Source organism: Chenopodium album, chromosome 1 (genome assembly GCF_948465745.1).
Source record: "Chenopodium album chromosome 1, dcCheAlbu1.1, whole genome shotgun sequence".
Classification (NCBI taxonomy): Eukaryota; Viridiplantae; Streptophyta; class Magnoliopsida; order Caryophyllales; family Amaranthaceae; genus Chenopodium; species Chenopodium album.
In genome coordinates, this window is record NC_137834.1 from 284,294 (window position 1) to 345,241 (window position 60,948).

At 35.1% G+C, this 60,948-nt stretch overlaps 1 protein-coding gene and 1 pseudogene across 3 annotated transcripts; one reads left to right on the forward strand and one right to left on the reverse strand.

The window, feature by feature from the left end:
* The first annotated feature begins 15,001 nt into the window (after positions 1 to 15,001).
* On the forward strand, positions 15,002 to 17,865 carry LOC145638906 (E3 ubiquitin-protein ligase WAVH1 pseudogene; annotated as a pseudogene).
* A 6,544-nt stretch (positions 17,866 to 24,409) lies between these two features.
* Positions 24,410 to 60,584, reverse strand: LOC145638915 (uncharacterized). Of its 3 annotated transcripts, XR_014114741.1 has the most exons (11): positions 60,421 to 60,584; positions 60,133 to 60,238; positions 59,898 to 60,036; positions 58,535 to 58,643; positions 58,233 to 58,369; positions 57,900 to 58,036; positions 57,402 to 57,508; positions 56,655 to 56,782; positions 25,396 to 25,485; positions 24,876 to 25,014; positions 24,410 to 24,728 (listed from the first exon to the last, which is right to left on the reverse strand). XR_014114741.1 is itself a non-coding variant. In XM_081689992.1 (10 exons), exons 1-9 carry the CDS (start codon positions 60,463 to 60,465, stop codon positions 25,434 to 25,436), a joined length of 960 nt encoding a protein of 319 aa, XP_081546118.1. In that variant the 5' UTR covers positions 60,466 to 60,584; the 3' UTR covers positions 24,410 to 24,728; positions 25,396 to 25,433. The 3 variants fall into 3 exon arrangements, 2 of the variants coding, with proteins under 2 accessions (XP_081546118.1, XP_081546105.1); XM_081689992.1 differs by lacking the exon at positions 24,876 to 25,014; XM_081689979.1 differs by lacking the exons at positions 24,410 to 24,728; positions 24,876 to 25,014 and having other exon boundaries at positions 25,050 to 25,485; positions 60,421 to 60,583.
* Positions 60,585 to 60,948: the final 364 nt, after the last annotated feature.

Consider the following 60,948-nt stretch of genomic DNA (forward strand, 5'->3'; position numbering starts at 1 on the left):
CGGAAACAAAAATTGCCGAAATGTTTACCATGATCCCTAATACCCTTTGAGAGTCCAATTAGGTGGGTGGAACCATTCAATTTGCCTTTAAACGACTAATTTACCGGTTTACAATTTGCACGGATTTCATTAACTCAAACCTACCACAAACATCTACGACAACATATAATGATAATATATGGTTCCAAACGGCATTATATGACCCCTAGATGTATTCCCTAAAATCTCAAGACTTTGAGACACCGGGCCACGAAACCTCAAAATTTTCTCAAAAAGCGTGGACATAAGCCTTCAATTTTGGAAATTTTTTACTTTTTTTCGCCTAAAATTAAAAATTGTCGAAATGTTTATCATGGTCCTTAATACCCTCCGGTTGTACAATTGGGTGGGTGGAAGCATCCAATTCGCCTTTACACGACCAATTTATCGGTTTACAACTTGCACTGATTTCATTGAGTCATGCTTACCACGAACATTTATGACAACAAAAAATGATCATATATGGTTCAAAACGACATTAAATGACCCCGAGATGTATTTCCTAGAATCTCAAGTCTTTTTGATACTAGGCCCCGAAACCTCCAAAATTTCTCAAAAAGCGTGGATATTAGCCTTTATTTTTGGAATTTTAGACTTTTTTCGCCCGGAAATTATAATTGCCGAAATGTTTACCATGGTCACTAATGTCTTTTGGGAGTCCAATTGGGTGGGTGAAACCATCCAATTGTCCTTTAAACGACCTATTTACCGGTATATAACTTGCATCGATTTCATTAATTCAAGCCTACCACAAAAATTTATGAAAACATATAATGATCATATATGGCTCCAAATGTCATTATATGACCCTGAGATTTATTCCCTAAAATCTCAAGGCTTTTTAATACCGTGCCCCGAAAGGTCCAAAATTTCTCAAAAAACGTGGATATAAGCCTTCAATTTTGGAATTTTTTGACTTTTTTCGCCCAGAAATAAAAATTGCCGAAATTTTTACCATGGTCCCTAATACCCTCCGTCAGTTCAATTGGATGGGTTGAACTATCCAATTTGCCTTTAAACGACCAATTTACCGATTTACAACTTACACCGATTTTATTAAATCAATTCTACCACGAACCTTTATGACAACATAAAATGATCATAAATGGTTCCAAACGGCATTATATCACCCCTAGATGTATCCCCTAGAATTTCAAGACTTTTCGACACTGGGCCCCAAATCCTCCAAAATTTCTCAAAATGCGTGGATAATAGGCTTCAATTTTGAATTTTTGAATTTTATTCGCTCGGAAATAAAAATTGCAGAATTGTTTACCATGATCCCTAATACCATCCGGGAGTCTCATTGGGTGGGTGGAACCATCCAATTTGCATTTAAACGACCAATTTACCAGTTTACAACTTGCACCGATTTCGTCAACTCAACCTACCACAAACATTTATGACAACAAATAATGATCATATATGGTTCCAAACAGCATTATATGACCTCGAGATGTATCCTTTAGAATTTCAAGACTTTTCGATATCGTATCCCGAAACCTCCAAAATTTCTCAAAAAGCGTGGTTATTAGTCTTCAATTTTTGAATTTTTTGACTTTTTTCCCCCAGAAATAAAATTTTCTGAAATGTTTACCATGGTCCCTAATACCCTCTGGGATTCCAATAGGGTGGGTGGAACCATGCATCCAATTTGCCTTTAAACGACCAATTTATCGGTTTACAACTTGCACTGATTTTATTAATTCAAGCCTACCACGAACATTTATGACAACAAATAATGATCCTATATGGTTCCAAATGGCATTATATGACCCCGAGATGTATCCCATATAATCTCAAGGCTTTTCGACACCGTGCCCCGAAACTTCCAAAATTTCTCAAAAAGCGTGGATATTAGCCTTCAATTTAGGAATTTTTTGACTTATTTTTTCCCGGAAATAAAAATTAGCGAAATGTTTACCATGGTCCTTAATACCTTACGGGATTCCACTTGGGTTTGTGGAACCATCCAATTTGCTGTTAAACGGACAATTTAATTAACTTGCACCGAACCTGACTTAAAACGAATTGAAATTGACCCTAACCCGTCAAAACCTGAATTTAACCCGACTTGTTACTAGCTTGAGCTGAATTCAACCCGACCTGCCTAACCCGACCCGAATTTAACCCAACCTGTTACAAACCCGACCCGAAATTAACCCAACTTGTTATTGACCTAACCCAAATTCAACCCGACTTGTTATTGACCCGACCCGAATTTTACCAGACCTATTACTTACCCGACCCAAAAATTCAACCCGATCTGTTACTAACCCGACTCAAAATTAACACGACTTGTTATTGACCCGACCTAAATTCAACACAAATTCTTCCTGACCCAATTTCAAATCACCTTAAATGCAATTTAGACCACCTTATTATTGTTGATCAAAGCATTTTGTCTAGGGAGACCAAGTCGGTCCAGGCCAACAAAAGAAAGGAGCATCATCCTCAAATTTAAGAGTTAAATATAGTATATATTTGTTGTATGGTCAAAGGAGATAATAATCTTCCTAAATTATAGATTGTAGTTCCCTAGTATATTGTCATATATATATAGTCGAAGGAAATAAATAGCTTGATAAAAATGAGAATTATCTATTTATAGTTAGTTGAACCCGAATATGACCTGACTTGGAAATGACTCGACCTGATTGTAACCTGCAAATTATTGACTTGAACATAACCTGACTTGAATCCGAGAATGACTAGACTTGGAAATGACCCGACCTGATTATAACCCGCAAAGTATTGACTTGAACCGAACCCGAATTAAACCCGAGAATGACTCGACTTGAACATGACCCGACCTGATTATAATCCGCAAATTATTGACTTGAACCGAACCCGACTCAAACCCGAGAATGACCTGACCTGACCTGATTCTAACATGCAAATTATTGACTTGAACTGAACCCGACTCGAACCCGAGAATTACCCTAACCCGTCATGAAAACCCGAATTAAACCCGACCTATTGTTAACCCGACCCGAATGTAACCCGACTTGTTATTAACCCGACCTAAACCCGACCCAAACCCGATAATAAGTATGACCCGACGTGACCCGACTCAAGCATGACCCAACCTAACCCGACCCGCATAGGTTATGGAATTAATTCGAATTGACCTGACCCGAGTTGACCTGACCCACTCTTATTACCCGACCCAAAGCCGACCCGTTTACCCGAATCGACAGCTCTAGTGATAACATGTGTAGCTTTGAAAGGAAATGCCCTTCGATCAAGCAAACCAATAAATAAATATAGTATATATATATAATTAAGTAGGTGACCCTCATAGTGTTTTGCTAGAAATCAACTGCGACATGTGAATGTTTATTTGAGCTGAGCCAGTCTAACGATTTATTGTGAGGATGATTTTCATCTAATTTGCTTGAACGCATTTGGAAACTTGATAACCGTTGCAATCTCGAACAAATCTTTACCAACGAACTAACAATATGGCAAAAGATGCATGATTACCTTTTTATAAACTCTAACACGCAAACAAACCCTGAATATAAACAAACAATTAAACTAACAAAAATTAACGACTTCATCATATGGAGACAGTCTACCATAGGGAGATGGACGAATATCTACGAGTTTATTGAGACCTTAATTGCAAAACTAAAGAAAATTAAGGGAAAAGGGTAGAAAATATTCTAATTATTTCCTGCTTAAACAACCAAGATTTGGAAGAAACCCTAGAAAAAGAGGATGAGAGAAGAGGAGAGGAGAGGCATTTAACATTTTAGTTACAACTAGTTTTTTGCTCGGGCGATGCCCCGGGTCGTCATTGCTTGTATATTAAAAAGTACAACAAAATAATGTGAAATGTGTTGGTGGTTTTATAAAAATAATATCATTTGTTAAATTTTGTAAATGTAATTGAACATCAAAATTAATTATTTAGTATGGCGATTGGATCAAAGTTCAATTTTAATGAATATAAAGGTTGCGACTTATGGGTTCAAATATTAATACTAACTAATAATAAAATTTTGTGAGGAAACATTGGTAATTAATATAGGTGATATGGCGATATGTGGCAATATTGGTAATTAATACAGTTTGTTTGAATTTTTAAAATAATTATATATATATGCTAAAATTTGTTATATATTTAGATAAAATTTCTGATGTCAAAAGATAATATTTTATATTTAATTAATTTAAACAAGGAAATCTCATTTGTCAATTTTGTTTACGTGTCATTTAAATTATTTAATTCCAAAAGAAATTAATAATCTCGTATTTAATTGGCTACCACTAAAATTTATTATCCTACATGGTGCGCTGAAAAAATTATTTAATACCTGGCCTCCCCTCCAACCATTCGGCACGGGCCTATAAGAATTTTAGGTTAAATTATCCTTTTTGCCAAATTTTTTTAAAAGGTAAGTTATACTTTTTTAATTAAGTAAAAGTTTTCTCTGTTACTCCTACTTGTTAATCACACTCTTAAAGCCTTAAGTAACAAATCTTGAATTACGAGTATTACTTTTTAGCATGTTTGATCGAAACCTTACCCAAAAAGAAAATGGACAAAAACATTTGAACCTATTATCAAAAATCAATATCTCCTCATAAAATGAATATGAATCATATTATTAGAGTTATAGGGGACAAAATCATGGCGATAAACTTTAGTTTTTAAATACTTTTGGTAAAATAAATGGCGAAAATGGAAGCTACTTTTATAAAGGCAAAGGATAAATTAGAAACAATATATGACATGACCCTATCCTATGAATAATGGTGCATCGTGAGGAAGGTGAATAATTGAGATTCATCTCACTTGATAATAAGCATTGTTGCCTTGTTGGCTAATAAATAAAGATGCATGCTTCTTAAAATTAAGGGTTGGATATTCATATTAATTACAAGATATTTTATGAAATTCATACCACATGATTGGCGACTTTAGCATTAATAGGCGTTGGTTGGTCGGATTCTAAGGATTTATTGATTTATTCATAAGACATGTGGCTCAATAATTACAAACACCTTAACCACTTGTTATTGGAGAAATCTTTGATTAATTAATTGATAATTTTTTGGTAAAAGACCTTAATGTCTTTAATTTCATCTGTCTCTCTTGTCCTTTAAATTCTTCTAGTTATAATACGGAGAATACTCCATATATTTTTTTTATACCCCCTCCGTCCAAAAAAGAACGACCTATTTGGATTGATTACGCGGGTATTAAGGAAGTTAGGTAAAAAGAAGTAAAAGTATATTGGAAAGATAAATTTACATGGGGTTTGTAAAAAAATAGAGAGAGAAAGTAATAAAATAACATGGAAAATGAAATTTTTATATGTGGAAACTAATTTTGCACAAATATTGTTGCAAATTGGTGGTGTTTTAATGCAAATGGGTCATTCTTTTTGGGGCGCATGGAGTAAGAAATAGTCTACTCACATACATGTAATGTTCTTTAAATTATTTTTACTCTCTCTGTCCTTTTATTAGAGTTCCGTTTCTAACAGAAACGGAACTCTAATAAAAGGACGGTGGGAGTATTATCTATGTGTCGATTTAATTTAATTTTTTTGGTGCAAAATACATGATTTCCTTTCATTTATATTTAAAATTAAAATACTAGGGTAATTCTTTACGTAATGATCAGGATTAAAAATAAGCATTTACTCGTAGTATCTTTCTTAATTTGGTATAATTTAGTAATGCACGACAAAATGACATGCAAATCAGTTTAATTAATATTATATTTTTATTAATTTTTTTTTTTTTTTTCATTTTTAGCTCCTTGATTATATGTACACTATATGTTATACTGTATGTACTAAAATACGAGTAGCCTTTTCCATACAAATTATATGAGTATTAAAAATAATCATTAATGATTAATTTGTACTCCGTACAAAAATTAAGTGTTTCTAAATTCAACAGAAAACCATGCTTTATCCAATGATTCTAAAATATGAAGGTACGTATTTTGTGCAAAAAGGTTCTCGAAATCTTCTTCAATTCATTGCTTTAAATCCAACGATTTTAGTGTCAATTTGGTGAAGTGACAAGCTAAGCTAGTCGAGTACCTCTAAAAAATAAAACTAGCTAGACCACTAACTATGTAGATGGACAAGTATGGTTTATTTTTGACAGATAAGTGACTATTCTGTATCATGAAGCCAATGCAAGTTTGACCCTCCATTTTATAGGCATAATTTTGTAGTCAGCTTGTTTCAAGTCTAATTCTTATTCTTGATATATGAGCTATAATAATCCATTCACTTAGTCCAAAGATAATAGTTACACGACTGACATTACACATAATGATTTGTAGTTGTACGTTTTTGTTATTTGACCTTTACTAAGGTTGAGTAATGGAAGATTCAACTATTATAAAAGAATGTTTGAGTAAATTAAGTCATATACTAATGTATGTATGATCGTGTTATTGGATCCATGTGATTACTATTTCTGAATAGAGGAGAAGCTCCAATAATTTTGGCCAATTCATTGTTATCCTTACCTCCTATTATCCAAAGTTTAAAGTAAGATAAAAGTAAATTTTGCAAAATGTGGGCAATGCTAATTTAGACAGTAGTGGTCAATTTAAAGAACACATCGATCACAATCCTTTAAGCATAAGGAAGAGATATAATAGGATTATTATTGTCAACTTAAGCTTAAATTTGACTTTATAGGTACTTTACTTTATCATATGAGGATGTCTCGAAAATCCCATGTGTACAAGCAATCCACTTGATTTCAAAATTAAGAGTAAAATAATTAAGTTGTTGAAATTGCAATTATTAGGCAAGGCATCATTTACCATACATATATCATTCTATCAAGAAAAAATTAATGACCCCTCTAATTTTAATTAAGCCCTTTGCTTTGGCTTTGGGGAGGGTAAGGCATATGCCTTGTGAGTTGTGTCTCCTCTTCTTCGAATTACTACATGATTGTTTAGTGGGAAAAGATCGAAATTAATAAGACGGTCCAAATGAGTGATTACAAGCCAATCTTTGCATTAATTATAGATTAATTAATAGTATCGGGATATACCCCAAATCGAAAGATTAATTAAAAATTGTATAAGTCACATGATCCTATAGCTTAATTATTGATTGTTAACTAACTTCCTTAATCTTAAAGTCAAAAGAGTTTCTCAAAAAAAAAAAAACTTAAAGTCAAAAGATGGGAAAAGTCTTTGTTAGTCAAAATATTGCTATACTTTTTGTACCATCGATAGCCGTTGTACACTTGCATACGGTCTCCAATTTCCATTCCCTTTTTTTTCGAATAATTGTTGTTACTGTATTTCATATTCAAATTAATTATAATCCTTAAAAAAATATACTCGTATATATTATAATAATCGGTAAAGCTCTTAGAACGTATAGTAAATAAACTTTACAATGAAATAAAATTGAAAAAATAATTAAAGCATGTTATAATCAAACAATTAGTTTGTTATAATTTTTACTTATTGATAATTTAAGCACATTAAAATTAAGTTATGTTCAATAAATTAGGCAGTTCAATAAAGTTAAATTTAATCATAAAAAAAATACTCCGTAGTAATTTTAAAGAGCAACTATAATTGAGAATCAGTAAAATAAATACGAGTATAAGTTTTACTCGGTGAAAATAAGTTATTTTTGATTTTTACCCAAAAAAAAAATCAATATTGTTGTTTACCACCCACTCTTTTTAAAGTTTTACTAACAATAATTAGATAATGCAATGGGAAGTACAAAGATAGATTAGTTATTATACATGACATGTCATCAATCCTTTGCAAAAAAAAAAGGACCAATCACATGCTCATAATTGAAAATTTTTAACCAATCGTATTCATTGTAATTTGGCACAAGAATTATGAGTGAGATTAGGTAAGGATGAGTGAGAAATCATTAAATATAAAACAAAAAAGAGAGTTGATTTACTAAAAAAAAACTTACCAAAAATAGAAAGGAGGAATGTAATTTTAGAATACCAAAAATAGAAAGGATGAATGTAATTTAGGGATGGAGGGAGTAGCTTTTAGGTAATGAAAATTAGATTTCACTATCGACCCATCGTGTAAATGTGTCACTAAGGTATTGGGTAAAAAAAAATTTTAAAAAAAATAACTCCCTCTTGGTTTTGGTAAAGACTAGAATAGACCTGGTCTACAATAACTTATTGTAGACCCAACCTTCTAGTATACCATGTGAATGTGATTATATCATACGAAATGTGATTATATTATTACAAAAGTGATTATATCATCTTGAAACTGTTATGTAAATATATCACTCAAAAAGTGAATTTATCATTATAAAAAGTATCAAATAGTAAATTACATCATTCAAAAGATGATTTTTAAATTTTATCATCCTAAAGATAATTATATAATCTCATTAAATGGTTTAATATGAGATCAAAATATGACTCACAAAAAGTTAATAATATCATCTAAAAAAGTTATTATCTAGAATGTTAATTATTGTATTATTTGAAAGTGTCAAATTTTGGGTCTACAATAATTTATTGTACACCGGGTCCATACAAGACCAATTGCTTTGTTTTTTTAAGTGTTACACTTCTTTTTTGCCAAAAAGCTACATTAAAATATTATATCTCTCTCCTCTCATGGTCCCACCCAAATCCATTACTACTTTTTATATTATTATTATTATATCTCTCCTCTCACATTCATTACTTTTCAAAAAACTATTAGCCCCACTATCTTTCTTTTACAATTTTTTAATATTCCAACTATCCCACTTACCTCTTATTTTATTTAAGTCAATTAAATTGCCTAAAATTATGTGTCAATCAAACTGTAACACTTAAAAAACACGGAGGGAGTAATATAAAAACCTTAACACTATCCCAACCACCATCTGTACCACTACGGACACCTCTTGCTCCATTCCACCTCACCATCAAAACCCCCCTTCTTGACCGCTGAAACACCCCCTCCCTTTCCCCTACTCCAAAACCGGCCCATCCCCTTTTTCCCACAACCCGAGAATCACTCTACAATCACCCCATATTAAAAACGATTGTATTTAGTAAGTATAACACTTAATAAAAAATAAAAATAAAAAAAAGATGGAGTACGATATAGTTTGTACTATTGTATTGTAGTAAATATTTTAAACTGTTATCTAATACATTTGGGTGCTCTTTAAAAAAGTCAAATATTAAAGGTAAAAACTAACGAACGTCCTAGGGGTGTTGAATCCCTACTCCCTACATTACAAAAAGTGGGAGATTGTTCTTATGAATAGTGCACGGACTATTATACCCCTTAAAATGTTTTTTTTTTACCTCCTTACTGCCAAGTGTAATTTTGCAATTTTTCTTAAGACCCATCAATTAATTAGAAATTAAATGAAGAATAGAATAATAAAGTTTAAAGTTTTCTATATTTAATTTAAAGGGGGTTATGATTTTATTACATGACAACATTAGTCACTAGACAACGAAAGGTTGTTGCTTTATGTGGGAGTTTGTTTTTTTACATTTTGTGAAGGTCGAAATTAACAACTTACACATAATTGTGTTTGAAAGACATTGAAACTAGAGGTTGTACACACTTTGGTCTGGACCGTAATCAAACCAGACCAAACCGCATTTTAGCGGTTCAGTTTGGTTTACGGTTCGGAAAATACGGTTTGGTTTCAATTTTTTGGGAAATACGGTTTGCGGTTTGGTTTGGTTTTTCAAAAATTATAAACCAAACCGTAAACCAGTAAACCGCATTTTAATATTTATATAATTTTTTAATAAATTAAAATAGTTATTATATATTATTAAAATAAAATTAAAAAAATAAAACAAAAAACATGAAAAATCATTAGAAGACTATACGGTCAGTATACTACTATATTCTATAGTCTATACTCATTCTCAAATATCAATACTTAAAATTATTTGAACTTTATTATAAATTTATTAATATTTGACAATTTTTAGGAAAAAATGTCGTCTCATCATAAACCGCAAATCAAACCGCACCAAACCGCATTATTACGGTTTGGTTTGGTTTGGTTTCAATACTAATATGGTTTGGTTTGGTTTGGAAAATTGACCAAACCGTATTTTGCGGTTTGGTTTGGTTTAGACTCAAACCGCACCAAACCAGACTATGTTCACCCCTAATTGAAACTAATGAAATTAAGATTGTGCCGAAGTAGATGTACTAGAAAGTTCGGAAACCAAATTGACTATGGTGAAAAGAGGAAGAAAGCAAGAAGGGATTCAAGGGAATTATTAAGGGAATTATGGGTTGCATAGGGTTAACTTACTGCAAAACCAAATTGTTAGAAGCATTTTGTTCGAGTTCATAATCTGAATATCTGTTAATTTTTTTAGCATTGTGAAATCATGTATATTTGAATACTATTATGTATTAATGCTACTCTATCATGTACTGCTATATGATGTACCTTTTTGTTTCCAGTTAGGTCAATGAGCGCAAAAAATATATTAATATCATAAATTCCTATATAAAGTGTTAGCACGTTGTGTTTTTTCACTGCTTAAATAAATAAGGGTGCAGCATGTTGTATCACACTTTCGAGAATATTCTACAACATAAAAGACAAGAGCCTTCGGCAGTGGACGATTAACTCCATGTGAAGTGCAAACACAAGCCAAGAAAAATTAAGGCTAAGCAATAGAGAGATATTCCTCTATAAGTCCATTAACTCCTTGTCAAGTGCAACACACAAGCCAAGAAAAATTAAGCCAAAAGGGTTGGCCACCCTGCGCACAACGCGCGCTTTGGCTGCCCTAGTAAAATAGAAAAGTAGAAATATTGAAAATGAACATTAATTAAACTGATTGCATTGACGTGTGATGTTGGCATACATTTCTAAATTAATGCCACTTTAGAAAATATTTTAAATGTTTATCTAACGCTCTAAGGACGTTCGTTAGCAAGATTTAATTATAAATTAAATATTTGGAAAATTTATAAAAATTGGAGAAATTGATTACAAGTATAAATTAAATAGAGCTTTTTCTATGTGGTTGGCCACACCATGTAGCCAACTAACACCCAAATAACCCTTGATCGAGTAACCCCTCGAGCAACCCTTTACCGAACCCCTCAAATAACCCCTGAACGAATCTCTCAAGTAACCCGTGTTCGAGTAACCCCTCAAGTAATATCTAACCGAATAACCCCTAACCAAACCCCTCAAGTAACCCATGACTGAATAACCCCTGATCCGAACTCAGCCTTCATGTAACCCCTAATTGAGTAACTCGAGTAAGCACGGCCACACGATGTAATTAGTTAGATATAAAAATTGGTAAGTCTTGTATGTGGCTAGCCATACAGTGTGGCCGCATTGGGTTATAAGAGAAATCTTCATTTATATGTATGAGTAACCTATTTTTTCCTAAGAGTAACCCTATGTTATCCATAAAAGTAACAAAAATTCATTATAAAAGTGAAATCAAGTAATAATTTAGAAATAAGTAACCCTATTTGTTTATTTAAGTAACACTATTTGTTTATTCAAGTAACCCTATTCTTTTGTTTTTAAACATGAAAAAATAATTCCACTTAGGGCCTGTTCTCATTGACTGGAACTGAACTGAACTGAACTAAGCTGAACTGAACTGAAATAATGAATATTTTATAAGAGAAGGAAATTAGGAGCTGAACTGAACTGAACTGAAAATAAACGTATGAGAACAAACCCTTATTTAAGACAATAACCCTTTTTTTTTTCTTTCTCATTTTGATAACCTACATACGTGATACGATAAGGTAACTCCATTTGTTCATCACTGTAAGCCCCTATTACTTAATTAATTGTCTTACTATGTATATGTGATTATATGAAATAGCTAAACCATGTGACGTAGCCACATACGGATATAAAGACTTTGCGATAAAAATACTACTCCGTACCTCCGTTACAGATTATGTGCAACGATTTGACATAAAACAAAGAGGAAAAATGTCTAATCGTTGCACATTATCCAGAGATAGTATGTGTAAATTAAATTTTAAGAAGACGTTTGTCATTTCCATTAGCGTTTCCTGTTATACGGAGTATTTGCGTAGGAGTAGGTTAGTAGGTGGTCGCTTTTTGCTTCCATTTCTCTATAAAAATAAGAAAAATAAATCATTAAATGTTGATTATTTAGAAAGGAGGTGAAGTTAATTACAGTATGTCAGAAATCAGTTACTGTTAAATGTATCATAAGTCCATACTACCTTGATATGGACAAACTGCAAATTGTCAGTTGTGCAGTAATCATCAATTCTCTGTATATCGGTGGGATGGAAATACAGGTAAATACAAATTAAATATTTTAACAGCTCAATGAAGCTTTAATTGCCCAGATTTCATTATAACTATGACAATATCATCCAAATATAACTGTTACTTACGTACCTATGATATAATCCAAATCGAATACCATACCATAACGATACTTTGAGAGTTCTTAATTTCCTACTAAAGCAATTCAAATTTCTTGACTGGTTCATAGGGTACAATGCAAGTTATAATTTTAAACTAACAAGTCTAATTAAGTTAGAATAATAGTTTAATATACTCCAGTGTATAATGAAAATTCCAAAAAGGAGCAAAGGATACTTGGACAGGAGAAAGGTGACCAAGTATAAGGCTAAAGAACGGATCTCAACATGACGCTGTTTTATGCTGTAAAATCTCTTTAACCTCAATCCCTATACAATACCTCGTTGACTTGTTTACTCTTTTTTTTTTTTTTTTTCTCTCCTTTCCCCCCCCCCCTTTTTTTTTTTTTTTTTTTTTTTTTTTTTTTTTTTTTTTTTTTTTAACAGATTGATCTTCAGCTAGAGTTGTTCATCGGTTCAATACTTGATCGGACCTGATCTGGAATTAAATGGACCGAGACTTGAATCATTGATTTTCAAGGATTGGAGATCGAACCTGAATCAACAGGTTCGCTTCCGGTCCAAACCTGAAAAGTTAGATCTTGTCCGGGTTTGGACTTGAATAAACCTAATTATTAATTTGTTCCGTTTTTTTTAATTTATTAAATAAAAATCCTCTCGGACCTGTTAAATTAAAAAAAAATAAAAAACAACTTCACTGGTTTCAGGTTTGGGCTCGAAAAATCTGAGTTTTACCCGGACCGGACCTGACCTAAAACTCGGAATTATGGTTTTTTAAGGATCAGGTTCGGGCCTAAATTCACCAGTGCTGCCAAACAGGTCCGATTCAGGTCGGTTTTCAAGTTAGGGTGTACACCCCTATCAACAATTGTCAGTGATCTCATCTCTTTTTTCCTTTTCCACCTCACTATAAAAATTATCAATCCACATACTTTGTATACCTTCCGTTTCATAATAATCGCAATACTTTAACTTGCAAATATGTCAATGTATAACTTTGATCATTAATATTATCAAGAAATATAAAAACTTGATCTATTGAAAATATACACAGAAACTAATCTAAAAATATTTTATATGGTAATATATGTTTTTATATATATATATATATATATTGATAAAAAAAATATAGTCAAAGCATGTACTCTGAATATGAAAAATGCAAAAATCTAAGTGTTGCTCGAATGGACCTTGGCATATGAATAATATAAAAGTAAAAGTTTTTCTTATATAGACGGACAAGCCTTTTATTTATTTTATTTATTTGTATTAAGATAATTACTACTAGAACTACTGCATAATTTATAAAACCAAGCCAAGGAGGTATCCTCTCCTGTGTTTAAAGGAGCGATGAAACGATTTTCCTATGCACGTATGCTAATGCAAAATTTTAACGGATAGTATTTTAATTATCATTAATTAAAAATTATAACAATTGAATATTTATAAACTATTCATTAAGACGATTCCAACACATACCCATAAGAGTATATTTATTTTTATAAATAAATCACAAACATTAGTCAAAATTAATTAGATAAATATTGCAAAACGTCAAAACGTTTCATTTATTTAACACGAAGGGGTATTTTAGATCACTTGCAATAGTTTCACTACACAATTATAAGTAACCTCAATTATTCCACTCCCTTTTTTTTTTTTTTTTTTTGTGCAACATTTAATTACCATAGAGGGAAGCTACACATTGCATGAAATAAGTTTATTTTTTTCCCCCCTTTTGAGAGGTCATTTATCTCTATTTCTTCACTCATCACATGTATTCTATTTCTTTCTCTTTATTCAACTCTTACAAACAAATTTTGTCTACGAATATGTGGTGAAAAGTTGAAAACAAAAGTAACATTTGTAATCATGTATTTATAATAATTATAAAAGCTAATAATAAATTATGCCAAATTATTTGTTACAGAGTATTTGCTTTAAAAATATTGATACAAATTATAACTTAGAGTTGTATTTGCACATTTATCGAGGCATAACTTTAATCATTAACATCTTTAATTAGAGGTTAGTAAAAATTATGAAAAAATTAATTTATAAAAGTAAACATTATGACAAATCCAACAACATATTATATACGATCATATTAATGTTTTATATATTGATAAAAAACAATTAAGTCAATACTCCCTTTGTCCCTTATGGACAATTTTCACGGAAGTTAATTAATAAACATAAATAAGAAGTAGTAAAAGTATATCAGAAAGATAAATTTACATGAAAAGGTTACATGCATGGAAAAAACAAAATTTAATGAAAAATTTAAATTTACACAAATATTATTGCAAATTAGAGGGAATTTGGATAAATAATTAATATTAATGGTTGTTGAAAAATGTAAATGAGGTGAACATTTTCAGACTAAAATGTAGCAAAATGGAACTATCAATAAGAGAAGGAGAAAGTATGATTAATGAAAAATCCTAACTCTTAACTTAAAAGTTATATTCAAAGTAGTTTGTATACTATAGTCAAAACTGAAAATACTTAGTTATCCACTTCTTTATAACAAAAAGAAAAATAAAACACTTGAATTTAGCAGTTACCGCTACAGAGTACAGTAATTTAGCAAGTAACCCGTAAAATATAAGCATAAAACCTCCAGCTATGAGTTACTTTAATTTAATAAATCCACTCATTAGTCATCTCCTCCTCATAAGGGTCTGAGGCTCTGAGTCTAAAGATACATCTCACTTCCCCCTCTTCTCTTCTTCTCTACCTTCCTCAACTCATTTTTTCAAGCTTTTCAACATACAACCAAAACCAAATAAAACAACACACTAAAATTTTATTAATGATATACCCAAAAAGTTGATCCTCCTTAAACTTTTGTCATCTTTTACAACATACTAATCACAGAAAATATCAAAACTATTACGAATTGAATACTTGGCAACGAACCCAACAATGGTTACCGGATGGCGAAGAGCCTTCTGCACTTCCATCCCCAAAGACCATGAATCCTCCGACAACAACAACAACAATAATAATAATGACATTAACAATACTCGAAGCCCCAAGTTGGGTTTCTCTAAGTTTACATTTTTCTCATCCTCTTCATCTCCGTCAACTCCTCGCCCACAAACACCTAAAACACCCACTACTCTCCGGTGTAAAACCGTGTTCGAAGAAACCTCTCCGAAGCTTCATTGCAAAACTAGCACCCCTTCTTCCCCTCATTCTCCTTCTACTTTCTCTCTGCTCCTTAAAAACTCCCTCCGCCTTTCCAAGATGACTCGATGCGGTGTTTGTCTTCATAATGTTAAAACCGGACAGGGGACGGCTATCTTCACGGCGGAATGCTCCCATTCTTTCCATTTCCCATGTATTACTGCTTTGGCGATCAAGAATAATGGGACCTCTCATCCTGCTGCTTTACTGTGCTGCCCTCTTTGCGGATCTCAGTGGAAGGAAGCTCCGTTTCTAGGAATGCCCCAGCCTGTTAAGAAATCAATCCCTACCGAACTCCGTCTCTACGACGACGACGAGCCACTCGTAACACATGTTTCCTCAATCCAATTCAATCCCATACCCGAATCCGAAGAAGAGAATGAAGATTACAACAATACAGATGATGACTTCCCCGGTTTTTTCTCCAACACGGCAACTCCTCGGCCTCAAATTGCTGATAACAGTAGCAAAGGAGTAAAGGTCACAATCTCCCCCGAATCAGCGGTCATCGCCGTGGGACGGAGTTACGAGACTTACGCGGTGCTACTCACCGTCAAAGCTCCTCCATTCCAGCCGAGGATTCGCCGTCCATCGGTCGATGTAGTGGCGGTCATTGACATCGGCGGTGAAATGAATGCCGGAAAATTACACGCTCTAAAAAGAGGTATGAGAGCAATGATTTCTTCGCTGTCTTCTAATGACCGCCTCTCAATGGTGGTATTTTCATCTACTTCAAAGCGGCTGCTTCCTCTTAGAAGGATGACTCCTTCAGGGAGGCGCTCAGCTAGGCGTATCATCGACGCCATTAACTTGGCCGCTGAAGGAGCGTGTCTTAACGACGCGCTCCGAAAAGCGGCCAAGGTAATACAAGATCGTAAGGAAAAGAATCATTTCGCGGCCATCGTATTAATGGATGGCCACGATGATGACCGGCTGATTATATCATCAACCCGGTTTTCTGAAATTCCGGTTCATACTTTCAAGGTAAGGGACGATTTTTCAGAGGAGAAGTTTGTTAAGTCTTTGAGTTTTTTCCTAAGCGTCGTCGTTTTGGATGTACGGGTTCAGTTGGGTTTAGGTTCGGGTTCAGCTGCGGCTGAAATAGTAGCGGTTTATTCGTGTACGGGTCGACCCGGATTGCTTAGCCCGGGTTCAGCGAAACTTGGGGATATGTATAGTTCAGAGGAGAGAGAAATACTTGTTGAGTTAAAAGTGCCGGCGAGTACAATTGGGTCCCACCACATGCTGTCCGTTCGATCGTATCACAAAGATCCGTCGTCTTGTAAACAGGTGATCTACGGTGGAGATCAGACGTTGAGCGTGCCACGTCCCCACACAATCCGATCATCGGAGCCGAAGATTCAAAGGTTGAGAAGTCTTTTTGTTATGACAAGGGCAGTTGCGGAAAGTAGGAGATTAGTAGCCGAGAGAAATGATTTGGTAGGAGCGGAAAGGCTACTGGCATCGGCTCGTGCAGTGTTGAGTCAGCCGAGCTTGAAAACATCATCGGCAGAGGAGTATAGGAGGAGGGTGGAAGCTGAGCTGGCTGAAGTTAAGTGGAGACGACAAGCTCAACCGGATGAGAAGCGGCGTAGAGAGAAAGATGGAAGCGGCCGTGGTAGCGGTGGAGGATGTTGTGTAGTTGATGAAAAAGGGGACCCACTTACGCCAACATCGGCTTGGAAAGCAGCTGAGCGCCTGGCTAAGGTGGCTATGATGAGGAAGAACTTGAACCGGGTTAGCGACTTGCACGGCTTCGAAGACGCTCGCTTCTGATTTTTACTTTTTTTTTTTTTTTAATTAATTAATTTTACTTAATACTGTATTAAGATTTAAAAAAAAAAAAAAAAAAAAAAAAAAAAAAAAAAAAAAAAAAAAAAGGAGAGAGAAAAAAATGTAATTAATGTAGAGAAAGACAAGGAGCACCGGACGGCTGGGGCCTTTTGGTGCATATGATTGATAAGAATTGGAGTATATGGATGGGCCCACAAAATTATATTTTATTTTTGCCCTTTTCTTTGCATTATTTTTTCTTAGTGAAAAATTATAAAAAAAAAAAAAAAAAAAAAAAGAAGAATAAGTGGAAAAACAAAAGAGGGAGAGTGGAAGTGGATTTAGGTAAATTGTTCTTTTGGGATATTTAAAATTTGAGTCTGTCTTTTTGTTATTAAATTTAGATTAGAAAATGGATCTCATAATTAGGATCTGTAATCTGTAAATGTATACTTATGCAGAATAGTGTCAAACTTCTATTCCTAGTACTTCCATTTTATTGTTTTTATAGCTTTCTTTGTTTGTTACCTATAAAATTGGATTAAAGTAATATAAAGGTGAGTACTTTTTTCGATCAAATGGATTAAGATATTGTATAACGTAACCCAGCCTGTTGCATATTTGATTAAGTAGCAATAACAACATATTTATTAAGAAATACAAAATACAGTTTATTCTTATAATTATCTCGTATTCTCGTGTAGACGCGTTGATTAAAATCGTTTTGATCAAACCTAAGGAAAGAAAAGGACTCAAGATTGATAAAGACAATTCAAGTTCATATTCAATTCTAATGTAAGTAGTTCATTAGTAAGAAGGGTACTCTGATCTGTCTTGACATTGACAAAGTAACATACTGGTCAGTAAAAAGATGTGAAGTGGTTTTGGTTGTAGGAGTATGAATATAGAGGGAATGAAAGCATATGGCCAGAATTAACGTAAAGTTATTTGGAGGTAATTGCTAAGTGTGTGGAATAAATATTAGTGTGACTACTTTCTTTTTGTTGTTGTTGTAATCCTTCTTTTAACTAAGCAACTTTACTAGTACTCGTTGATCATAGAATAAACAATGGGGAAACACACCCCTCCTCCTCTCCATATGCTTTGAATCATTTTTGCGTTGTGTACGTTTTTTATATCTAAAATTATAAAGGACTACCTTTTAAAAACAAACATAAAGTTTTAATTTATACTCACTCTATGGCTATCAGTCTATAGTCTATGGCTCTATCTAGAACTATAGCTAGTTTCAAAACTTCCACAAATTAGTCAGTTTATACATAATCTGTAGGTTATAAGAGAGCTAGTAAAATGAACTTGATAGTTTAAGGGAAAATTGCTATTTGTTATGAGTACTTTGTATAATAAAACCCCTATGTTCATGCTATGAAGTACTCATATTAAATATTGTTTCATTATCATCTTAGATTTACTAATTCAATGCAGAATGACTTAATTGTGAAAGACTGAAAGTGGATAAGCTAGAAGCTGAAATGAATCTTGTTAGAGTTGTATCTTAATAAGGTTAGCAGATTAACTCTACATGCAAAACCCTTCATATATCTAATCTTCGAGGCAAATCATTTCACTTGTTTTTAACTAATCAACTAAAAAATAAAAAATAATGGTTTGAAAAGTAAGGTATAACTCAACTATAGGTCAATAGTGTTTGAATCTCATTTATAAAAGATCAGCACGAGTCCAACATGACTGTTATTGGCCAAGTTAAGGAGCGCTCTGCACTTTGACGGGCTGCCATGTGGGGGCTTATATGGCCTATATCCAACTCTAATTCTTTTATTGACAAGGTATGTATCCAACTCTAATTCTTGTTCCCCATAATATGATATATTGAATTTGTTAGTGTAAAGAAAATACAATACTAAAAAAAACCCCTTAAATAATCAGATAATGCCAATAAGCCAGCTTTCAACTTCCATTGGCACATCCCACATGATAATATAAAGGTACTAGTCTTACTAACTATGCGTATCAATCATTGTCATGGCCCTCCATTCTGATGATAATACTGTTGGTAGGGACGTAGGGTAGCCTTCTCCCTCCGCTAATCTTTTATTTTTATCTCCCTTTAATCTCATCTTCCAAATTTTAACTTACATTATCTATTTCTTTCTTCGTTTTTAAGTGATTTCTTTTTTATCGCTCGAATTCACGTTTGACAATTGTATCTTAACTAGTTTTTAAGCTCTAATGTTACCTCGAGTCAACATATTCATTGCTTATTAAACTTTTACTTCGAAAGAATAATAACATCCAAAACTTCAAGGTGTAGTAGTGGTTAAGCTTTTACTGATTTCGAATGAATAATAACATCCAAAACTTCAAGGTGTAGACACCTATATATACACTTGTGCACAATAGATCAAGGCTAAGCTATTTACTCCCAATCTCGCCTCCCTTTCCTTAACTTAACAGTTCTCACATAAGAGGGTGCCTAAATTAATTATTAGCGGTTTAAATCAATTCCCTAAAATTGAACGGACTTGGCTTATGGTCGAAAGTTGAATGACGTCGAGCACTCTTTGGTAAAATCCTGCATAGCCACATAGTGTCTCGGTCTTCGAAGGGGCATGTCCGTACCGTAGATGATAACGAACATATCATATGGAATTTATGTGGAAATGACTAGAAAAGGACATGATTATTAATGGGACACCAAATATAAATGATGTGATAAGGAAATCAAATGAGAATGGAGTTGTCCATACTTCAATTAATGTTATACCTAACTACAATTTGAAATACAGTGTCATTTTCAAAGAGAAATCATTTCGGTCTAGAGTAAGACGACTAATTTCATTTTAATTCTCATAATATTTCACCAATTTTTATGATGGTTGCTGCCTATGGCGGATTTATGGACGAAAATCAGGCGTTTGTTTTTTCAAAAAATAAAATAAAATTAGGAGATAAAACTGAATAAATTTAAGCAAATAAATTATAAATTAAATCGGTTTAATTACATGTAACTTGTCATATGAATATATGATTCTAATTTAATATTAACAATTTAGAAAATGGATAAATTGATATACAACTCATGATCGGCTACTCGGCTTAAATCATTAACCTTGCATTAAAGTCGAGCATTTTCTCTTGCTACGAGGCTCCTTATATGTAAAGTAATGCATGGTACACCCACCTGTATCAATCAACGATTACCTTCTTGCGTTAATTTTACAAAGGTCACAATAATTTCATGTCTTTTATGAGTTTTGCAAGAATGAAGGGATTGCTTGACATGTCACATAGCATCCTAGGAAACAACACAGCAGTTCGAATGCATGCTCTCTATGATGGGCTAGTAAGAAGAAGAAAAAAACAATCATTAAACCTCTAAGAAGCTAGAAGAAAGCCAACACTCACATTCAGCAAATGAACCGTAATCACAATAACAAAATTATGTAGATGCTTAATTATATTTAAGCATTCATATTAGCATTTTGTATTGACGTATCCAATATACACAATGTATCAATTATTGGATGGAGTGACATCTATCTAGAGAAAGAGAATGGTGAAGCGTGACACATATATAATTAAAATTGGTTTTTTTAATACTCATCCTCAAGATTATTGAATGAAGTACGGACTACGGAGTATATGGAAAAATACTAGTATCATAATCTTATTAATTTACTTTGCAAGTCGTCCTCAAGACATGCTATTTTAGGGGTTGATTAGTGACGGTAACTAAACACTTTAATGAAATTTTGAACATGTGGAATAGGGCGCTGAATGGTTTGATGTTTTGAGTTTAAATTATTTTAATTAATATGTCCGTTTACATTATTTATCTCTCTTTTTTTTTTTTTTTTTTTTTTTTTTTTTTTTTTTTTTTTTTTTAATGTGAGTAAAGAAAGCATATAGAGTATGTTAAGAGCAACATATTCATTATTTTGCCCTTGTGAGGCATTTCTCATGGTGAGGCATTAGGAGTTAGGACTTCCTCAAGAAGTTAGCACGTATAATTATAATACAAAAAAAGTACTTGATTAGTTCTCGTTTTTAAAACTCTTTGAACACTTATATAATCGAAAGAATTTTGGGGACCCAAAGTATCCTGCGATGATTATCTAGTACTTATTGATGAGCTAATTAATTTCAATTGTAAAACTAGTAATCCACTGCTCGAGAAAGAACCCATGCAAGGCAGTTGACAAATTAAATTGAAGGCTTGATATGAGCATTGTTTTAGCAACACGCATAATAAAAGTGTTGAACCCTTTAAGGAAGTAGACTTCTCTTCTTTTTCTTTGTATTACAGTTCGAAGGAGTTATACAGTAATTTGAAGGTCTTTAAGGTTGAAAATAGGCTTTTTGGATGGAACATTATTGGTATTAGCAAAATATACATATGAACTTTTCTTACAAGTTTCTTCCTCGATCTCATCTGTAACAAAAAGAATGACGTGCCTAGCTACTTGCAAAATAATGTGTTTCATAGCTACTGGCTCACTTAGGTTGTGTTTTATTCACCCGATTTTCACTGATTTGAAGTTATTTTAACCTATCATAACTTACCTGAATTTATCTAAACTTATTAAACCTTATTAAAACTTATTTTAATTATAATTTATACCTGGATAACTCTTATCAGACTTATAACTTATTAAACCTGAACTGAACTTATCAGAATTTAAATGAACTTATCTGAACTTATTAGTTAGTACTCATATACTACCCTAATACTTGCTACTTTGTCAATGTATATGTTTGACCATAAATATATGCAAATTTGTATTACTAATTTTTTTAACAAAGTTTAATATTTAAACAACATGTTTTACAATTATATTTGTATATAAATATGTGTAAAGAAAGCATGGTCAAATTTATTGTTGTATAAATATAGGGAAAATGTTAACTTGTTGCAGGTATTCATAGCATAGCAAATACTCGGTAAATAAATTGAACAACGAATAGATTGTTTGTTTGTTTTTTTTTTTTTTTTTTTTTTTTTTTTTTTTTTTTTTTTTTTAATTACAACTATCACCACATATTCAATCATATAACTATAGGATCAAAATATTATTTGACCATTAATATGTACCTATAATATGGAATCAAATTTCACATACATCATTTTCCCTTGTAACCTCTACATAAAATGGAGTATATTTTAAGGGGGTTTAATTTGCAAGTGGTAACTTGTAAGGAATGTGTTTTAAAAAATACCATTTGTTTGATTTGATTGTGGAAGGAAGTGTTTTCTTTTATTTGATATATAAAACTATTGATGTGAGCCGCTCTACCTTACAAGTTTGAAGTATTTGTTTAGTCAATTCTAAACTCATAAATTATACCTTGATTCCGTGAACTATACACCCCCTAATTATATACTCGTAATTCTCTACAATGTTAAATGGTTAATCCACCCAATAAGCGGGTGGTTTAAAACGAGCTATACTTCACTTTCGGAGCCGTCAATGAAAACCTTTCGCTAAATTTGCGCATTTCTTTTTATCACAAGGGTAATGCTATTATTATTATTATTTTTTTTAGGTGAATTGAGTTGAAGGGAGTTGTATTTCTCTAAAGTGCATTTTAATTTTGATGGTACTATTTGGTACCTTTATATTATTGTACTTGGAATCCCGAAAAAGAAGTGAACAAAAAGAAGAAATAAATCCCACTAACTTATTACCACTAAAATTAGCTATTAAAAGTTAAACCAATGCAAATGGCCCAGGAAAAAAGGGCATGTTTATGTCTTAATCCTTTACCTTCTCAAAGTTCAATGCATATATTCTATTATTTGGATAAGGACACTCACTATCATCTTTCAAATCTTACTCTACCAATACATGTTTTCTGGTATTATTATTGCATTTTCTATAGTTTTTTAATTTTCCAAGGTCTTTTCACACTTTATATAATATAATCGGATACATAAGTGAGCTTAGTTGGTATTGGTAATAGAATAATTTGATTTTTTTCATGATATCAACAAAGATTATTTTTGTGTTAAAAAATGATACAATCAATTGTCGTCACATTAGTTTATTGGGTTATTTGAGGTTATTTCAAATAAGGTTGGTTCACTATCAAGTCATTTTTAAAATCTAACATTGTAGGCCTTTTTATCCGTCAAAGATGATATGGCTACAATATGGCCTGGTTTCTTTCAATTATTTATTTATTTTTTTCAATCCGAACAGTCATGCAAGGATGAAGAAGACTTATAATTCGAGGAAAGATGCAAAATCGTTGAATTAAGATTATTTAGAATTTCATTTCAATACTAGTCGCAACTAACTAACCAATTTATTCACATAATCACATAAGATTTAATTCTATAGACCACGAAAGGAGAAAAACATAATAATTGCAAGATTTGTGGTTAATCATCATTCAATTATTATTATTTTTTTTTTAAGCAAATCATCATTCATAATATACCTTAAAAACAATAATGGGGAATGTGGTTTCTACACTGGCACCGATTTAATAGGTAGGGCCACTTGAAGATGATGGGCTTAATTTGAAATGGTACTTCCCAAACTTTGATCATCAGATGAGAAAGAGTTAGCGGTTTGGCATCTTTTTTCACTGCTTTATAATGTACGGAGTACTTTTTGTTTTCAGTAAATACAATGCATAAACCAAGTCCAGTACTTTAATACAGAGTACTGGCCTATATTGGCTCTTTGCAATCAATGCAGCATTGATGCGTCAATAATGGGCCAAAAACCTCACTGTGGGATCGATTTGATTTGATGACGCTTACAGTTTACCAAATACGCCTTCAATTTGAAACTGCTAACGCGACAATTAAGCCTTTCTTATTTTCCATACTAGTAATGTAATAACCAAAGGAGGTTGTTTTTAAAAGACCAAATGAAATGCATCAGCAAGTTGCAACATTGCACTAGTAATGTGATAATTGAATCTGGATGATGGAAGAGTTTGTAGGATTCAATAAAGGCTTACCTTAGCGATAACCGATATTATGCGTTATAGCCAGGGTGAAAGTGAAATAACTTCAAATGCTATAAAGTATCAATAAAGGGCAGCAAAGTGAAGAATAAATTTTACATTGAAATGATGCAAAATTCTTATATACCATGATTCATGAATGATACCATCTTCTCACTTATCCACAATTTCAATGGGAAAGTTATCACTACAAAGAATGTGGAATATCATCTCCACGGCGAGTTGTACACGGGTCAAAAGCATATCACCACAAAGAATATCAATAGTAAGAGTTCATCACTTGTTCAATCATAAAAAACTCTTCACCACAATCAATCGCTGTAGACAACTGCAGTGACGTAGAAATGCTCAATTTTCATGAAGGCGCTTTACGGTTCAGCAGTAGTTAGATCTGTTCAGTATACATTGGTTTTAATCCACAAAATCTACTATGATTAGGGCAAAACAGTCTTAATCAGCATAAATTTATACATGTAAGGTGTAGTTTTTTAATTTTTTTTTTAATAAAAAAAAGTAAACCAACTTGTACCAATCGTACCTTGTCCACAAACACGTTTTGGTTAAACTCATTCACTTATCAGATGCAAGTTGCAAGTCTATATATGTGCTTAATCAGGAGAAAGGACCCTGACATGCATCCTAATCTTCAAATTAGATGAGAATTTGTAGGAATGGATCTGTGAAATAAATAATTATCACAACACGTGAGCCATAATAAAATGAGTCTTTTTCTCTTAAATTTTCTGAGAAAGAAATTATCTTTACAAACAGAAGCTTTGTCGATCAACAAAATTTCATGAATAGCTTTACATCACAATTCAAATTATGGCAGACAATGAATGATGATGGGAAGAATATGTGTGTTCAAATGGTGTCTTAGCAGCTCTCCAATCATGTCTCCAAACAGAGATATTGGAGAGCTAACTCTACTCCAACACGAGAGCATGAGAGCTCTCCAAGCAGAGCCCAGAGTCATATACCAATGTACTTGTACATTATCAAAAGCAGTATATAGCTAATAACTAACAAATTTAAATTTCTTGGGAACAAAAACTCACTTGTGTTTCATTTTACATAGCCTTAAAGCCCTTATGCATCATCTGTTTTCGTTGACAAACTGGAAATATTCCTCTTCCCCATAAAGTTTCCTGAAATGATTGATAAACATATAAATGTCACTTAACTTGCATTCCTCTCAAACAGAGAATACAATATCGACAATCGGACAAACAAAGAAAAGTAGTCTATTGAGACTTGGAACAGGTCTTAGTTTGGGAACCCAAAAGAGGAAGAGACGAACTAGCAACATGGAATCAAGTCAGTTAAAAATGAAATAGCTGGTCATTTTAAATCTCATAATCCACATATATCTGAATGCATTGCGGATATTGACAAGAAATACATGTTGTCGAATACAACCTCCTCTAGTTCTATCAGGTCATATATGTTTTGTTGCTCAGTACACAGTCTAGTTTAAGATATATCACCAACAATGATGAGAAAAATATAGGCACGATTTTTATTTTAGCAAAAGCAGAACAGCAGCAACAGTAAATATGATGAAAGCAGGATCATTTCATCGAGCATTTTTTGTGTAAATTTCTGAATGACTGGTACAACGATTTTTGCACCTTATATATGACAGCCCTACTTAACAACCCTAGTGACTTACCACTAGCAATCTTACAGCTCATACAATAACCGACAAAAGAAAGAAAGCTGCACAGCAGCACTAGGACACTAGCACACAAGCAACAAAAAGGAAATATTCCTACTCTCTATTTCATCAATCCCCCTCAAGCCGAGAGTGAAGACTGAGACTTGAACTCCAAGCTTGTTCATTTGTTGATTCATTTGTTCTACTGAGAGAACCTTAGTAAACATGTCTCCAAGTTGTTGAGAGCTGTGTACGTAGGTAGGAGAAATGATCCCTTCACTTGACTTATCTCGAATGAAATGACAGTCAATGTCAACATGCTTTGTTTTCTCATGATGTAGTGGATTTGCAGCAATGGCTAATGCAGCCTGATTATCACATAATATAGGTGTTGTGCCTAGCTTTGTCATTCCCAGATCCTTTAGTAGTTCCTAGAGCCACAATACCTCACACACTCTCAATGCCATTGATTTATATTATGCTTTTGCAGTGCTTCTTGCAACCACATATTGTCTCTTTGATTTCCAAGCGACAGGAGATTGCAAAGATGTAGATCTTCTGGTGCTTTGACACCCCGTCAGTCACTGTCACAAACTCACAATAGCACACTGATAGTAAATGTCAGTTGGCTTGACCAAATTTGCTAAGCACATGAACAGTAAAATAGTGAGATAGATGAGTTTGCCTACTAGCTTCTGGTATGGTTCTAGGTCAACCATGACATTTCCACCTTGAGCTGTCAACTTTAGGTGTGGATCCATATGAAGCTTGAAAGATCTCATATACATCATGTCATATTCTTCCACTATATCTATGATGTACTATCTCTGGGACATAAACAGGCTTTGTTCACTTCTGTCTACTTCAATTCCAAGAAAATATCTCAATTCACCCATGTCTTTAATGTGAAACCGGGAGATGCAAGAAATAGTTTTTCTTCATTGATTTCTTTCATGTCATTTCCAGCAACAATCAAGTTAGCAACATACACTAAGATGACTGTTAAACTTCTTCAGAAACAAGGAGTAATCAGATTTTGACTGGAAGAACATATGGGAGCTTGCTTGAGCCCATACAGTGATTTCTTTGGTTTACACACTTTGTTGGTTTTAAAGTTAGTTTGCTCCCCCTCTCTTTGAACACTAACCCTGCTTCCAATTCCTGTATACCCTTGTGGGAGTTTCATGCACACATCTTCTTGCAATTCACAATGCAAAAAAGCATTTTTAACATTCATTTGACGCACAATCCAGCCTTCTAGAGCAACAACAACAAGTAAGGACCTTACAATGGTCATTTTTGCAATTTGAGCAAAGGTTTGGTCATAGTCAACACCATACACTTGCTTGTTCCCTAGAATGACAAGGCTTGTATTTGGTTTTGTATAACCATTTACAACCTATTGCCTTCTTTCCTTGAGAAAGGTAAGCTATTTCCCAAGTATTATTGTTTTTCAGCTTTCCATTCCTCATTCATTGCATCAACCCACTCTTGTTTCTTTACAGCTTGTTTAAAGGATTTAGGCTTGTGACTTCAAACATCAAAATAGAAAATGAATTGCTGGTTGGGACAGAAGCAATGGTTTTTATCTTTTCCGGACAGTCTTAACAAAAAGATTGGATGCGATATTCCCTATCACATAGTCTTTGTGCCATTTGGGTGGCACATGTGGTCTAATACTTCTTCTCTATGTTACTAGGACTCGGATGAAGTGTCAAATTAGACACGAGTGTCCAAGCATCGGACTCGTCCATTTTCTTGGAAAAAGTTGTGTTTTTAGTTAAAAATGAAGTGTCCAAGTGTCGATGTCGGTGTCGGTGTCGGTGTCCAACAAGTGTCATGTCGACACGGACACGTGAGGTAAATGAAAGAGTCCGAGTAACATAGCTTCTTTTCATTCCTTCTCCATTAACATTCTAATCATGATCAAGTTCATCAAACAGAATGAGCAACATTTTCCGAAGTTTCATCAACAATTAACCAGCGTTGGCCCCCAAATTCATACGTAATTATGTCGTTTCGATTCATCCTTCCCCCCACCCTATTCCCAAAAAATACCTATATTTTGGAAAACGAGATTATCGGTGCTTCTTATATGCAAAAAAATGCTAAGTAGTGGATTGAGACAAATCACAAAGCCAAAGTGTTGGGGTGTGGCATGGTGCAAGGGGGCGTGTGGCATGTGCACAAGACATGTGCACCAAGAGACGAGGCATACAAACAACTAATTTTGTTGTTTGAAGGTATGCCGTCGTTGCCTTAACACATGATGATTAAGGATGAATAATATGGTTCTAGGCATTATCCATGACTCCTAAGGCCCTTTGGGAACCCAAGGAAGTACTTGGATGCATAAACTTGCCGGGATAAAAAATTTATGTATGGAAGCCAAATATGAAGGCTATAATACACGAAATCGGAGAAATTTAGGAGGTGTCGGGACCCGATGTCAGAAATTCACGGAATTGTACGGGATGCATCCCAAGGTCATATGATGTTGTTTGGACTCATATACGATCATAAGTCGGCTACTAAAGGCCCAGTGGAAGCTTATAGCCAATAGAAGAGGCGTGTATGGAAACGGGAAAATTGGAAGCTTAATAGAAAATCGGACAGTTCCACCCACCCAATTAGACTCCCAGAGGGTATTACAGTCTATAGGTAGCTTCTCAGCAATTTTTGTTTCCAAGTAAAAAAGAGTCAAAAATTGGAAAAATTCAAGGCTATAATACACGCTTTTTGGCTAATTTTGAAGGTTTCTGGACCCGGTGTCGAAAGGTCCGTAAATATAATGTCGTTTGGAACCATATATGATCATTATATGTTGTCTTAAAAGTCCGTGGTAGCCTCGAGTTTATGATATTGATGCAAGTTCTAAACGGGTAAATTGATAGTTTGAAGGCATATTGGATGGTTTTACCAACCCAAATGGACTTCCGGGGTGTATTAGGGTCCATGGGAAGCATCTCGACAATTTATGTTTCCGGGTCTATAAAAGTGAAAAATTGTCCAAAATTGAAGGCTATAATACACGGTTTCGGATAAGTTTTTGAAATTTTTTCAAAAAATAACCCGAATGCGTGGGTTGACTCCTGGGGTCATATAAGGAGCTTTGAAACTGTAACACACCTATAAAGATGTCTGTGAAGTACAAGAACGAATATGTTTCTATTTTGAAATTCACGAAATTTTGAAATATATTGATGTCATAAAGTGTATTGAAGTGATGTGACTTGACAATAATGATGTCATAAGAATATAATAATAGCGTATAAGTATAATGATGTCTTATTAAGTAATCATATTTATAATGATGTGATGTGATAATATGACATGACAATAGCGATGTCTTAAGAGTATAATAATCTCATATAGGAAAATGGCGTTTCTTTATATGCCCTATATTTTGGAAAACAAGGTTAGCGGTTCTTCTTATATACTAAAAAATGCTAAGTAGTGGATTGATACAAAAGACAAAGCCAAAGTGTTGGGCTATGGATTCGTACAAGGGTGCGTGTGGCATCTGCACAAGACATGTGAGCCGAACGACAAGGTATACAAACAACTAGTTTTGTCGTTTGAGGATATGTCGTCGTTGCCTTAAGACACGATGATTCAGGATCGATGAGATGGTTCTAAACATTATCTATGACTCTTAAAGCCCTTTAGGAACCCATGGAAGTACTTGGATGCATAATCTTGCCCGGTGAAAAAATGATGTATGAAAGCAAAATTTGAAGGCTATAATTCATGAAATCGGATCAATTTAAGAAGCGCCAGGACTCGGTGTCAGGAATTCACGGGATTGTAAGGGATGCATCCCGAGGTCATACGATGTTGTTTGGACCCATATACGACCATAAGTTGGCTACTAAAGGCCTCGTGGAAGCTTATAGCCAATAGAAGAGACGTGTACGAAAACAGGTAAATTGGATGCTTAAAGGCAAATTGGACGGTTCCACCTACCCAATTGGACTCCCGAAGATATAAGGGTCTATAGGTAGCTTCTCGGCATTTTTGTTTCCAAGTAAAAAAGAGTCGAAAATTGGCAAAATTCAAGGCTATAATACACTTTTTGCTAATTTTGAAGGTTTCTAGACCCGGTGTCGAAAGGTCTCGAGATACCAGGAGATACATCCCAGGGTCATATTATGTCGTTTGGAACCATATATAATCATTATATGTTGTCTTAAATGTCCGTGGTAGCCTCGAGTTTATGATATTGGTGCAAGTTCTAAACGGGTAAATTGATAGTTTGAAGGCATATTGGATGGTTTTACCCACCCAAATGGACTTCCGGGATGTATTAGGGTCCATGGGAAACATCTCGACAATTTATGTTTCCGGGTCTAAAAAAAGTGAAAAATTGTCCAAAATTGAAGGCTAATACACGATTTCGGATAAGATTTTGAAATAATATTTTCAAAAAATAACCCGAATGCGTGGGGTGACTCTTGGGGTCATATAAGGAGCATTGAAACTGTAACACACCTATAAAGATTTATGTGAAGTACAAGAATGAATATGTTTCTATTTTGAAATTCATGAAATTTTGAAATATAATAATGCCATAAAGTGTATTGAAGTGATGTGACTTGACAATAATGATGTCATATGAATATATTAATGGCGTATAAGTATAATGATGTCATATTAAGTAATTATATTTATAATGATGTGATGTGATAATATGACATGACAATAGCGATGTCTTAAGAAGTTAAGAGTATAATAATCTCATATAGAAAAATGGCGTTTCTTATATGCCTTATATTTTGGAAAACAAGGTTAGCGGTGCTTCTTATATGCTAAAACATGCTAAGTAATGGATTGATACAAATGACAAAGCTAAAGTGTTGAGCTATGGGTTCGTACAAGGGTGCGTGTGGCATCTGCACAAGACATGTGAATCGAAGGACAAGGTATACAAACAACTAGTTTTGTCATTTGAGGATATGCCGTCGTTGCCTTAAGCCACGATGATTAAGGATGGATGAGATGGTTCTAAGCATTATCTATGACTCTGAAGGCCCTTAAAAACCCATGAAAGTACTTGGATGCATAATCTTACCCGGTGAAAAAATGATGTATGAATGCAAATTTTGAAGGCTATAATACATGAAATCAGAGCTATTTCAGAGGTGCCGGGACTCGGTGTCGGGAATTCACGGGATTGTACGGGATGCATCCCGAGGTCATACGATGTTGTTTGAACCCATATACGACCATAAGTCGGCTACTAAAGGCCTCGTGGAAGCTTATAGCCAATAGAAGAGACGTGTAAGGAAACGGGTAAATTGGATTCTTAAAGGCAAATTGGACGGTTCCACCCACCCAGTTGGACTCCCGGAGAGTATGAGGGTCTATAGGTAGCTTCTCGGCAATTTTTGTTTCCAAGTAAAAAAGAGTCGAAAATTGGCAAAATTCAAGGCTATAATACACGCTTTTTGGCTAATTTCGAAGGTTTCTGGACCCGGTGTCGAAAGGTCTCAAAAAACAGGAGATACATCCTAGGGTCATATAATGTCGTTTAGAACCATAAATGATCATAATATGTTGTCTTAAATGTCTGTGGTAACCTCGAGTTTATGATATTGGTGCAAGTTCTAAACGGGTAAATTGATAGTTTGAAGGCATATTGGATGGTTTTACCTACCCAAATGGACTTTCGGGGTGTATTAGGGTCCATGGGAAGCACCTCGGCAATTTATGTTTCCGGGTCTAAAAAAAGTGAAAAATTGTCCTAAATTGAAGGCTATAATACACGATTTCGGGTAAGTTTTTAAAATATTTTCAAAAAATAACCTGAATGCGTGGGGCGACTCCTGGGGTCATCAGAGAGCTTTGAAACTGTAACACACCTATAAAGATGTCTGTGAAGTACAAGAATGAATATGTTTCTATTTTGAAATTCATGAAATTTTGAAATATAATAATGCCATAAAGTGTATTGAAGTGATGTGACTTGACAATAATGATGTCATATGAATATAATAATGGCGTATAAGTATAATGATGTCATATTAAGTAATTATATTTATAATGATGTGATGTGATAATATGACATGACAATAGCGATGTCTTAAGAAGTTAAGAGTATAATAATCTCATATAGAAAAATGGCGTTTCTTATATGCCTTATATTTTGGAAAACAAGGTTAGCGGTGCTTCTTATATGCTAAAACATGCTAAGTAATGGATTGATACAAATGACAAAGCTAAAGTGTTGGGCTATGGGTTCGTACAAGGGTGCGTGTGGCATATGCACAAGACATGTGAATCGAAGGACAAGGTATACAAACAACTAGTTTTGTCGTTTGAGGATATGGCGTCGTTTCCTTAAGACACGATGATTAAGGATGGATGAGTTGGTTTTAAGTATGATCTATGACTCTGAAGGCCCTTTAGAAACCCATAAAAGTACTTGGATGCATAATCTTACCCGGTAAAAAATGATGTATGAATGCAAATTTTGAAGGCTATAATACATAAAATCGGAGCTATTTAAGAGGTGCCGGGACTCGGTGTTGGAAATTCACGGGATTGTACGAAATGCATCCTGAGGTCATACGATGTTGATTGGACCCATATACGACCATAAGTCGGCTACTAAAGGCCCTGTGGAATCTTATAGCCAATAGAAGAGACGTGTAAGGAAATAGGTAAATTGGATGCTTAAAGGCAAATTGGACGGTTCCACCCACTCAATTGGACTCCCGGAGAGTATTAGGGTCTATAGGTAGCTTCTCGGCAATTTTTGTTTCCAAGTAAAAAAGAATCGAAAATTGGCAAAATTCAAGGCTATAATACACGCTATTTGGCTAATTTCGAAGGTTTCTTGACCCGGTGTCGAAAGGTCTCAAAAAACAGGAGATACATCCTAGGGTCATATAATGTCGTTTGGAACCATAAATGATCATAATATGTTGTCTTAAATGTCTGTTGTAACCTCGAGTTTATGATATTGGTGCAAGTTCTAAACGGGTAAATTGATAGGTTGAAGGCATATTGGATGGTTTTACCTACCCAAATGAACTTCCGGGGTGTATTAGGGTCCATGGGAAGCATCTCGGCGATTTATGTTTCCGGGTCTAAAAAAGGTGAAAAATTGTCCTAAATTGAAGGCTATAATACAAGATTTCGGGTAAGTTTTTAAAATATTTTCAAAAAAAAAACCCGAATGCGTGGGGTGACTCCTGGGGTCATATACGGAGCTTTGAAACTGTAACACACCTATAAAGATGTCTGTGAAGTACAAGAATGAATATGTTTCTATTTTGAAATTCATAAAATTTTGAAATATAATAATGCCATAAAGTGTATTGAAGTGATGTGACATGACAATAATGATGTCATATGAATATAATAATGGCATATAAGTATAATGATGTCATATTAAGTAATTATATTTATAATGATGTGATGTGATAATATGACATGACAATAGCGATGTCTTAAGAAGTTAAGAGTATAATAATCTCATATAGAAAAATGGCGTTTCTTATATGCCTTATATTTTGGAAAACAAGGTTAGCGGTGCTTCTTATATGCTAAAAAATGCTAAGTAATGGATTGATACAAATGACAAAGCTAAAGTGTTGAGCTATGGGTTCGTACAAGGGTGCGTGTGGCATCTGCACAAGACATGTGAATCGAAGGACAAGGTATACAAACAACTAGTTTTGTCGTTTGAGGATATGCCGTCGTTGCCTTAAGACACGATGATTAAGGATGGATGAGATAGTTCTAAGCATTATCTATGACTCTGAAAGCCCTTTAGAAACCCATGAGAGTACTTGGATGGATAATCTTACCCGGTGAAAAAATGATGTATGAATGCAAATTTTGAAGGCTATAATACATGAAATCAGAGCTATTTAAGAGGTGCCGGGACTCGAGGTCGGGAATTCACGGGATTTGTACGGGATGCATCCCGAGGTCATACGATATTGATTGGACCCATATACGACCATAAGTCGGCTACTAAAGGCCCCGTGGTAGCTTCTCGGCAATTTTTGTTTCTAAGTAAAAAAGAGTCGAAAATTGGCAAAATTCAAGGCTATAGTACACGCTTTTTGGCTAATTTCGAAGGTTTATGGACCCGGTGTCGAAAGGTCTAAAAAAACAAGAGATACATCCCATGGTCATATGATGTCGTTTGGAACCATAAATGATCATAATAGGTTGTCTTAAATGTCCGTGGTAACCTCGAGTTTATGATATTGGTGCCTATGTTACATGGACTCGGGTACGTGTGTCAGACTTGGACACGTGTCCAAGTGTCCGATTCGTCAATTTCCAAAATTTTAGGACACGGGGACTCTGTCCTATATTTGGACACGGGTGCGGAGACATGACACTTTTATTTTTTGCAAAAAAAAATTATACATTACAAAATATTTTAATACTCTTAAATTTTTAAAATTAAATTTTATATCATATACTTGTAATATAAATTATATGAGTACTATTTCTTGTTATAAATATTCTAGTACTTTCTCTAAAATGAATTGTTTACCGTTTTCAAAAAATAAAATAAAATAAAATAAAAGAATTTTTTACTGTTGTAAATTGTTTATAGTTGTAAATATGGGGTAATGTATCACAAAAAATTAATTTTGGTTAAAGTTAGTAGTCAAAAAGTCAAAAGCAAAATAAGTCGTATCCCATTACCCTACCCCCCACCTTTCTGACAGCCCCACTCATTTCCTCTTCCTGCCTTTCTCTCTCTCCTCCCCCTCTTTGCTTTTCACTCTCTGGTTTCAATGGAGTCGAAGAAGATTTCGCACACAGCCCTTGCCCTGAAGTATCCGAGTGCAAATAGCCGAATTTGACACGAATTTCGTGTCCGTGTCCGCGTCGTGTCGTGTCGACACGGACACTTGGATTTTAGCTGAGTCCGATGAACATAGGTGCAAGTTCTAAACGGGTAAATTGATAGTTTGAAGGCATATTGGATGGTTTTACCTACCCAAATGCACTTCCGGGGTGTATTAGGGTCCATGGGAAGCATCTCGGCAATTTATGTTTCCTGGTCTAAAAAAGTGAAAAATTGTCCAAAATTAAAGGCTATAATACACGATTTCGGATAAGTTTTTGAATTTTTTTCAAAAAATAACCCGAATGCGTGGGTTGACTCCTGGGGTCATATAAGGAGCTTTGAAACTGTAACACACCTATAAAGATGTCTGTGAAGTACAAGAATGAATATGTTTCTATTTTGAAATTCACGAAATTTTAAAATATATTGATGTCACAAAGTGTATAGAAGTGATGTGACTTGACAATAATGATGTCATATGAATATAATAATGGCGTATAAGTATAATGATGTCATATTAAGTAATCATATTTATAATGATGTGATGTGATAATATGACGTGACAATAGCGAGGTCTTAAGAGTATAATAATCTCATATAGGAAAATGGCGTTTCTTTATATGCCTTATATTTTGGAAAACAAGGTTAGCGGTGCTTCTTATATGCTAAAAAATGCTAAGTAATGGATTGATACAAATGACAAAGCTAAAGTGTTGGGCTATGGGTTCGTACAAGGGTGCATGTGGCATCTACACAAGACATTTGAATCGAAGGACAAGGTATACAAACAACTAGTTTTGTCGTTTGAGGATATGCCGTCGTTGCCTTAAGACACGATGATTAAGGATGGATGAGATGGTTCTAAGCATTATCTATGACTCTGAAGGCCCTTTAGAAACCCATGAAAGTTGATGCATAATCTTATCTGGTGAAAAAATGATGTATGAATGCAAATATTGAAGGCTATAATACATAAAATCAGAGCTATTTAAGAGGTGCCGGGACTCGGTGTCGGGAATTCACGGGATTGTACGGGATGCATCCCGAGGTCATACAATGTTGATTGGACCCATATACGACCATAAGTCGGCTACTAAAGACCCCGTGGAAGCTTATAGCCAATAGAAGAGAAGTGTAAGGAAACGGGTAAATTGGATGCTTAAAGGCAAATTGGACGGTTCCACCCACCCAATTGGACTCCCGGAGAGTATTAGGGTCTATAGGTAGCTTCTTGGCAATTTTTGTTTCCAAGTAAAAAAGAGTCGAATATTAGAAAAATTCAAGGCTATAATACACGCTTTTTGACTAATTTTGAAGGTTTCTGGATCCGGTGTCGAAAAGTCTCAAAAACCAGGAGATACATCCCAAGGTCATATAATGTCGTTTGGAACCATATATGATCATTATATGTTGTCATAAATGTCCGTGGTAACCTCGAGTTTATGATATTGGTGCAAGTTTTAAACGGGTAAATTGATAGTTTGAAGGCATATTGGATGGTTTTACCCACCCAAATGGACTTCCGAGGTGTATTAGGGTCCATGGGAAGCACCTCGGCAATTTATGTTTTCGGGTCTAAAAAAAGTGAAAAATTGTCCAAAATTGAAGGCTATAATACACAATTTCGGGTAAGTTTTTGAAATATTTTCAAAAAATAACCCGAATGCGTGGGGTGACTCCCGGGGGCATATAAGGAGCTTTGAAACTGTAACACACCTATAAAGATGTCTGTGAAGTACAAGAATGAATATGTTTCTATTTTGAAATTCATGAAATTTTGAAATATAATAATGCAATAAAGTGTATTGAAGTGATGTGACTTGACAATAATTATGTCATATGAATATAATAATGGCGTATAAGTATAATGATGTCATATTAAGTAATTATATTTATAATGATGTGATGTGATAATATGACATGACAATAGCGATGTCTTAAGAAGTTAAGAGTATAATAATCTCACATAGAAAAATGGCGTTTCTTATATGCCTTATATTTTGGAAAACAAGGTTAGCGGCGCTTCTTATATGCTAAAAAATGGATTGATACAAATGACAAAGCTAAAGTTTTGGGCTATGGGTTCGTACAAGGGTGCGTGTGGCATCTGCACAAGACATGTGAATCGAAGGACAAGGTATAAAAACAACTAGTTTTGTCGTTTGAGGATATGCCGTCGTTGTCTTAAGACACGATGATTAAGGATGGATGAAATGGTTCTAAGCATTATCTATGACTCTGAAGGCCCTATAGAAACCCATGAAAGTGCTTGGATGCATAATCTTACCTGGTGAAAAAATGATGTATGAATGCAAATTTGAAGGCTATAATACATGAAATCGGAGCTATTTAAGAGGTGCCGGGACTCGGTGTCGGGAATTCACGGGTTTGTACGGGATGCATCCTGAGGTCATACGATGTTGATTGGACCCATATACGACCATAAGTCGGCTACTAAAGGCCCCGTGGAAGCTTATAGCCAATAGAAGAGACGTGTAAGGAAACGGGTAAATTGGATGCTTAAAGGCAAATTGGACGGTTCCACCCACCCAATTGGACTCCCTGAGAGTATTAGGGTCTATAGGTAGCTTCTCGGCAATTTTTGTTTCCAAGTAAAAAAGAGTCGAAAATTGGCAAAATTCAAGGCTATAATACACGCTTTTTGGCTAATTTCGAAGGTTTCCGGACCCGGTGTCGAAAAGTCTTAAAAAACAGGAGATACATCCCAAGATCATATAATGTCGTTTGGAACCATATATGATCATTATATGTTGTCTTAAATGTCCGTAGTAACCTCGAGTTTATGATATTGGTGCAAGTTCTAAACGAGTAAATTGATAGTTTGAAGGCATATTGGATGGTTTTACCCACCCAAATGGACTTCCGGGGTGTATTAGGGTCCATGGGAAGCATCTCGACAATTTATGTTTCCGGTGTATAAAAAAAGTGAAAAATTGTCCAAAATTGAAGGCTATAATACACGATTTCGGATAAGTTTTTAAAATTTTTTCAAAAAATAACCCGAATGCGTGGGTTGACTCCTGGGGTCATATAAGGAGCTTTGAAACTGTAACACACCTATAAAGATGTCTATGAAGTACAAGAATGAATATATTTCTATTTTGAAATTCATGAAATTTTGAAATATAATAATGCAATAAAGTGTATTGAAGCGATGTGACTTGACAATAATGATGTCATATGAATATAATAATGGCGTATAAGTATAATGATGTCATATTAAGTAATTATATTTATAATGATGTGATGTGATAATATGACATGACAATAGCGATGTCTGAAGAGTATAATAATCTCATATAGAAAAATGGCGTTTCTTTACATGCCTTATATTTTGGAAAACAAGGTTAGCGGTTCTTCTTATATGCTAAAAAATGCTAAGTAATGGATTAATACAAATGACAAAGCTAAAGTGTTGGGCTATGGGTTCGTACAAGGGTGCGTGCGGCATCTGCACAAGACATGTGAATCGAAGGACAAGGTATACAAACAACTAGTTTTGTCGTTTGAGGATATGCCGTCGTCGCCTTAAGACACGATGATTAAGGATGGATGAGATGGTTTTAAGCATTATTTATGACTCTGAAAGCCCTTTAGAAACCCATGAAAGTACTTGGATTCATAATCTTACCTAGTAAAAAAATGATGTATGAATGCAAATTTTAAAGGCTATAATACATGAAATCGGAGCTATTTAAGAAGTGCCAGGACTCGGTGTCGGGAATTCACGGGATTGTACGGGATGCATCCCGAGGTCATACGATGTTGTTTGGACCCATATACGACCATAAGTCGGCTACTAAAGGTCCCGTTGAAGCTTATAGCCAATAGAAGAGACGTGTAAGGAAACGAGTAAATTGGATGCTTAAAGGCAAATTGAACGGTTCTACCCACCCAATTGGACTCTCGGCGAGTATTAGGGTCTATAGGTAGCTTCTCGGCAATTTTTGTTTCCAAGTAAAAAAAAGTCGAAAATTGGAAAAATTCAAGGCTATAATACACGCTTTTTGACTTATTTTAAAGGTTTGTGGACCTGGTGTCGAAAGGTCTCAAAAACCAGGTTATACATCCCAGTGTCATATATTATCGTTTGGAACCATATATGATCATTATATGTTGTCTTAAATGTCCGTGGTAGCCTCGAGTTTATGATTTTGGTGCAAGTTCTAAATGGGTAAATTGATAGTTTGAAGGCATATTGGATGGTTTGACCCACCCAAATGGACTTCCGGCGTGTATTAGGCTCCATGGGAAGCATCTCGGCAATTGATGTTTCTAGGTCTAAAAAAAGTGAAAAATTTTCCAAAATTGAAGGCTATAATACACGTTTTCGGGTAAGTTTTTGAAATTTTTTCAAGAAATAACCCGAATGTGTGGGGTGACTCCAGGGGTCATATAAGGAGCTTTGAAACTGTAAGACACCTATAAAGATGTCTGTGAAGTACAAGAATGAATATTTTTCTATTTTGAAATTCACAAAATTTTGAAATATAATGATGTCATAAAGTTTATTGAATTGATGTGACTTGACAATAATGATGTCATATGAATATAATAATGGCGTATAAGTATAATGATGTCATATTAAATAATCATATTTATAATGATGTGATGTGATAATATGACATGATAATAGCGATGTCTTAAGTGTATAATAATCTCATATAGAAAAATGGCGTTTCTTATATGCCCTATACATTGGAAAACAAAGTTAGCGGTGCTTCTTATATGCTAAAAAAGGCTAAGTAGTGGATTGATACAAGTGACAAAGCTTAAGTGTTGGGCTATGGGTTCATACAAGGGTGCGTGTGGCTTCTGCACAAGACATGTACACCGAAGGACAAGGTATACAAACAACTAGTTTTGTCGTTTGTGGATGTGCTGTCGTTGCCTTAAGACACGATGATTAAGGATGGATGAGATGGTTTTAAGCATTATCTATGACTCTGAAGGTCCTTTAGGAAACCATGGAAGTAATTGGATGCATAATCTTACCTCGAGACAAAATGATGTATGAAAGCAAAATTTAAAGGCTATAATACGCGAAATCGGAACAATTTAAGAGGTGCCGGGACCCGGTGTCGGGAATTCATGGGATTGTACGGGATGCATCCTGAGGTCATACGATGTTGTTTGAACCCATATACGACCATAAGTCGGCTACTAAAGGCCCCGTGGAAGCTTTTAGCCAATAGAAGAGACGTGTACGGAAACGGGTAAATTGGAAGCTTAAAGGAAAATTGGACGGTTCCACCAACCCAATTGGACTCCCAAAGGGTATTAGGGCCTATAGGCATCTTCTCTGCAATTTTTGTTTTCAAGTAAAAAATTGTCGAAAATTGGCAAAATTCAAGGCTTTAATACACGTTTTTTGGCTAATTTTGAAGGTTAATGGACCCGGTGTCGAAAGGTCTCGAGATACTAGGAGATACATCACAGGGTCATATAATGTCGTTTGGAACCATATATGATCATTATATGTTTTCTTAAATGTCCGTGGTAGCCTCGAGTTTATGATATTGGTGCAAGTTCTAAACGGGTAAATTGATAGTTTGAAGGCATATTGGATGGTTTTACCCACCCAAATGGACTTGCGGGGTGTATTAGGGTCCATGGGAAGTATCTCGGCAATTTTTGTTTCCGGGTTTAAAAAAGTGAAAAATTGAACAAAATTAAAGGCTATATTATACACGATTTTGGGTAAGTATTTGAATTTTTTTTCAAAATATAACCCGAATGCGTGGGGTGACTCCTGGGTCATATAAGGAGCTTTGAAACTGTAACACACCTATAAAGATGTATGTGAAGTACAAGAATGAATATGTTTCTAATTTGAAAATTCACGGAATTTTGAAATATAATTATGTCATAAAGAGTATTGAAGTGATGTGACTTGACAATAATGATGTCATATGAATATACTAATGGCGTATAAGTTTAATTATGTTGTATAAGTAATCATATTTATAATGATGTGATGTGATAATATGACAGGACTTGACAATAACAATGTCTTAAGAGTATAATAATCTCATATAAGGAAAATGGCGTTTCTTATATGCCCTACATTTAGGAAAACGAGGAAATGCTTCTTATATGCTAAAAAATGCTAAGTAGTGGATTGAGACAAGTAACAAAGCCACAATGTTTGGCTATGGGATCTTCCAAGGGCGCGTGTGGCATGTGCACAAGACGTGCACAAAAAGGACAAGGCATACAAACAACTAATTTAGTCGTTTGAGGGTATGCAGTCGTTGCCGTAAGACACGATGATTAAGGATGGAAGAGAATGTTCCAAGCATTACCCATGAATCTCAAGGCCTTTGGGAACCCATGAAAGTACTTGGATGCATAATTATGCATAGTGAAAAAATGATGTATGAAAGCAAAATTTGAAGGCTATAACTCATGAAATCAGAGCAATTTAAGAGGTGTCGAGACCTGGTGTTAGAAATTCACGGGATTGTATGGGATGCATCCTGAGGTCATAAGATATTGTTTGGACCCATATACGACCATAAGTCGGCTACTAAAGGCCTTGTGGAAGCTTATAGCCAATAGAAGAGGCGTGTACGGATTCGGGTAAATTGGATGCTTAAAGGCAAATTGGACGGTTCGACCTTAACTCCTAGAGGGTATTAGGGTCTATAGGTAGCTTCTTGGCAATTTTTGTTTCCGAGTAAAAAAGAGTCGAAAATTAACAATATTCAAGGCTATAATACACGTTTTTTTTTTCTAATTTTGAAGGTTTTTGGACTCGGCATCGAAAGGTCTCAAAATACCAGGAGATACATCCTGGGGTCATATAATGTCGTTTGGAACCATATATGATCATTATATGTTGTCATAAATGTCCGTGGTAGCCTGGAGTTTATGAAATTGGTGTAAGTTCTAAACCGGTAAATTGATAGTTTGAAGGCATATTGGATGATTTTACCCACCTAAATGGATTTTCGCGGTGTTTTAGGGTTCATGGGAAGCATCTTGGCAATTTTTTTTTCAGGGTCTAAAAAAGTGAAAATTTGTCCAAAATTGAAGGCTGTAATACATGATTTCGGGTTAGTATTTAACATTTTTTCAAAAAATATCCTGAATGCGTTGGGTAACTCTTGGGATCATATAATGTTCTATAAAACCGTAACACACCTATAAAGATGTTTGTAAAGTAGCAAGAATGATAATGTTTCCATTTTGAAATTCATGAAATTTTAAAATATAATTATGTCATAAAAATGTATTGAATTGATGTGACTTGACAATAATGATGCTATATGAATATAATGACGTCATAAAAGTATATTAAGTAATGTGACTCGACAATAATAATGTCATATGAATCTAATGATGGTGTATAAGTATCATGATGTCTTATTATGTAATTATATTTATACTGATGTGATGTCATGATATGACGGGACTTGACAATAGTGATTTCTTAAGAGTGTAATAATCTCATATAAGGAAAATGGTGTTTCTCATATTCCCTATATTTTGGAAAACATGGTTAGCGGTGCTTCTTCTATGATAAAAAATGCTAAGTAGTGGAATGAGACAAGTCACAGAGCCAAAGTGTTAGGGTTTGTGATCGTGCAAGGGGGCGTGTGGCATGTGCACTAAGACATTTGCAATCAAGGATAAGGCATACAAACAACTAGTTTTGTTGTTTGATGGTATGCTGTCATTGCGTCTAAGACATGATAATTAATTATGGATGAGATGGTTCTAGGCATTTTCCATGACTCCCAAGGCCCTTCGGGAACCCATGGAAGTACTTGGATGTATAATCTTGCCTAGAGAAAAAATGATGTATGGAAGAAAAATTTGAAGACTATAATACACGAAATCGGAGCAATTTAAGAGGTTTGGGGACCCGGTGTTAGAAATTCACGGGATTGTAGGGGATGCATCCCGAGGTCATATGATGATGTTTGGACTTTGGACCCATATACGACCATAAGTCGGCTACTAAAGGCCCCGTGGAAGCTTATAGCCAATAGAAGAGGCGTCTACGAAAACGGGTAAATTGGATGCTTAAATGCAAATTGGACGGTTACACCCACCCAATTGGACTCCCGGATGGTATTAGGGTCTATAGGTAGCTTCTCGACAATTTTTGTTTCCGAGTAAAAGAGAGTCGAAAATTGGCAAAATTCATGGCTAATTTTAAAGGTTTCTCGACCCGGTGTCGAAAGGTCTCTAAATACCAAGAGATACATCCAAGGGTCATATAATGTCGTTTGAACCATATATGATCATTATATGTTGTCATAAATGTCCGTGGTAGCCTCGAGTTTATGAAATTGGTGTAAGTTCTAAACATGTAAATTGATGAAGGCAAATTGGATGGTTTTACCCACCTAAATGGACTACCGGGGTATATTAGGGTCAATGGGAAGTATCTTGGAAATTTTTATTTCCGAGTCTAAAAAAGTGAAAAATTGTCAAAAATTAAAGGCTATAATACACGATTTCGGGTTAGTTTTTGACATTTTTTCAAAAATAACTAGAATGCGTGGGGTGACTCCCGGGGTCATATAAGGTTCTTTAAAACCGTAACACACCTATAAAGATGTCTATAAAGTACCAAGAATGATTATGTTTCTATTTTGAAATTCATGAAATATAATATGTCATAAAAGTGTATTGAAGTGATGTGACTTGACAATAATGATGTCATATAAAAATAATGATGTCGTATAAGTATAATGATGTCATATTAAGTAATCATATTTATAATGATGTGATGTGATAATATGACAGAACTTGACAATAGCGATGTCTAAGAGTATAATAATCTCATATAAGGAAAATGACGGTTCTGATATGCCCTATATTTTGGAAAACGATGTTAACGGTGCTTCTTATATGGTAAAATATGCTAAGGAGTGGATTGAGACAAGTCACAAAGCCATGGGCTATGGGATGGTGCAAGGGCGCGTGTGGCATGTGCACAAGACATGTGCACCGAAGGACAAGACATACAAACAACTAGTTTTGTCGTTTGAGCGTATGCCGTCGTTGCCTTAAGACAAGATGATTAAGGATGGATGAGATGGATTTATGCATTACCATGACTCTCGAGGCCCTTTAGGAACCCATGGAAGTACTTGGTTGCATAATCTTGCTCGGTGAAAAAATGATGTATGAAAGAAAAATTTGAAGGCTATAATACATGAAATCGGAGCAATTTAAGAGGTGGCGGGACCTGTGTCAGAAATTCACGAGATTGTATGAGATGCATCCCGAGTTTATATGAAGTTGTTTGGACCCAAAAACTACCATAAGTCGGCTACTAAAGGCCCCGTGGAAGCTTATAGCCAATAGAAGAGGCGTGTACGGAAACGGGTGAATTGGATACTTAAAGGCAAATTAGACGGTTCCACCTACCCAATAGGACTCCCGGAGGGTATTAGGGTCTATAGGTAGCTTCTCTACAATTTTTGTTTCCGAGTAAAAACGAGTCGAAAATTGGCAAGATTAAGGCATAATACACGCTTTTTGACTAATTTTGAAGGGTTCTGGACCCGGGGTCGAAAGGTCTCGAACTACCAAGAGATACATCCAAGGGTCATATAATGTCGTTTGGAACCATATATGATCATTATATGTTGTCATAAATGTTTGTAGTAGCCTCGAGTTTATGAAATTGGTGAAGTTATAAACAGGTAAATTGATAGTTTAAAGGCATATTGGATGGTTTTACCCACCTAAATGGACTTCTGGGGTGTATTAGGGTCCATGGGAAGCATCTTGGCAATATTTGTTTCCGAGTCTTAAAATGTGAAAATTTGTCCAAAATTGAAGACTTTAATACAAGATTTTGGGTCAGTTTTTGACATTTTTTCAAAAAATAACCTGAATGCATGGGGTGACTCCAAGGGTCATATAAGGTGCTTTGAAACCGTAACACACCGATAAAGATGTCTGTAAAGTACCAAGAATGATTATGTTTCTATTTTGAAATTCATGAAATATAATGATGTCATAAAAGTGTATTGAAGTGATGTGACTTGACAATAATGAAGTCATATGAATATAATAATGGCGTATAAGTATAATGATGTCATATTAAGTAATCATTCTTATAATGATTTGATAATATGACAAGACTAGACAATAGCGATGTCTTAAGAGTATAATAATCTCATATAAGGAAAATGACATTTGTTAGTTGCCCTATATTTTGGAAAACGAGGTTAGCGGTTATTCTTATATGCTAAAAAATGCTAAGTAGTGGATTGAGACAAGTCACAAATCCAAAGTGTTGGGCTATGGGATCGTGGAAGGAAGCGGGTGGCATGTGCACAAGACATGTGCAATCAAGGTCAAGGCATACAAACAACTAGTTATGTCGTTTGATGGTATGCCATCATTGCCTCAAGACATGCTAATTAAGGACAGAAGAGATAGGTCTAAGAATTTTCCATGACTCCCAACACCCTTCGGGAACCAATAGAAGTACCAGGATGTATAATCTTGCCTAGTGAAAAAATGATGTATGGATGAAAATTTTGAAGGCTATAAGACACGAAATCGGAGCAATTTAAGAGGTGTCGGGACCCGGTGTTTGAAATTCATAAGATTGTAGAGGCTGAATCCCGAGGTCATATGATGTTGTTTAGACCTATATACGACCATAAGTCGGCTACTAAAGGCCCCGTGGAAGCATATAGCTAACAGAAGAGGCGTGTATGGAAACGGGTAAATTGGATGCTTAAAGGCAAATTGGACGGTTTCACTCACCCAATTGAACTCCCGGAGGGTATTAGGGTCAATAAGTAGCTTCTCAACAATTTTTGTTTCCGAGTAAAAAAGAGTCGAAAATTGGCAAAATTCAAGGCTACTTAATCGGTCATATAATGATCATAATTCAACATTATATGATCATTATATATAGTCATAAATTTCGTGGTAGCCTCGCGTTTATAAAATGTGTGTAAGTTCTAAACGGGTAAATTGATAGTTTGAAGGCAAATTAGATGGTTTTACCCGACCAAATGGACTTCTGGGGTGTATTAGGGTCCATGGGAAGCATCTCGCCAATTAATGTTTCCGGGGCTAAAAAAGTGAAAAATTGTCCAAAATTGAAGGCTATAATACACGATTTCGGGTAAGTTTTTGAAATTTTTTCAAAAAATAACCCGAATACGTGGGGTGACTCCTGGGGTCATATTTGAAACTGTAACACACCTATAAACATGTCTGTGAAGTACAAGAATGAATATGTTTCTATTTTGAAATTCATGAAATTTTGAAATATAATGATGTCATAAAGTGTATTGAAGTGATGTGACTTGACAATAATGATGTTACATGAATATAATAATGGCTTATAAGTATATTGATGTCATATTAAGTAATCATATTTATAAAGATGTGATGTGATAATATGAGAGGACTTGATAATAGCGATGTCTTAAGAGTATAATAATCTCATTTAAGGAAAATGGCGTTTCTTATATGCCCTATATTTTAGAAAACGAGGTTAGCGTTGCTTTTTATATGCTAAAAAAATGTTAAGTAGTGGATTGAAACAAGTCACAAATCCAAAGTGTTGGGCTATGGGATCATGCAAGGGCGCGTGTGGCATGTGCACAAGACATGTGCACCGAAGGACAAGGCATACAAACAACTAGTTTTGTTGTTTGAGGGTATGTTGTTGTTGCCTTAAGACTTGCTATTTAAGGATGGATGAGATGGTTCTAAGCATTATCCATGATTCTCAAGGCCCTTTGGGAACCCATGGAAATACTTGGATGCATAATCTTGCTCGGTGAAAAAGTGATTTATGAAAACAAAATTTGAAGGCTATAATACATGAAATCAGAGCAATTTAAGAGGTGCCAGGACTCGGTGTCAGAAATTCACGGGATTGTACGGGATGCATTTCGAGGTCATATGATGTTGTTTGGACCCATATACAACCATTAGTCGGCTACTAAAGGCCCCGTGGAAGCTTATAGCCAATAGAAGAGGCGCGTACAAAAATAGGTAAATTGGATGCTTAAAGGCAAATTGGACGGTTCCACCCACCCAATTCTGGCGTTTCTTATATGCCCTATATTCTGGTAAACAAGGTTAGTGGTGCTTCTTATATGCTAAAAAATGCTAAGTAGTGGATTGAGACAAGTCACAAAGCCACGGGCTATGGGATCATGCAAGGGGGCGTGTCGCATGTGCACAACACATGTGCAATCAAGGACAAGGCATACAAACAACTAGTTTTGCCGTTTGATGGTATGCTGCATTGCCTCAAGACATGATAACTAAGGATGGATGAGATGGTTCTAAGCATTTTCCACGACTCCCAAGGCCCTTCAGGAACCCATGGAAGTACTTGGATGTATAATCTTACCTAATGAAAAAATGATGTATGGAAGAAAAATTTGAAGGCTATAATACATGAAATCGGAGCAATTTAAGAGGTGTCGGGACCCGATGTCAGAAATTCACAGGATTGTACAGGATGCATCTCGAGGTCATATGATGTTGTTTGGACCCATATACGACCATAAGTCGTCTACCAAAGGCCCCGTGGAAGCTTATAGCCAATAAAAGAGGCGTGTACGGAAACAGGTAAATTGGATACATAAAGGCAAATTGGACGGTTCCACCAACCCAATTAGACTCCCGAAGGGTATTAGGGTCTATAGGTAGCTTCTCGACATTTTTTGTTTCCGAGTAAAAAAGTGTCAAAAATTGGCAAAATTGAAGGCTATAATACACGCTTTTTGGCTACTTTCGGAGGTTTCGGGACCCGGTGTCAAAAAGTCTCGAGATACCACGAGATACATCCAGGGTCATATAATGTCGTTTGGAACCATATATGATCATTATATTTTGTCATAAATGTCCATGGTAGCCTCGAGTTTATGAAATCGGTGTAAGTTGTAAACGGGTAAATTGACAGTTTGAAGGCATATTAGATGGTTTTACCCACCCAAATGGACTTCCAGGGTGTATTAGGGTTTATTTGAAGCATCTCGACAATTTTTGTTTCCGGTCTTAAAAAGTGAAAAATTGTCCAAAATTGAAGGTTATATTACACGATTTCGCGTCAGTTTTTGACATTTTTTTAAAAAAAAAAGTGAATGCGTGGGGGGACTTCCGGGGTCATATAAGCGGGTTTGAAACCATAACACACCTATAAAGATTTCTGTAAAGTACCAAGAATGATAATGTTTCCATTTTGAAATTCATGAAATTGTGAAATTTAATGATGTCATAAAAGTGTATTGAAGTGATATGACTTGACAATAATGATGTCATAAGAATATAATGATGTCATAAAAGTATATTGAAGTGATGTGACTTGACAATAATGATGCCATATGAATTTAATGTTGGCATATAAGTATAGTGATGTCAATTAAGTAATTATATTTATAAATGAGGTGATGTCATAATATGATGGACTTGATAATAGTGATGTCTTTGAGAATATAATAATCTTATATAAAAAAATGGTGTTTCTTATACGCTCTATATTTTGGAAAACAAGGTTAGCGGTACTTCTTATATGCTAAAAAATGCTAAGTAGTGGAATTAGGGGCGATGCTCCCGGAAAACTTGGGTTTAGCCGCCCTATCAATCCGCGTTGGTCCGCATCCTTAGTCTATGAGCGGACTGGTCGTTCCACATCCGATCGGGACGCATAGTCGGCCCCCATCCGCTTCCCTCTCACACAATTTCAAGCACTCTTTGACTCTCTTTTCAAAGTACTGTCCATCTTTTCCTCGCGGTACTTGTTCGTTATCGATCTTTCGCCAGTATTTAGCCTTGGACGAAATTCTCCACCCACTTGGGGCTGCATTCTAAACCATCCTAACTCGGCGACAGCGCCTTTCACCTTCTTTGGCAGCCCCTTTCTAGGGGACTTAGGCTCGGTACGCTGTAGAGGACGCCTCCCAGAATGAAGCCGCACAATTTTAAAGCTGGTTGTTCCCGTTTCGCTTGCCGTTACTAGGGTTATCGTTGTAAGTTACTGGGGTTGCAACGGTTTTGCCGCCTCTAAGAGCAAACAAACTAAGGGTCCTGCTTAGGAGCTACATAGTGCGTGACTTCGATGCATCCTAGGCTAGGACTTGTCTACCACCTATCGCCGCGGCACTACGTAATCGAGGGCTCCGTATTTAAGCCATCCACACTCGATTAGGCTTGGGAGGCCTCAATTCTCTCACTATCTTCTATCCCTCTTTTATCAATACAAATGCTAGTATTGTCTATAATTTCAGAATGAGTTTCACTATGGGGATGGAACAATTTGTGAGGACAAATGGATTCATGATTTTTACATCTCTTCTCACAAAGATTTTGTTTTCAACCAAATTTAAAGGATACCCTAAGAACACACATGGTAAACCTCTTAAGCTTAATTTGTATACTTTCATGTGACTGTAAACCTTAGTTTTAAAAAGCGTGCCTCTAAGGCACAACCTCTTACAATGAAAAGTAGAAAACTTTAAACAATTTAGGAGAGAGAAATTTCAAAAGATCCCAAAATTACAAACCCTAAATTAAGGAGAGAGAAGTCAGAGAAGCCCTCACATCCTTGAGTCCCTGCAGTCTATGTTAATCGGACACGGCCAAATCGTGAAGTGCCTCACGCGACACTTCACGAACACAAACACGGACACGGGACACGTGTCCGATCCTTCATTGTTCACTCAGACACTTCAATTAAGATAGGAGAAAAATAGAAGAAACATGAAAGAAAAACATATCTTATTCGAAATTCACCATTAATATAAAGAATATGGAGAGAAGAAGATTGCTATTTATTAGGAGAATTTACGGAGAAAAGAATTATAATAAAAAAAAAAAAAAAATAGGGGTAGACATAATGAAAAATTTAAAGCTTTTGTAATATATAATTTATTTATATAAATTTAAGTGACACACTACGTGTCCCTGTACCCGTGTTCAAATATCGGACAGAGTCCCCATGTCTTAAAGTTTTGGAACTTGCCAGATCAAACACTTGGATAAGTGTCCGTGTTCGACACTCGTTCGCCAATGAGAGGTATGTTTTCTTCTTTTTTTTCCTTTTTGCCTTTTTTCTTTTCCTTTTTTAAAGACAATTTCCTTTTCTATTTCACTCTTTCATTTGGTTACTCCCTCCGTGTTTTAATAAATGTTACACTTACCAAAGCCGGTCGTGTTTTAATAAGTGTTACACTTCCTTTTTTGGCAAAAAGCTATAATAAAATATTATATCTTTCTCCTCTCAAGGTCCCCACCCAAACCCACTATTACTTTTTTTTAATTATATCTTTCCTCTCACATTCATTACTTTTCAATAAATTATTAACCCCACTATCTCTCTTTTACAATTTTTTAATACACCAACTATCCCACTTACCTCTTATTTTATTTAAGTCAATTAAATTGCCTAAAACTATGCGCCGGTCAAACTGTAACACTTAAAAAAATACGGAGGGAGTATTTTTTTTCAACTGTTGTTATCTGCCTCTTTGTTTTCTAAAAAAATTGGTTTTACATATATATATACATATGTATAAAATCTGTCTTCCTCTCTAACTTATTTTAGACAATTTAAGTTACTTGATATGTGCTTGAAATTGATATATGTTACTATTTTCAGCTTGTTAATACATATAGATAATATCGGATCAAGCACACCATCCACGAGATTGTCCGACCCTCTGGGAAGAAAATATGGAAAGGTGAATCCTAATAATAAAAATAATTGGCAATGTAACTTTTGTGCTAAAGTAACTAAGGGAGGGATTTATCGACTAAAACATCACTTAGTTGGAGGATTTAAAAATACAACTAAGTGTCCAGATTGTCACGAGCATGTAAGGGAGGAAATAAAATCTTTTATGCTTAAAAAGGCAAAAGCTAAATCAACTACTCAAATGAATCCACAGTTTGATTATTTTAATGTAGTTGATGATGAGGAAGAGGTCGAAGAAATTGATTGTGAGATAATGAACACAAAGGGGGGTTCAAAGAGTGGTAGTTAAGGTAAAAAAAAAAAATAGAAACCCTCCTAAAAATCCAAGACAAAAAGGCCCTATGCATATGTTTGTTACTTCTACTCCTAAGGATGTATTGCAAGAAACATGGAAAAAAAATTAGGTCGCGGTTGCGTTTTTGGTAAAGGTCGCGTTGTCGCGGAAACGACTTGTAACGGTGAAATATAACGGATTGCGGATTTCGCGGTGTGATTTTTAAAAGATAATTCACATAAGTAAAATTTTAACATCTTTACTCGTTGGCTTATCATTTATACCATATTATGCTAAAACTATGACAATAACACGTACGTAGTATTAATTTGTTTCTTATTAATATATTTTTTTGGTTAAAAAACAAAAGAAGGGTAAAGATGACTACTTAATACGTAACTCAGGGATGGGAGGGGTAAAAAAGATGAAAGCTGGCCACAAAGGAGAAATAAATAAAGGGGTAAAAAAAATAATGGTACACAGCTATCATAACAGTAAAAGGGTTTTTTTTAAAAAACAAAACCAGTAAGGGGGAATACAGCTGGAAAGCACTACTCTTTTGACTTTCAGATTTCTTTTGTACTTCCTTTCTTCTTTTGTACTTCTCCATAGCAATGGCGACACTATCAGCATGCACAAAACGATTAGTCGCGAATCTAACGGTTTCAGAACGGCGCTCTACCGTTACGTGACGGCCAACTCGGCGATTTGGGTGTGAATTTCAGTTCGGCGTTATATAACGGCTTTTTTCGGATCAACAAGTCTAAAACCCGTTACAAAGCGGGCGTTACATAACAAAACGACCGAGTTTATTTTCCATGGCAAGAAAGAAAGGAGGATCAAGGAGTTTTTGGAGCTTGTTATAAACAATTAAGGGAGAAAGCTTGTATGGATCTTGCAAGGTGGTTCTTTGATGTCGGAATTCCATTTTATGCGGCTACTTATGATAGCTTCAAAGTATTGATTGAATTAATTGGACGATATGGATCTGGTTTCAAGCCACCTAGTATGCAACTATGCATGAGCTAAGAGTTCCTCTTCTTAAGAAGGAAGTCCAAACTACTACTAGCTAATGGAGGAACATAAGAAAGAGTGGGCAGCCAAAGAATGCTTAATTTTATCCGATGGTTGGCGTGATTCTACTCCTCAAAAAGATATTATAAACTTTCTTGTTAACTCTCTAAGGGGATCCGTGTTTCATAAAATTCATAAATGTTTCCGAAATTGTGAAAGATGCAACTTTGTTGTTTAAGTTGCTTGATGACATGGGTGAGGAAATTGGAGAGCAAAATGTGATTCAAGTAGTAAAAGACAATGCATCTAATTATGTAGCGGCGGGTAAGAAATTTGATTCAACTCCTTTACTTTTTGTATTTGATTTTTAATTCCTTAATCTTAAGAACAACTTCTATCTATTCTTTTGTTATGAAATATTTTAGGAAAATTACTTGAGGCCAAAAGAAAGCATCTTTATTAGACTCCATGTGTGGCACTTTGTTTGGATTCTATGTTGGAGGATATTGGAAAAATTCCAAGAGTAAAGAATGCTTTAAAGAAGTGCACGCTCATGAATGGTTAAATATATAACCACATACCTCTTGTGAACATGATGAGGAGATTCACCAATCAAAGGAATTTGCATAGGCCTGCCGTCAGAAGATTTGCTACTTCATTCATTACACTTGCTTAATATCATAAACATAAGAATGATTTGAGGAAGATGGTCACTACACAAGAATGAAATGATTCAAAGCGGTCAAAGCAAGCGATAGGAAAGAGAGTACCAAACTACTTTATGTAAGACACCTTTTGAAGGAATGTAATGCACGCCATTGCGTTGACGGGACCTCTTGCTAAAGTTCTTAGAATTATTGATGGAGAGAAAAAGCCACCTATGGGCTACATATATGAAGCCATGGATAGGGCTAAGGAGGATATCCAAAAGAGTTTTGCATATAGAGAATTTAGGGAAGCTTTTAAGAGCATTCATGAAAGGTGGAATTGCCAACTTCATCGAGCTTTGCATGCACCAGGATATTACCTTAATCCGGTAATTTTCTATGATCAACCCGATGATGTTTGTTGTGAAAAAATTGAGACGGGATTGTATAATTGTATTGGAAGGTTGGTTCCGGATGTGGAAACTCAAGATAAGATTATGATGGAGTTAGATGCATTCAAAAATACTTTCAAACTCTTTGGCCATTTAATAGCAATTAGACAAAGAAAAGCCAAAGCACCAGATCAAAGCTATAACTTTAAAGCTTATACATATTTTTAACTTTGAAATATACTTGCAAACTAATTATATTTTTATTTTTTTGAATAGCGGAATGGTAGTCAACTTATGGATCTTCAAGTCCTAATCTCAAAAGCTTTGCCATGAAGGTTCTTAACCTCAATTGTAGTGCTACCGGTTGTGAAAGAAATTAGGGAGTTTTTCAACATGTATGTACACTTTAAGTTTCACCCTTAATATTATAATGTTTATAGTTCATAATAACCTTTGACTAATAAAGTAAAAATTTATTTTTGTCATAACTCCGCATAAAGAAAAGAAATCGTTTGGCACAAGCTCGATTATATGACATGGTCTATGTCAAATATAATCGAGCTTTACAACACCGATATGAGAGGCAAAACACCATTGACCCCATTCTTTTGGATAATATCGATGAAAGTAATGAGTGGCTACTTGGGAAAATGGATGAAAATTTGGAGGAAGAACTTGTGTTTGAAGGTGATGTCTTGAGTCTTTGACATTGAGTGCGGTTAGTAAAGCCATTGGGGCCAATGAGCCTTCCTATAGGGTAAGAAACGATGCTCCATCATTATTTGGAGGGAATAAAGGGAAGGCACCAATGGTGATTGATGATGATGATGAGGAGGAGTGGGAGGAGGACAACGGTGAAGATACTTTGATGTTGATTTAGAAACTCTTTAGTGCTTTGGAGACCATTCACTAAACTATGTTTGCTTTTCTTTCTATCTTTTAATTAAATTATGCTAATTATGTCTTACTTTAAGTACTTGTCTAATACTTTTGCGTCTTAATGAGTTAGCGATGATTATTGTCAAATTATGCTTCCCTTTATGCATTTATAATAGAAGTGGGATATGTTGCCTTTTGTAGGCGAGGCGCACGCGTGAGCCTTACGCCTAGGCTCCATGGACCTTTTGCGCCTCGCACCTTTTAAAACTAAGATGTAAACGGGTTTAGTATCAGTTTGTACCTCATAGGGACTCTTGTTGTTCAAGAGTGGTGTAAGAAGCCTTTTGATTATGTACACAGTTGTTTGCACACTGTCACCCGGTATTGCATGAGAATTCTCCATCTCCAAGATATTCTTGTGCTTCCTTTCAACTCTTCCATTTTGTTGTGGTGAACAATTCCCATTTTCCACAACATCTTCTTACAAATCTCATTATCAAACTCCAAAGCATTGTGGATCTTATGACTTTCACTTTCTTTCCATATTGAGCTTTGCTCATATGAACAAATTCCTCTATAGCACTAAATACTTGAGATTTTTCTTTGAACTCTTTTACCCATGTAACTCTAGAGAAGCCATCTACAATTATTGTACCTTGTGCCACTCTAAATGCTCCCCAGATATCTATGTGTATCACCTCAAATGCTTGTTTCACTATTGAGTTACTCAATATGTAGGGCAACTTTGTGAACTTAGCCAGACACACATCTTCACACTTTATCTCAACCTCATTCGGCTCTTCCATTTTTCTGATCTTGGTCATGAAAGCATGACCTAATCCTAGGTGTGTACTAAGTTTGCTCACATTTCTTACAATCCTTAATTGTTGAGATTGCATTTAATGCCACTTTCTCACAATGCTTGTTCATTTCAGCAAGGTTTTTTTATCATATTTTTCATGGACTCGTTTTAGAGGTAGTACAGACCATTCCTGAAGTCCACTTTGCATGACTCATTCTCCACCCACTTCTGCACGGACAACAGGTTATGCACATACAAAACTTTTTGTAGTCTTACCCATTCTCTAGGCTCACACATCCCTTGTGAGTGATGTTGGCAAATTAAGTTTTGCCTCACTTCTACATTGCTAAGCATTCTCAAGCACATCGAAGTTGCCAGTCATATGATCCGAAGCTCCTGAATCAATGATCTAAGTTGTGCTTGCTGCATTTGCATATTGACAGCTCACCATTCCTGCATATGTGAAGTAAAGATCATCTTCTTCTTCTTGTCTTGTTCCAGCATACTTTCCTACACTAGGCTACAATTTTACCGGTTGCTTTAGCATTAAGTGGCACAGCAGAAGAGCTACTACTAGAACTTCCTGTTTCTGTTTGCACATTTGCAGCAGTACTTCCACTTCTTCCTACTCTACACCACCTCTATTATTGCTCAATTTAGAGTCTCTTTGAGCTTTTGGATGTCCACTTGGAAATCCCTTCAGACACCAGCATTTTTCAGTGTGTGGAGGAGACTTTACCTGTCACAGCTTCACTACTTCCCTTGCTAAACATTGCTCAGGGTTCAGCTTCTTCTTTCACAGCTTTCAACGCTGTTCTCTGATTGTCCTATTGATCAGTGTTACATGCTGGATCTACACTAGGTAAAGGAGTTTGCATAAGCAAATGACTCCTTTGTTGACTGTGACTATCATCCAGTCCATTTAGAAACTGGAACAGCTTCTGCTGCTCATCCCGATGCTAATGCAGAGATTTCTGCATTAGAGGTAGTAATAGGAGGCTGACTGGTCATGCTTTCCAGCTCCTCCCACAAAATCTTCAACTCTGTGTAGTACTCAGTCACACTTTTACCTAATTGCTTTGTCTCATATATTTCTTTGTTCAACTGATACTTCCTTGAACCATTTGCAATATCATATCTTTACTCAAGTTGTTTCCGAGAGCACTTACTGATAAACATGATAATTTTTTATATATTGATGCAAGTATCCCATGCTTCTAGTTTTACTCGATCATTCAGATCTCTTCCAACAATCCCAGTCACAAACCCATACGTTCTATTGGATCCTAGACTGATTTCTATCGATCTTTTCCGGGATATGTAATTACTTGACCCTTCTAGTTTTTCTATGCTGATAGAGTTGCTTCCATCAGATGGGTGCAAGTATAAAGAACTAGAGGTCTCTATTACAGTTGACATATTTAAATCAGCAAGAATACAAGTGGTTTTAGAAATAAAGATGTCACCTTTATATGTTTCTCCTAGATCTACAGTTTTAAATATTAAAGAACAAATCTTTAAACTTTACTATATGAATGCTGCTAATATACTGACCTTAAGCTCTGATACCATGATGAGAAACAGAAAGGCACGATTTTTTATTTCAGCAAAAGCAGAACAGCAGCAGCAGTAAATATGATGAAAGCAGGATCTTTTCATTGAGCATTTTTTGTGTAATTTTCTAAATGACTGCTACAATGATTTTTGCACCTTATATATGACAGCCCTACTTAACAACCCTAGTGACTTACCACTAGCAATCTTACAGCTCATACAACAACAGACAAAAGAAAGAAAGCAGCACAGCAGCAATAGCAGACAAGCAGCATAAAGGAAATATTCCTACTCTCTATTTCATCAAACAACATTCAAATTAAAAGATCATCAATAACAGACAACCGTATCAGTCCACCAGGATCATATGATAGGGTTCCCAGTGATCACAATGCTTAACAATAGAATTTTAAATTTCTTCTTCTGGAAAGGTTGGTAAAGGTAAGTTGAAATTTGAAAATTGAGCAAATAAGTATATGAATTAAGCTCAACAATAAGCCAAAGTCATAAACTTTACTTTTGAATTTCAGAGATGGATATGTAAAATCAAACTTACGCAAGATCCGCCAAGGTTTCTGATTTGATCACAGCCTTCCCTTCTGGAAGTTCAAGGCAAGAATGGTGCATTATCATTTCCTTCAAAGTGTGCTTAGTGCTTTTGACTTCATTATCCCACAAGATGCTCTAGTAACATATGCAAGTTTATGTTAGTACATGACCTAAGTGAAAAGTGCAAAAAGTTTGAAGTTTAACCTACTAAAAGCTAGTATGAAAGTATAAAGCAAGAATAAATCAAATTTGTGCTTAAACTGGGTCTCGTATGTAAGTTATGTTCAATCAAATAGACTTGAGAAAGTTTGAAGTGGTTTATAACTTTTTTGAACCCATATCTTAAAACTTAATAGTTCGAAAAGGTGAAGAAAGATGTCAAGAGGCTACATGCTAACGAGAAGTTGTCCCGCTTAATTTCTTTAAATTTTAGTTAAACAGACTAAAAGTTTCAAGTATAGGTAGATGAGATTGGATTTGGAATTACAACAGTAAAACTTATCCCACCAAATTTAACTTTGATGATCCATCATTCCATCTTTAACAAAACCTAAGTTTGTTTTGCGTTAATTTTCGCATTGACCTACATTAGGAGTATAACCAGACCTTACCAATTTGAATAATTGGAGTTGAAAAACAGGTTAAAAATTTGAACTTAATGCAGCTATGTTCTATGTTTATATTTGCCATCCAGCTTTATAATGTTAAGTCAATAAAGACTAGACCCAGCGAATTTAGCTTCTTAAATATGTACCTTCCTGACATACTCTTTCTTCACCTCTTCCCATGGCAATTTTCCTTTAGGAGAGAAAACCGATGCGTTCCAAAGAGCACCTCTTGCAACCATAATGGACGAGGCACCTACCATGTTAAGCATAACATTAGATAATAGACATAAAAACAAAATATTCCCTTCGTTTCACAATGATCTTTTCATTTGGGGTCTTCTCAGATTGATGATTGAAATAAGTGATTGCATGTTCTAAGATAAGCTACAAATACATATGAAAACTCTATTGAAGTAATAGTTAATTATCAACATTGAGCTGCACGACCCAAATCTGTTCTCTTTTCTCAAAATCTGACACCATCTAAATCAATTGTCAATTTTTTAGAAATCTATTTTTTATATTTGGGAGTTGAATGGCTAATCTTTACCTCATTTTCCAATTGCATTAGATATCACCTACTTTGTTAAATTCTAATCTAAATATTCCTATTATAAGGATCAGAAGTGTCTTGATTTTTGAACCTGTAGCATTTTTGATTTGCTGAATATCTTCATAATCAAAGACATCGCCATTTGCTATTACTGGAATTGATAATGCAGCAACCACATCAGCAATCTCATTCCACTTAGCAGGATCCCTTGGTCTATCTGGAACTTTTCTGTAATATATTTGATAGATAGGGTAAAGAAGGGAAAAACGAATTTATAGGAAAATAATAACTGAAATTGCCTATTAAATGTGTTAAGGCAATGATCACAAACATGCAAGCAAAAATGGAAGGCTGATCACAAGTGAAATAGTATAATATACTCGAATAGGAGGGGAAACAAAAAGGCAAAGGAGGTAAGCACAACCTTCCATGGACAGCAAGAGCAGAAACACCTGTTTTCTCAATCTGTCTGGCCAATTCCACAGTGTAATGAGATGTTTTCAAAAGTCGTATTTTACATGTTACGGGGGTATTTAGGTTCCTCTTCAATGTTGTCAGAATCTGAATTGAGGAAAGAAGCCGATCAAATTGTTGTATTATAGCCATAAATGAACAGCAAAGACAAGGTGAGTGGAATAAGGGGAAAAAAACATTTATTGATAAATTGAAATATAACACATAAAATAGAGACAACTGAAAGACTTCTATTTTTGAAGAGTGGCATACATCGTGAATAGTCTCTGGCTTTGATAGCAACGCAGCACCCATGCCCCCACTAATAGAAAATGACCTGGGACAACCCATATTGATATCAACAGCAGCAACATCATTGCAACTGTGGAGGAAGAAGATCTATGTCAGTAAACCACATGATCACAGCATAAGATTACTGATTACCCCCCCCCCCTTCTTATTAAAATGCATATAATCACCTCTGCAGCTTGATTAGAACTATTGTAATTAAGATTAAGCAACAATTGTTTTTTGGTAATCAGCAATACTCAACTTGAGCAAAACGGAAATAAAAAGATGAAGGTGCCAAATCTATACGTGGGAACCTGAAAGCCGGGAGTTAACCGACGAGATGCACTATGGAGTAATTGATAAATATAAATGGTGATTACAAGCATTAAACAACAAGCATGAATAACTCGTGGTACTTATCACATCCACCAAAGCATTTCAAAAGAACCACATGAATCTTCATGCTCCTGGCTCTTACAAGCAAAGTTATTTTGATCCTTTTTAAGATCCCATTTCGAAGAGGTCTATCAGCAATGGCCATCACCAAAACAGCATCACCGTTGCGTACTAATGTCCTTATAAGCTTCCAACTTATACTCATGGCTGAAGCATTCTTGACTTGCCCTTCCGACTTCATGCACCTCGGACAATCAGTCAAAATACCTACATCTCGACTAGTTTATAAAATTCCTCCAACAATCAGTTCATTAAACACAAGAATCACACATGACAAACCATTTCTTTGTTTTTATAAGCCAAGGGAAATTATGAAACCATTTCTTTGTTTTTATAACTTGTTGATTGCAATTATGTAGCTAGCACTACTTTTTTTTCTTCTTTTTTATGGGGGGGGGGGGGGGGGGGGGGGGGGAGGGAATAGATATCATTGTTCCTATTGTTTGGATAAGAGATTGAGGAAGGAATGAGAAGGCGAGGGAGGGGTCCATTTCCTTTCCCTCTTATATAAACATCATTGCTCCAAATTGAAGAGATTTGAAAGGGAAAATGAACTTCACATTCCCCCTCCCTTTCCTCCTATTACCTTCATTTCCCTTCTATCTTGCTATTCAAACAAAGTGCATACATTTAAAATTATCCAACAATTCCCATGACCAAGAATATTGGTTTGAAGCCTTAGATCAGATAAATTGAAGAACGAGATACTACATTACTTAAGGAAGGATCTTAGATACATACAAGTGATTGTGCATGGGTATTTCAAAGCAAGAGTAGTGCAAGATAAATCTAAATGTAAACTTAAGATACTTAAAACTACAATTTGCAAGTGCTCTAATTTAGGTTTACATCATCTAACAATACTATTGAAATTGGTAAAGAAACATACACAAGTTGGGCAGCCTTGAGAGCCCTAACAGCATCAGAAGTCCCCATCTGAAACACGACCCGGCTTTGCTCCTCCGGGCAGGTCCTAAATACCACATTTTGAGTCCCTTTCTCAACTACATCAATCGTGCCCAAATAATCTGGCAACAATAACACATAAATCAATTCATGTAATAGTACCATAGAATTACAAATTCACACCCAAAAGGTAAAGAAATAGGAGTAAGAGTAAGAACCGTTAACGATACGATCGCACTTAACAAGCTTATGGTCGATAATTTCCTCCCCATAAGTGATATCAGCACCATATTCAGCAGCTAATAACCTCAAAGGCAGTGTACCCTGACAACATCATCATTCATCCATGTAATTTCTTGTCAACCCACCATTAAAACATGAAAAAATCTAATACCCAACTGATAAAAAAAACAAAACCCAATAATTGAAGTTGGAACTTATTATGGGGATAGAGTGAAAGCGTCAAATAATAAGTCAAAAGAGAGAGAGAGACAGAGGAGACTCACAACTCGAACCATAGGAGCAAGAACAAGCTTGTTGTTGTAGTCCATTATCGGCGGCGGCGTTGTTACGCCGCCGAAAACGGGGCCAGGAAAGTGCAGAGTTGTTTAATCAACGATCGCCGACAAGTGATGGGCCTGACTTGTAATTCTTTATATTGAGGTTGTAGAACAGAACCTGTAACAGGCCAAGCCCATTTGTGGGAATTTGATAAAAGTGTAGTTTCGTTGAATGTACAATTAAGGTTAAAATTTGGCCAAAATAGACAATTAAATCAGACTAAACTTCAATGAATTATAACCTTAATACTCCCTCAATTACGTATTACTCGCAACAAAGGAATATTTTATGTCTCACAAATAATACTGTACCCTTTTGTTGCGAGTAATTCGTAATGGAGGAAGTATCTTATTTCATACCAAGAGAATAAAGTCTTAACCATTAGCATAGTGAGATTTGAAAGAAGAATATGCTAGGAGTATAAATTTAATCATAGCATCTTCTTCTTTTCAAATGTATCTTCTTTTCAACTA

What these genes read in the sequence shown, in the direction of transcription:
- LOC145638915 (XM_081689992.1), bottom strand. Translation starts at nt 60,465, where the DNA reads ATGGACTACAACAACAAGCTTGTTCTTGCTCCTATGGTTCGAGTT. An exon ending in CTCAAGGCTGCCCAACTTGT is followed by an intron (nt 58,644 to 59,897) that starts GTATGTTTCTTT and finishes CTTCCTCCACAG; the next exon opens with TTGCAATGATGTTGCTGCTG. An exon ending in AGCCAGAGACTATTCACGAT is followed by an intron (nt 58,370 to 58,534) that starts GTATGCCACTCT and finishes TCCTCAATTCAG; the next exon opens with ATTCTGACAACATTGAAGAG.